The sequence below is a fragment of the Psittacula echo genome (genome assembly GCF_963264785.1).
Source record: "Psittacula echo genome assembly, chromosome: 1".
NCBI classification, from domain to species: Eukaryota; Metazoa; Chordata; class Aves; order Psittaciformes; family Psittacidae; genus Psittacula; species Psittacula echo.
Genome location: NC_137735.1, coordinates 56,370,558 through 56,442,646, shown reverse-complemented (window position 1 = coordinate 56,442,646; position 72,089 = coordinate 56,370,558). Strand labels below are relative to the sequence as shown.

General features: G+C 39.3%; 1 protein-coding gene across 1 annotated transcript; it reads left to right on the top strand.

Moving 5' to 3' along the window:
• Positions 1-14,383: 14,383 nt before the first annotated feature.
• On the top strand, positions 14,384-55,963 carry DKK2 (dickkopf WNT signaling pathway inhibitor 2; the record flags this gene model as incomplete). Its single annotated transcript, XM_080636782.1, has 4 exons — positions 14,384-15,313; positions 54,209-54,359; positions 55,021-55,170; positions 55,713-55,963. The coding sequence occupies exons 1-4, from the start codon at positions 15,056-15,058 to the stop codon at positions 55,961-55,963; spliced, it is 810 nt and encodes a 269-aa protein (XP_080492908.1). The 5' UTR covers positions 14,384-15,055.
• Positions 55,964-72,089: the final 16,126 nt, after the last annotated feature.

Here is a 72,089-nt window from a genome sequence, read left to right as displayed (position 1 = left end):
TTTCATCTGCTGTGTAAACAGCCTAAATCTCCTGAATTGCTTTCTGAAAGCAATTTCCAGTTGCTTTCAATTTCGGGGTTAAAAAAAAAGCATGATCCAAACAAGTCTAGTAAAACCCAATTCCCCCTCATTTTCTGTTGTGTCTTGTATTATGCCTGAGTGCAAAGCCATTTATGTCACTTACAACTGTAATAACTTTGCATTTGCTGAAGTGAGAGGATGCAGGTAGAGTACTGATTGGTTAAGAATAGATGATAAATGAAGTAAGGCAGAAGACAGTGCTCTAGGAGTCCTGGGCCAAATCCTGGGCTTCTTCACTTAGGTTTTGTTTTACTTCAAACTCTTACTGGTACAAACAGAATCTCATTGAGCCGTAGCCTTGTGTTTTGCCAAACCATCATTCTTTATCATCTCCTGCCTCCAAGAGCTACATCTAAAGGAGAGCAAGCAAAAAAAAATCTAGCAATTCTCTTGGACTCGGGAGTAAAAAGCCATGTAGAGGGACTCTCTAACTTCTTTGTTTGCTGAGGTGGCTTGTTGCATCTCCCATTTGACCCTCCCTCAGGCTGAAATGTTTGTGTGGTCCACGAGGGTCCACTGAAACCTGCCAGCACCTCTCTCACAATTCTGTTGAAACACATCCTCAAAACCTTTCTCCCTGACCCATGTCACTGATCATGGCATTGCACTCTCTCAGTTTTCATCTCTGTGCTCCAGGTGACAGTGTCTGGTCAGCATTCAGCCCCACCTGAGCTTCCAAATGTCTTCATTTTGCCTTCCACCCCTGACACATGCACTCTTATTTCTCTGAGATTGTTCCTCTACTCAGCCAGAGTCACCCTGGATTTGCCCTTCACATATCTCACATGGTTTTTCTTTCCTGCACTGTTAGTATTTATTCCATTTATTAACTAATAACTGTTCAGTTTATGTGGGGAAAAAGCCATAGCGCATCTGTGCAGAGAATGTTAAAAACAGGGAAAAGATAAAAAGCTGCACTTCGGACATGTAATAGCTAAAAATTAGAATAAGTTATCCTCCTTAATCATTCCTCGAGGTTCTGTTTTGTAACAGTGCCTATAAAAAGCCTCTGAAAGATGATATGGCTGAGTCACTGAGGAGCCTAGATAACACTATAGCTTCAATCATAATGCAGAAAGATGTAATAAGTATATGGAAAGTAAACATCAATGGCTATCTACCCCTCCCATACCCTTCATATGTAATTTTAAATGATCTCTTGTTTGGGTCAGAACCTAAGGTGTTATCTGCACTGCAGGCTGCAGCCCGCTATGCACAAGTGGCGTCAGTATGGGGCTTGTAGCAACATAGGTGGAGCTGCTGGCAGCCCAGAGCAAACGACAAACCCACTTGAACAGCAGAGCAGGTTAACCTGTCTTCTGCAGCCAGCACCTAGACAGCTTGCTTAAAAATAGCTCTTGATATGACACTCCTGAGTGTTTGCTTAGTCACATCCACCGTCCGGAGAAGGGATGTGAAGCTGGCCGACAGTGCCAGATGACATAGCAGCAGCAACATTACATTAAAGTCTGCTCTGGGAGCTGGGGACAGTTTTCTCAGAGGCCCTGTGAAGCCAATTTGTCATGTAGCAGAAGTCCCTGGGCACATTCTTCATCTCATCTTCATTAAGATGGGAAACAGCTGGGGTTAAATTCACGTACTTCAAAATTGTATTTTAAGTCAAATAGTTAAATAAATGAGGGACTGAGCCCTTATTAGGAAAAAATAAAGGGTAAAAAAATCCCAACACACCAACCCAAAACCAAACCATCGGTGTCTTTACTTGAGAAAAACTCAATTTATTAAACTACAAGAAACATTTTTTTTCCAATATTGTTTCCCATATTAAAGAAGAACCCCATTCTGCATCTGCCATGAAGATTTGGATGGTACATTGAGATCACACTGAAAGTCAGGGTGGCCTACATCAGAAAAGTTGCATTTCACAGAACATTTGCTATTGATATGTTGGGAAAGTGTCAGACTTGCGGGAGGACTGGAGAGTATTTGCATGATACATTAATAAGAAACAGTTTAGTATAATAGATTACTAAAGCATGGTTAATTTTGAAGCCAAAGCCCACACATTCTTAACTTTGTTTCCCAGCTGAAGAGCCAGTATACTCATGTATTGTACAGGAACTGGAGTGTTATTCTTTGAAAGCAAACCCAGTGTTTAGAAAATCCAAAATTGAGCTAACAGCACGGCATACAGGCATCACACAGGATGTTATTTTAAGCTGTAAAGCAGAAATGTCAGTACACTTGATATCTTTATTTGCAGCACGTGTGTTTTGAGAAGGCAGGTTACATACATTCTTACTTTACAAATCCCATGAAACTGAGATGGTTTCATTTGTCTTGGGAAGCTTGGTATCTGACAGACTGACAGGAGGTCTAGTCAACAATTCCAAGAGGTTTTAAATGATGTGGGGACATACGCTCCTGTCCTTCAGTTTTGAGAGGGAGCTGCTTTTTCAGACTGCTCTCCTCATTTCAGCAGCATTTTGAAAAACAAGTTAATTTCTGAACTTTAGGGTTTAACTCAGTTTAACTGAGGTTGCTGCACAACATCCCCAGCTACTCCACTTGTCTCCTGGAAGCATTAATCTTCATCCCCACCTTGGAAAGAACAATGGACCTATAGGAATGTATGTACTTTAGGGCTAATTTTAAACATTGTATTGACAAAGTACTGATTTCCTGATATCACATGGACCTTTAGAACTAGAGCAGATTAAGTACATTTTCAGTTTAATCAATGCAATCAAAAAATAATACAGCCTCCAAGTCGAAGCTAGGCATGGCATCCATGTTGCTGCAGAATGAAAAAGCTATCAAATGCTGCTGCAGTTGATTGGTCAGCTATAAATTCAGTGTTTAGGAGCCGAGGAGTAATTTTATACTATTAAAGTCAAAGTGAGTGTATGTGCATGCGTGTGACATTCCGATCACCTTCATCTTTTTTCCTGGGAAGGAATTTTCTCTCTTTGATAAAGAATGCATAGTAACAGGGAGTGGTTTTCACTGAAACAACAGAGCTCCACCTCCCAGACACTTTGGGTTGGGCACTTGCCTTACAGTTAATTTCACCATTGCTCTTGAATTGTAATTGGTGCCCTCTGAAGAGTACCCTAGACTCTTTTTCCTTTTTCTCCTGTCTGCCCACCCCCCCTCCCCCACCCCCCCTTTCTGGAAAGTACCTAGCTCTGATAGTAACCATCTGGATTGCTTTGATGGTTTGTTACTGACAATATGGGTTATGTGCAGTAGCATATAAAAAGAATAGTCTCTTAGACTTTAACTGGGTCACAGAATAGTACCACGAAATTTGGGAGGGGGTTATTTCCACAAAGATACCTCCTGCTGCTGCCCCAGCGATGCAGAATTAATGGTCATCTGTAAACCAGTGGGGCTAGAGATGATAAAGACATGTAGTTAGATAACATTTATATTTTAAGAAAAAATAACCCCAAACATGTATTTTAACAGTAAACCCATAGTAATTTCCCTTTTTTTATAGGATCCCTGTGAAAACACTTCTCTTGCTCAGAGTTTTAGATAAAGTATTATGATTTTATCACAATAGTGTGCTTGTGATGCACGGAGACATGGCTGTAAAAGATTTTATCAGTAAATTTACATTGAACTTTAAAATTAATATCAGAATTGATGCTTTTCTTTAATAAGAAGCCACACATAGAAGTTAGGACTTTATTTTTCTTTTTTCTTCATTCCCCATTTCAATATTGCAGAATATTTAGTGTTATTTTGTGAAAAATTCCTGACCAAGAAAGATTAAAATTTATCATGTATCGGTAACAATTAGTTTTCATTTGGTATGTAAAGTTAGAAAGGGTGCATGGCCCACTCATAAAGTACTGAGTAGTATTTTTTGCACAGGGGCAAGAAGAGTCCAGTTCGGGCAGATACATAGGAGTGAAAAAAAGAAGAAAAAGAAGAGATTTTAAAAATATAAATGAAATGCCCAAAATTAATTGGACTGGTGACTGAATATTCAATATTCAGTCAATGTATTAAGTTGCAGGTTTGAAACCTTGGGTTTAAAGTAACCAAAAAAGTAACCAAAAAAGATTCCTATGTTATACGATTTACTACTTCCTGTTGACTCCCTTAGTACTTGTTCCCTTTGCCTATTATTTTTTGTTCTCTTCCTTATAATTTGAATTCTACTGCTTTAAAAACTTAGTAATTCATTCTCTTACTAGTGGTAATTTATTTATTTAACAGTTTTCAGATGGTAAGTAGCACCTTTCGTTGCAGTCAAGTGCTTCTATGGGGATTCAGAATCTATCATTATTGAACTGGGCAATATGAGTGATTTCAGTACCTACTATGTCAGGATACAAGTTAATATTTTGGACTATGAGCTAAGCTTCAAGCCTCTAGGGAAGCCTAAAAGATCTAGCCTGGGATGAAAGAATCAGAAACATGAAATGAGAGTCATTCTAAAACCTAACGTTTCCATGTTTCCATTAATTCATTATGTTTTGCTTTCAAAAAGATGGAAAATCACATTCAAGGATCAAAGTCCACATAGCTTTCTACACACAAGCTAGCATTTCATCTAGATTATACATGTAAATAAAGTTGCAGCTTGCTCCTAAGACATGAAACGCAAAGGTCAGATTATGGAAATAAAGGGAAAAACATGTAAGTCTGTTTTTTCTGCATTTCTTGGCAGCCAATACTTTCAGTATTCTGGTATTTGTTATGCAGAAAAATAGAGTTGCCTATTGTGGACAATAGCAAAAAAGGCAAAGGACTGGTTCTGCTACTCTTGTAACTTCATTGGTGTCAATGGACTTAAAGTAAAAATTCATTTGGCAGGGAGTCACCACTTGAGGTTCAAGTGCTTATTTCTTCTAAGACCCAGAAAAGTTATGCTGAGTAAGACTGGCAAAAAGATCCAATTAACTCTTTCAGCTGGAAAAATCTGGGACAGAACAGGCCCTGGAGCACAGCGCTAGGAAGAGCCAAGCTTCAGGAAGGAAGCAAAGGCTGAGATTTACATAGTTATTGTCTTTGAAATACCAAAGGCCAGAGTGGGGCTGAGTTACCCAACATCAGAATAGCAGTAAATTTACATGCTCCCTGGGGTTTTTGTGTTTCGAGCTGTGAAGCAAACTCCCTTCTCTCTATTGCACTGGGTGCACACCAAAGAGAAGAGGCTTCTCCTTCTGATCATTTTTGTTGTCGTCTTCTGCAGACAGAAAATGGGGAAATGACTGCAACCAGGGAATGGAAGAGTGTAAACATGCATGTAGAAGAGGAAAGCTACAACATGTTGTTGTTACCTGTGACTACTGAGCTTCACAGCTGCTCTCATCTCCAGTGCAATTAGCCAGGAATGCAGTGAACATAATTCATTCAATGGCTATCCTAATTTTACATTCTTTGAAGATTTTTTTTTTGGGGGGAAGTCCCATAATTCCAGATTTTGTCGCTACTTTATTTAGCAACCATATAGGCAATGTCTTTAAAACAGTATGGCTTGAACCTCTTTTTTTCTGTCCACTTTCAACAGATAGAGCAAGGAAATGGGATACCTTCAGTGCTATCTTGAAGGCTGTTTTTCTCTGCTATGCATTAGTGGATGCTAATTTGTCTATTTCCCACTTCTGTGAGAATTGCTTATGTAATGTTATTTTTCTACTTTCCCAACAAATTTCATGTCCCCTGCAAAGCACACCTTTCTGGGTGGTCAGAAAGCAGTCAGTAAGTTGGCATTTCAATAGAAAAACTGTTTCAGTTGAAAGAAATAAGATTTTTTTTTTTTTTTAATGTCCCAGAAATCAAAAAATCCATTTGCAAAACAAAATTTTCAAAAATTGTTTTCTTTCAAAATTGGTTTTTATTTAGACATTTACTTTCTATATTGCCAATTATTGCAAGCATATTGGAATGAAAGGACTAAGTTGATGCTATTTAAAACTTCATTAAGAAGTGAGATGTCCCTTTTTTGGACAACTATTTATAAAGCCTATTTTTTTTTTAGCAGACAATGCAATTGCAGCTCCTAAGTGATCAATACCAGATTCTTATTTTACCAAATGCAGTTGTGTTAGCCTGTTAATAGAACAGATTTTCTTTCTTTTTTTTTTTCTTTTTTTTTTTTTTTTTTTTTTTTTACTCTATTTAATGAACTAATTCGGCACAAATTCTTACATTGAAGATTAAGAATTTTTCTCATGTCTTACTATCTTCTGATTCTACAGCAATATATTTGTGCTAAAAAAAAAACCTGCATGGGGGTTATGTGCTAGAAGACTTATCTCTATCCTTTAGACAGAGTAAAATTGAGCACTCACACAGAGAAGGAAGCAACCTCCCTAACTCCTTTTTTTACAAAGCAGAGGCTCTACTTTTTCTCTGAGAGTGGGATATTTATTACAGCCTGTAGATGCAGTGTCTTAGCTCTAAAAACATTTGTTTAAGGTAGATTTGCAAGCTGAAGCAAATGATTGAACATATTTTTACATTTGCTGTTACATACTGTCTTTGGATGTGACTGCATTTATCAGAAAGCAAGAGATAAATCAGCTTTTTTAGTACTTATTATAGCTAAGGTTGCACAATGGTTTCCATTCTAACTCCCTTTTCAGACTCATAATTTTCTGCTGCTTTCATTCCTGAGAAGGGAATTTTCCTTACGGTTATTTTTCTTTGGAAACTTTGAGTAACTTGGCTCCAGTATTGCAAGAATATTGCAAAGAAAATGGGTGTATGTAGGCTTCCTAATTATAAGTATTTTTATTGTTTTAACAACTCTTCAACATATGCAGCTGTGGGAGGGAGGCTGAGATTTCAGCTATTTCCATATCAAGTCAGCTGCCGTTCTGGGCTACCGCGAGTTCGTGTTTTGGTTTGTGTGTTGTGATCCTCTGGAAAGCCACGTGCTGTGCACATACACAGTGCTGCTCACATACATTTTCTCTGTGGCGATTCGTGCTGGGGAGCACTCTGACAGGGCCAGAAGCAGTTGCCTTGTGTATGGATACAGAAGGAGGATGAGAACGTACCAGGTGACCATCACTGCTCCCTCTCGCTTTGCATGTGTGCTTTGTTTCCATCTTCTTGCATCAGGGAGACCAGAGGGTTTAACTTGTGGCCTGCCAGGCATGAGACCTGCTCCTTCACTGTGTTTTACTGAAACCTTTCCTTTTGAAAAGCACTTCTGTCTCTGATTGATGCTGAAACAAATATCATTTGTGGTCAGGCACAGTTTAGTTCAGTGACACAGTGAAAATGTTTTTGGGTAAATAATGAAGTGGCTTAAAATAAATTTATTGCATTGCCTTTTGAGGCAATGTTTGTCAATGGTTATTAATTTTGCTGGCCTGGGGTTTGTTTTTGTTGTCGTCCCAAGAAATCAGAGGTTCTCACTCCAAGGGGTTAATGCTTGTCAAAGCGGTTGATTCAGATCCTGAACTGTAAGCAGGCAAGCTAGTCACAGCACAGTGTCCTTAATCAGCTATGACAGCATCCTGAACTGTTTAAATCAGGAAAAGAGTTATTTATGAGGAACAGTAACATTCAGTACTCATCTTTTTTTTTTTTTTTTGGTGGGGGTGGGGAAATCAGCATGAGAAAAATTAGAAATATAGATTTCGAAACAGTTTTATTGCATCAGTTGCCTTCCTGCTAGGAGAAACACGGCATTAGGAATCAGACCCAAAAGTACAGAAATCAAAGGATGTGATATTTCTTCTCCTGTTTCCCAGATCGGGGCTGCACGCTGTGAGCCTGCCTTTCTCTGGGCTGCGGTTGTGCCTCCTGCTCCGGCTGCAGCCGGGGCCGCCCGTCGCGGCTCAGCTGGGCCAGGCAGCAATTACACCAGAGGCTGCGCTTGCTGACAGTTTGGGTAGAGGGTAACCTTTAGAGGGAGAGGTGAGCTGGGACCTCTTGATGTGGCCGGGCTAGGCGGGCGCGACGCCAGAGAGGGGATGCTCTGCTGCTGGCGTCAAACCCCTGTCAGGGGTTGTTTGATGCGGCAGCCCAGCAAGTGCTGTTCTGGCGTGCTCTGGTTTCTGGATATGCCGGCAGTCCTGAGAAACAACGTCAAGCTGCTGGTGCCAGCATCTCTCTGTGTCATCCTCGCACTGCATCAGCAGCATGTCCTGGAGGTCAGAGATGAAGGTGAGGAGGAGGAAGAGCTTTACTCACCTGGCAGCCTGTCTCAGCATGTTTCAGAAGGGTCTCCCCAGCACTTTTGGATCACAGGGTATGGTTGTGGCTTTCACACAAACTCTGTCAAGATGGAAAGAGGAGGAGGAGTGGGGCCAGCTCTTGGGACAGAGTTCATACCTATGGACTTCAGTGCTGGTAGAAACATGGCATAAGGTATAAAGAGTGGTTCCCCCGATGCCAATACAGAAATACCACCTGTGAAGAAGAGTTTTGTGGTGGCCATAGACTGCATTAGCGTGGATTTCTGGAGCTGACATCTACCTGTCATGCTTTCAGGTATCACATGCCCCAACCTGTCCTCTGGGTGCTTTGTTGGGGCCACAGTCCCAGGAGATGAAGCTTTTGGTGGAAATGCTGGAGTGAGGAGATCCCCTTGCTCATTCTTCCCATTCTGCAGGCCAGTGCCTTTATTCACTTGCCCTTTCTGCCATGCAAAGCCTTCCCTGTCAAAGGGGGGGAAATTGGTTGAAGGTTGTAAGCTGAATGCAAAAATGTGTCCCCATAAAGAGCTGGAGGGCAAAGAGGAAGAAGGAGCTCTTTAAATGTGTTTTTTAAAAGAAAATGTTGTATTGTTGAGCTGCAGCCCTAGCAAAAGCAGGTATTGCTTGATGGTCCTGATTGAATTTTGTAGTCAGAAATTAAATAAAAGACAAAGTAGGCCCCAGGAGCAATGCTAAGGGAGATTTGGCCATATCCAAGTTGTGAGAGTTGCTGTGAGGGCAATGGAAATTCAGTGCAGCTGCTGAACCTAAAAAATAATAACAAAAACAATATACCTCTGTGTTATAGAATGTCTTTCATATAACAAGTATCCCAAAATACTTTATTTAGAATTAAAACCAGGTTTAATTTGAAGAACAGGTAATTTTATTTATCTAAGGGAAAGAAAAACATAGGATGTTAGACCGAACTAAAGCTGGTGTACATAAAAAATGGTTCAACTGAAGTCAAGTGGCTTAAAATATAAATGCTGTAAAGTACATAGGATTACAGTTTGGCCCATAATATTTTGTATTTACAGTGTGTAATTTTGGTCCTTTGGAGGAGGTCAGGTAAAGGATCTCACTGTTTTCATTGTGTTCCTTTATTTCATGCCTTTTCCAAACATTTCCTCTTTTAAAAAGTTTCACAGACAAAAGGGGAAAAAAAGGCAAGAGGAAAAAAGTTTGCTCTTCCATGTCTTTTCTGCCCCTGTAAAATCCCTAAGTGAGTTCATACAGGAGCATCTTCTTATTTTGGGAAGAATAAGTAATGAAACTGGAAAAAATCTACCAAACCATTGTTTGTTTAAGGCCACTCAGTTTTTTCATTTAATTTATAAACAAGTGTAATTAGAAGAAACACCAAAGCATTTGTACAAGACAAAAATGTGTTTGGAAAATTTAAACATTTGAACATTTATTCAGGGTTTGAATGCCTGATTTAGAAACAAGTACAAGTTTTACTCGGTGATGTGTCCTCTCTCTATGGGTGCAAATAGTACAAAAGAAAAACCTATTTTTTTTTTACAGAAAGCATGATGATTCAGCCCAAAAGAGATACAAATGCGTATTTCTGTACTGAAATATATATATTGAACATCGAGAACTGAGTACTAGTGGTTCACTGCTGTAGTTTTCCATGTTTGCAGCTGGAGGTCTCACTGGTATTTAATGAACATTTGCCTTCCTGACTGGTGAGCATTCGTGGCTTGGTTGCACAAAGCATAGCCTCTCCTTCTGCCTAGTGGAAATCTGAAGGATGAATTAGCCGTTAAAGCTGAGCATGGGGTCTTTAAACAATCTGCCTCCACAGTTAGGGCGTAAGTGCCACCTCTGGAGGATCCCAGACAGATTTGTGATTACGTACACGATGGTCAGGAGCAGGCTCAGTCTCTACAATATGGTACTTGACAAGAGATTTCCAGCGGCCATCCCATGTGTTAAGTAGCATTTGCCACTGACTGTGGTTTGTGGGGTGATGCTTTCTCTGTTGTTCTGTATGGTTAGCTGCAAAATGCCATTTTGGGCAAAAGACGGCATTGCTCTGAAATGTTTGACTAACCACACACACACAAAGTATGTGGGACTTAGCTTCTCCAAACTAGGCACCCAAAACTAGTGGTGAACTTAGTATTAAGGTCTTTTTCTGCCTGATCTTCAGTAGCATGACAACCTCTGCTTAGCGCACTTCATGCAATTAACAATCACTGAGTTTTGTAGCTGGTGCCTCTGGTAGATCCACCACGGCTCTTAAGTGTTTTAGAGGTTCTTGGTGTGTCTCAAAATCTAAAGTTGCAGTGGTACAGTCATAAATCTGCAACGGAGGGATGCTTCTTGGTATTTTTGCCTGGATACCACCTTATTTGCATAGATATTATGAAGTAAATCTGTGTCTTTAAAGGACATAAGAGTTGCTGCAATGAAAAGCATAGGAAAATCCACACCTAGGTTTGTAAGTGTATTTGACCACTCTGAAGTACTCAAGGTATGGGCTGAATACTAGTTAAAAGGGGAAAAAAAATTGGGGGGGGGGGGGCAAAATACCAAATAGCTTGTTTCCCTACAAGTATATCTGTATATCATGATGTTGTTAAGGAAAAAAGCTCCACCCTAACACAGATTTGGTGTTCTGTCCATCTACTGTTTTCTTTGGTCTTGAGCAGCGTGCTGGTCTGGCAGCAGCTGCCCTGCAGTGAAGTGGTTGTTGATTCCCCTGGAGGGAACCATCTGTCAGGGTAGCAAAGCAAAACCTGCTTCCATTTCCTCACAGATGCTGCAAACTATCTTCCCTTCAGAGCAGTGAGTTACAAGATAGGTCTTGCCTTCTATTTCCCATTTCTATTCCCATTACTATTACCCATTTCTATTCCCACTAAATTTAAATTAATGTATAGAAACTTAGTTGAATCCAGCTGACTGATGAACTTGATACTTAGCTGAATCTGGACTGATCTGAAAAAAAAGAAAGAGTTTGGGCACCTGTTCTTAAATATCTGAAAAGCTTTGAGCATTCCTCCCTAGTTTTCTTCAAATTTCTAAAAGCTATGAATGCGCAGGAACTTTCTATTTACATCTACAGACCTGGAGTGTGGTTTTCTTGTTTATTTAATTAAAGCAATAATTTTAATAAGATATTAACAGATATATGATTAATTTAGACAGTCTACTTACTGTCTGATCCTTTAGGTGCTGTGTGGCTTCTTTAATACCACACGTCCTTTTATTTCACATTTATTTCAAGAAGAGTTGAATGATACTCCCATGAGGTCATCATATTGTGCTTTCATTGTCATGGATTCTGTTTGCATGCTTCATCAGTTTATTTTGTCCTCTTTGTAATCTTCCCTTATTCAAAGCAACTGTGGCGAAGAATACTCCACCACTGACTTGTAAATTTCTGTTCCTTCCTAGGTAAGAGAACATCAAAAAAAGTTATCATTTGAGGGAGGTTGCTAATTGCTGTCACTAAAGTTATTAGATTCAAAGCCCAGTTAAATATACCATTAATCCTGAGTTTGAAGTGTGAATTAGCACAACCTCCCATACATTTTGATCAATAGTCCAGACCCATATATAATTTTATCTTAGGGATGAGAAAATAATATTTTTCTTGTCCAATTTCTGTAGTAATATTGCAAAAACTGCTGTCTTGATATTTTTACAAATTTAGTACCATCCAAGGCTCTGTGGTGGTATATACGGAGAATACTAGGAGGAGAGATGCGAACTGTAACTTAAGTGTTCTGTGTATGTAAGTGTATTTATCCCCAGCAAGAATACAAAATGTGACTAGGGCAGTCCATGGTAATCAGAAGAGGAAAGGCAGGATTAACTTATTAGAAATCAGGGAGTTGTTACTGGTTTGTGTTTCACCATCTCAGTTTGATCCTATGCCAATGGGTGGGGGGGCATCAGCCCTCCTGCATTAGTGCATGAGGCTGCCTGTTCACATGTATATACACCGCGTGTGTATGTCTGAATGGTCTACGGGTTTCTCTGCAGCTGTGATTTTTGTCTCTGTGTGAGTGTGTGGTGTTTATATGGCTGTCTGCCAACTTTCTATGAAATTATCTGTCAAAGCTTTTCCTGTGGCCTGATAGCTGTTTGCTTTTGGGTTTGGTAGGGGAGAAACACTGGGAGGGTTGGGTGTCAAAAGTCAGGTCAAAAGCAATCAAAAAGGACTGGCTTTTATCACTTCCTTGTGAAGTTGCAAATTGCTTTCTGATCTTTCAGAAACATTTTCTTAGAAATGTCTTCAGGAGTTATCGAGGATGAAGACAGAAATGAAATTTTAGTTTATTTAAGGCTGCTTGAAAAACAGAAAATCCCATGAAGAAGGCAGCCTTTTTCATTCCTTACTCCTTGCAAAGCTGAATACAGAAAAAAATGAAATTTGAATTTTGAATCTAATTTTCTGAGATCAAGTGCTAATAAAATTGCTTCCAGCTTCAACCCAGTAAACGTGACCTTATATGAAGCCTGAGCCAGAGCTCAGTAGAACAGTTTAAAATCCAGTCTTGGGGGCTGATGTGCCATTTCAGTTGCTACTTAAAACCCTCATAAAACTCAGTAGTAATCTGCTAGCATAAGACATGATTAGATAAGATTTGGAAAAAAAAAGCCCCATGAGATGGGATTAAATCCTCCCAAACAATTCTGAGGTTTGAGCTGTGGAAAAACATGTAAATTAATCTACTCTTTACAAGATGCTCTGTGTAATACAATACAAGCCCTGACGTTAGGACACATTGCTAGCAGTCACATGTCAATAGGCAGCATGTGAAAAAACTTACCTAAGGTGGGGTGGTCCATGGAGTCTTCCCTGCAGAGACCTACTAAGGCCCTGGGTGCTTACCGTGAGACAAAAGGGTGCCTGGTTCCTCCCTGGTATTTCTTGCTTTAGCAACTTCCTTTTGAGCAGCTGTTAAGTTAAAAGAAACTAAATTTCAGGTGCTCATTTTCTTCTTCACCTCTTGTGCTATGTGAAGAGGCAGAGTAGCTGGAAGGTTATGATAGCTTAGAGGAGGGACTCCGCACGAGAGGGGGAAAACACGAAAATTCTCCATACTGTTACCAGACAAGACAGCATTCATACATGAACATGTGGGACAGCAAGAGGGCTGCTCCTCTCATCATCTTTTGTTCCTTCCACCCACTTTCACATGTCCGGGGGAAAAACAAGGGCTGGTAGCAGCTCCACTGCAGTACAAAAGTGCCCCATGGCGATGTTCTCTGCACTAAATCTGTTGCTGGTAACAGGGAAAATTTAAGAGCTGGGTTTACCCCAGTTCTGCTAATTTTGCACGCTGTGTCCCTGTTTGCCTTCCTTCTTCTAAACTACTATGTTTTGGTGCTGCAGCAGTGCCTCTGAGCTTGTGGGTTAGTAGCCCCGGGTGCTTCACAGCAATCAGATTTGTGCTCTTGCCAGGGAAATTGACAAGGTAAATGCAAAATAGCGAACAAAATAGTTATTTGGGGTTGCTAGTGGCACCATGGCTCTGAGAAGTGTCACCTTGAAGAGTCCTGCAGCGCAGCATTAGTAGCTGGACACGCCTTTTACCTGAGCAGTGGACTTTGCAGGCTCTGCTGTAAGATTTTGGCAGCGCTCGTGTGCCAGCCCCGTGCTTTCACGACTCTGCAGGACTGACGTTCAGAGCCAGTCTTCTGAGCGTTTTGGGGAGCATCCCAACACACGCTTCAGTTTGGCAGTGCCACCTGGGGACCCCGTGCGGAAAAGCCGGCACCCATCCCCACCGGCGAGCCTTAACCTAGGGGCCGGACAGCGGGGCTGTAGCGAGGTGTAGCCCTCAGCGCGACACGCATGTCCGCGGCTGTGCGTGGCCGTGGGACCCGGGCACACCCTGTCCGAAGAGAAGGGGACTCCTCCAGGCTGGGGGAACAGTGGCATCCGGAGAGGTGGGCACTACGGGGGCACACGGACACGGCGGGGGTGACAGTGGCTGTGCGGCGTGTCCCCCCTCGGGGCGGGGAAGGGGGAAGGAGCACCCGCTGCTCGCAGCTGTAACAACAAGGGGGCAGCGAAAGGCTGCCGAAGCACCCAGCCGAGGGGGAGCAGCGCGGCGGTCTGCCCCTCTGCCCCAGCCGCACACCACAGTGCCCTGAACCCCTCGCACCGCACCAGCCGGGCTGAAGGAGGAGGAGAAGGAGGAGGAGATCGGGCGCTTTCACTCCTGCTGGCTCCGGAGGCTGAGGCAAAAGACAGAAAAAAGGAGGAGGGGAATAAAAAGTAAAGAGAGGGGGAGAGAGAGTGAAAGAAAACTAAGCCCAGCTTTTGCCGGTGTTGCTTGGATTGGATCTGGTTTGAGTTTCCTCTCTGCTGGCTTGTGCAGCAAGAGAGGAGGAGTGGGGGGAAGTAACTCGCTCACTCTTCCTCTGAAGCTCAAGCAAACGTGCTGGTGCCTGCACTGGTGGGAAGCTGCCCTGGGTGCAGTTGCCTCCTGGCTTATTGCTCTCAGTTCCTAAAGAACTGCCTGGACTTCTCGGGGACCTGGAGGGAAAAGCATCACTTCAAAGATCAGAGAGTTGCTCAGTGACTATAGACTTGACAGTAGTGGTTTTGGTTGTGTTTTGTTTTTTTTTTTTTTTTTTTTTTTTTTTTTTTTTTTTTTTTCCTAGGGGATTCTTTTTTTTTAGTTATTTTTCTCGTGTGTCTCCCAGAGCAGCGGTTCCTTGAGTGTGTGGCATTGAAATCCATTGCTTTGTTAACAACTTTGGGAGATATTTTAAAAAACTTTTTTTTTTCTTCTCTCTTTTGCTTTCTTTGCCTTAAAAAAAGAGGAAAAAAAAGAAAAGAAAAGATAATCCTTTTGGGGGGAGGGGAGATGATCGTGCTGATGTGGAATAAGTGCTCCTGCTGTCTCCTCTTACTAGCCGCGGTCCTGATCGTGGAGAGCTCCCAGCTAGACAGCTCCAGCTCCAAGGTGAACTCCATCAAGTCCACCCTGATGGGGGAGGCTCCAACTCAGACAACCAACAGATCTGCAGGCATCCACCAGGGACTGATACTTGCTAGCAGCAAGAAGGGCAAAATCCTAGAGCAGATGGGAAAACCTCCCAAGCACTATCACCGGCAAGGAGAGGTAGGACATCTCTTCATTGCTCAAGTGTCTGTCTCTCTGTGTGCTATATGCAAATAATTGCCAGTCTTCCCTCACATTGTTTCAAAGCTTTCCTGTGTTAAATTAATTACTTAACTTCATTCAGGATTGTCTGGGACAATAACTTCTCACAATTGATATTAAGAGCTGTGCAAGTGTGAGTTGGAAGGTTTTAAACCTTTCCATCTTCTTTATAGGGTTCAAAATTGATGGAAGAAAGAGTAACCTAAAAAAATTACCATCTTCAGCAATTCTTTGTTTGACTTCTTCAAAGCATTGCTAGAAGTAAAGAAAGAAATTTCTTGTTAACTCTCAGACACTAAATTAATTGAATTTGAATAGTTGGGGGAAAATTGAGCATGAAGTGACGACTGTGTTCACAGCGGTGAAACAAACTTGGTTTTAAAAATCACACCTGGCAGGTTGATCTCTGTTATCTTTCTTCATGATGAAAGTAAAAAAAGATGCTGTCCCAGTGGAATAGTTTATGCCACATTCATTTGCTTAATATGACAGCAAATGAATTCTAGGTTACTTTTCCAATATGTGCTCCAGTGGTTGTGGAAGTTTTGCTTGGTTATGTCCAGCTGAGATAAGTAGGCAGTAACAGCCCTGAATACAAAGTGCGTAAGGAAGAAAAACTTTACAAAAAAAAGACCCTGGCTTACTTATGCAGTCTTCTTTCCTCTCTACCCTGCTTGGAATCTTGGAAGTCTGGTAGAAAAGTATCTTCATTCAGCTATCTCAGTGGTAAACTACAAAGCAGTATTTTAAGCCATCAGTCTTCTACTACCGTGTCAGGTCTCAATGGGGAAGGTAAGAATGTTGCGCATTGTAGTGTTGAAGGAGGTAGGTTTCTTCAGAAAACATAGGGGCTTTTTATACTGCTGGGTGTTATTAGTACCTCTAAATACAGCTGCTTTTCGTAAGCGACAAACAGCGTAGCAGCAAGGGAGCTGCCAACATTCAGCACTAAAAAGGCAAAATACTCAGTGCCTGAAGGGTCTGTATCTTACCTACATTTTTCTTAAAACAGCGGAGAAGCTGCAAATCTAAGAAATCCACTGAAAGTGTTTCACATCAGCTTCCTAATAATTGAATGTTATCATCTGGTTTTGTGTGCAGGCGTAATAACAGTGGTGGTAGTTTAGGTTTTAAACTCCTCCAAGCTTTCTTTCCCTAACCACTCAATTGTTTTATAACTTACCCAGAATTTGGTCACCTCTCCTTACCTCTGAGCAAAGTCTGGTAACAGATGCTGTGTTGAAGTTTCATATTACTGAAGTACTGCACTCTTTCCTAGTGCACATTGTAATAATTACTATATTAAATCACCTTGAGGATATACAGGAGCATGATATGCTTTCTTATATATTCTCCTTGTGCTTTCTTTTGTTTTCTGTATATTCATAAAAAGCCAATTTATAGGACCTATTTTCAAGCTGAGCGTTGTTTCAGTCTCATCAGTTTCCATGTGGGTACTTGTGGGGCTGCACTCTACAGACTCAAACACGATACATAATTTTTGTCCTTTGGAAAATCTTGCTACCTTTCCCTATGTAAAGCATCCCTAGCACTTCAATGTGTATTCAGCACAAGTTGAGAATGATTGATTATAAGTCACCCAGTTCCTGGGAAACAGCTGCACTGTCCACCAGTTGCTTTTGCAGGATTTGCCCCTTAGTTGCCAACCTGGATAGTTTGCTGAGGAGTTACAGTTAGTGGCAAGAACTCACAAAGTAATCTTCAAATCAGAGACAACACTGTAAGCATCTGTAGTGGTAGAAGAGGTGGCATGCATGTTAAAGTGTCCTGTTTGTAGCACAAACAAAGACCCCTGGAGAATCAGTGAATTTGGCTCCCAGGGAGCAAAGGCTGACCTCCAGTTAAGGGCTGTTGGTGCTGATTTCACCCTCTCCCTGAGACTATGTCTCCGGCACCTGCACAGATGTAGTCCATGAAAATAGTTCAGATTTGCTACCAATAATTGTAGATGCTACTTTTGGCCATCTGCCTGAAGCAACAAAATTAACAATGACTTGCAATACAAAGAAGAAAAGGCAACAGAATTGAATGGATGGAAGGGAAGGCAGAAAAGAGAAGAAAACAGAAAAGAGATGAGAGAAAAAATAGAGAAATAAAAAAGTAACTTTTGTGATAATGCTTTATCTTTGGTGATACTTCCAGCTGCAGTGTTGGTAAGCCACTGCATTTTTTAACAGCAGTGTCCCACATCTCAACCAGTTAAGACATGATATTTTCATAATTTTTTTCAAGTAGCTTCTTATTAGGTTAGTACTTGATTTGTTTAGATTATGGGATTTTGTACTGAAGTTTTGCAAGCCATTTGCTAAAAGAACAGGCCTGTACTTTTCTTTCTAAAATAATCTGTTGCATGAGTAGAATTTATAAGGTGTCAAAAGTAGGGCTACGTTTTATGTCTTGGTAACATTAAATAATGAGTCGAATGTCCTGTTTACAATTAGGAAATAGCTTTAGTAAGGACAAGGATATGCAACTTAAAGGAAAATTGATAGAATTTTGCTCTTGTGACAGCTCTGAGCTGTGCATTCAACCCTCTGCAGATACACATAGGGGAAATTGGAGGACTCTCACCAAAACTGATGAAAAGCCCATCAGCCAGCAACCGATTTGTTTTTCAATTATGTTAATTCTCTGGACTCAGAGCAACTTGGGAGTCTTTAATCAGCAATAAATCAACAGATACAATAGTTCATGGCTTATCTAGAGTGTTGATGTCTTTCAGCTGGTAGTTACAGCGCTTCTGCCCAGAAAGGGAAGATCCAGCACTCCGTTGTCAGGCAAAGTTCCAGTTCAAATTAATTAAAATACTCACATGAGCAAAACAAGCTGATATGACTTGCTGGAAGGACTGACGGGGCAAATGAGGATTTTAGTGAGAATTACGTTTTATGTCTTTCTGAGGAATATTATTTATTTTCTATTCTTATTCCCTTTACTGCCTTGGATCAGCAGAGAATGAGAAGCACTGAAGTGCTAAATCGGTGAGATTTCACTGTCTTCACTGCTCCTTGCTCTCTCTCTTGTTTTCCCCTTTCTGCAAACTGTTAATCTTTTCTGAATTTCACAAAGAATGGGAAAGTATCTACAGCATTTGCACAAGGGAAAAATTTGCTCAGAATACAGAGCATGTTAGACAAGGTTACTGTTTAGGGTGGTCAGTACTGTATACTCTCCGGCACTAATTTCCTTTCAAAACTTGATTTAGAGGGCTGTTTCTAGGAACAGTTAAAACTTCTGTATTGTAGCCTCTATGGGAAATTGTTCTGGATGTATTATCTCTCTAAATAAATATAATATAGTGAATAGAATCATAAATGAAAAAGGTCAGATTAGCCACGATGGTGGGTTAACTTTTCTGTGTGTTAGGTATACCTTCCACTGTGTTAGGGCAAGCTCTCCATGTGAACACTCTCACTCAACTATAGAGATGCATCTTGAAAAGGAAAATCCCACATATTGTAGCTGTGATGGGAAGGCATAGCCTTGCCAGAGATTCTTGGATGATGGCTCTATAACCTCGTTATTTCACTTCACCATCACTTCACCATCTTTATCACTTCTTGCTTCTGGGATACCATCCCCTCCATCAGTGCTGGTGTTTGCACTCCTTCATACTCAACCACCTATAATGATCTAGTAGGCTGAGACCTACCAAACTGTATTTCCAGACATTTTCCTTCTTTAGTCCATGGGTGCTATTATCTTTTGCCCTTTCCAAGTCCTGGCCACAAGCCATTGTTTCAGCTCTTCTTTGCTGCTGCATAGCTGGTTGGGTTTGTGCTTCCCGCTGGGACTGTCCCTCCCACTTTCCACACTGACGGGAGCAGCAGCAATGAAGGGAACTGGGATGGCCAAGAGAGGGAGCTGGCACAACTGTGGGGCTGAATGAGAGATAATGGAGTCTGGAAAAGAGAAAGAGGAGTGAAAAGCCGGGACAAGTTTCAACACTGCAGAGGCACAATAGGCAGATATTAGATCAGCCTTTGTATTCCATATATACTCAGTTTATTAAAGATTTTTAATTTTTATTTTATTTTAAACTGTATCACAGCTTGAAAGAAGAGGCTTGAGACCACGGAAACCAAACCAAAAAGGCATTAATCCAAATGGCTACACTGACACTGAACTCATATGTATCGATGCATGGACACGCAAGTGTTTCTTGAACAGGACATAGCTACCCACAAGGGCTTGCTAGAGAATGCTTGGATGATGCTTCGTAGCAAGTAAAACAGCGTGAGATGTAGTAATTGGCTGCAGTACCCTGAGAATGTTACAATAAAATGTACCAAAGACACCAGAAATGTAACCACAATATCTTGAATAGCTAGCAAACAAGGCAGTGTAAATTATTTCTACATGGGATTAAAAATAAATTAATTACAATACCTAGAAATTACATCCAGCAACAGCTGCTTTTTTTTTTTTTTTTTTTTTTTTTTTAAGATAAAAATAAATAGAGAATTGCTAAATCTGCAGAGGTCACCAGAGAATGTATTCTTTGCTCTTGCTGTTTGCTGTTAGGAATCTGGGAGGCATACTGGTTTACTGGCAGCAGTCTTGCTAAATAGCTGAGTGGCTTGTCTCTTGATTGCAAAAATGGGATGCAGAGTATTATCTCCTTCGTGGGCCATCCTTGGTGTCCCCTTCAATTTGTTATTGTTATTTGACTTCTTAATATAGAGAAAAAGCTTCTATAAAGTGGTTTTAATACAATTATTCCCTATTAATGTTGCAACAATGACTAGAAATCTTCCAGGACTTTGATGAGCTATTTGGTGTGCACATACTTACAAAGAGTTTGTTTCTGCCTGGAAAGTCTGTCAGAGTCCAAGGACAACACAAAAGATGATGAAGCATGATTACATTTTGCCCTCAGAAAAAAAATGAGTCTGATTAACTCATTATGTTTGATTAACTGATGTTTTGCAGATGCAAATATAGCACAAGTTTAATTTTGATTCTAATTATCTCAACACCGGATGTATCTTGCAAGCACTTCATATCTCATGGTTTGTCAGTTGAGCCTTTGGTTCTTTTACAGTTGTACTTACAAATGCCTCGCCCTGGAAATGTCATTTAGAAGGGATTTAACTCTGCAGTGGAGGAGTTCCATGAAGCTCCTGCTCCTGTTTGTTTTTCGAGCATTGCTTTCTTCTTTAGGTTTTGTGTAGCTGAGAATTTTTTAAAGAGCATTCAAACAAGTTTTATGTAGAAATATTAATTTGGAGAACACCTTCAAAGCAGAGACCTTCCTTTCCTTCTTGGACTTGCCAAAGTCCCTGCCAAGCTCATGCTACCCCCTCATGTACACACTGGCTGTGGCTGACAAGAGTTAGGGTGCAATGAGACAGACTTGGACCCAGACTGCAGCTCCCACTTGGCTCATCGTTAGCATGTGGCTTGTCACCATGTCCTGCTATGGTGCTGGTTAGGTTTGCATTGATGTCAGCACTGCAGCCGTTAGGCATTTATGACAGATTTGAGGAGTTGATATTTGTATGACACTACAGAAATAGGGAAGAAAACCAAAAGCTGCCTCTCTGCTTTTCCTGCATCAGTAAAACTCCAAATGTTTTCTGTTGGGTTTTTTGTTTTTGTTTTTGTTTTGTTTTTTTTTTTTTTTTGGGGGGGGGAATTGAGAATGATTCTTTGGAAAACCTTGTCTTTCAGTGCTGTGTTCTAGGCTGTGTTTCAGGCACTTTTAGATTGAAAACAGCTTCTATGAGTTTCATATCCATCAATGTGAAAGGCCCATATGAAAGCCAAGATCAGGCGGTTTGTTTTTTACTCTATTAAAAATCATTTTTACCTGCAAAAGTCTTTATTTTCATTAGAGAACACAAACATTCATCTCTTCTTTTTTGATCAGGGTATAAGATGTGCAATGATCGTGTGCATTCCCAAACTGCCACCTTTTTTCAGTATAATTTTTCTCTTTGTGATTGAAAGACAGATTTATTTGAATGGAAAATTTCATGAACGCAAAGCAATTTTCACATTACAATGCAATGTGAAAATAGGTGAATCTGTGATACTTCCAAGGTCATTGCAGAACCCTGTGCTCTAGAATGAGCTACAGAAAGTAGTGTCAGAGAGAAATGGCGTAAAAGGATACGCATGGCCATACCAAACAACCAAAGCACAGCAGTTTTCAAATAAAATACTGAGCTTCATTCATTGTAGTTACAGCTTTCTTGGGATCGGCCTTAAATCCATCTATGATTTATATATTTGTGTTCACACAAACAGAAATGGAGTTATGAAAATGAATGGATATAAACACACTGTGGGAGCACAGAGTTCACTCATTTAGCAGCTAAAGGAAAAACTGGAGCAATGCTACACAAAATAAAAAAAACGTAGGAGTTGTTGGTTTTTCCCCCTCAAAGCACATAAGCACACAGTTCAGCCCTTTGGGACTTTCTTAAAGCTAAGCTTTGATATGATTGAATTTTCGTACGCGCAGCAATGAATCTTGGAGACATGCATGTTGCGCATATGTAGTGCAAATGGCACTGGCTTAGCATTTTTAGCAGTATGTGAAGGTGGACTGTTCTGCACATGCTCGGGAATGAGGTGTTGCTTCACTCTGCAAGCCCTCTGCCTCATTCTCTGTGCATCATGTAAGTGTGAACCAGGCTGTGCATGCTTTTAAAAGCATATTTATCGGTCCAGTGAATGAGAGGACAGGGGTCAGTTCTACACGTTTTGGCAGCTTGCGTTGAGTGAAGCAGTGATTTGCTGTCAGTGTGATTTCTTCTCTGCAAGTCTGAAATGCCTAAAGTGGAGATCTCTTAAAAGCAGTTGCAAACAGAATATGTTTATGCTGCTGCAGGAAACTTGCATTCTTGGAATCATTCTTAACTAGAATGGCATTGGGGAAAGTAATGCATCTGATGGGTGACAAGCTCCATTATTTTTCCTTTTGCACAAAGCAGGGTAGTTTCTAGAGTTGTTTCTTTTGCTATGTGCTCCTACAGAAAATGGTGCACCTCTTCTTGACCACCTGCAAAGATCCTGAAGCTGGACATTGTTGTAAAACAAGGTCTTGGAAGCAGAAGAGAGAACTGTATGTAAAACCGCTAACAGAAACACAAAATGCTAAGCCTGACTAATCTAGCTGGCATTAACTTAATTCATTTTCATCAGTATAAGAAAGATTTACACTGTCAAAAAAAAATAAATAAAGGTAGTGACTGATGTGCTACCATCTTGTGTTTAATCTTTTGCTTTCATATGACTTCCTCCCCTCCTTGTAGCATTTTTATTTATTTTATAAGTTCTTTTTATGTCCTCAAAACTCTGGTGTTTCATGAAGTACAGCCGCAGTACTCTGGATGGCCAACGACAGTTATTCATGTCAGCTCAAAAGAAGCCATAGAAATCTAGGTCCAGCATTTAACTGTGTCTGGATCTCATATCAAATAGCTTAGGTTGCTTTCTGACATCACTACTGAAAATAGATTTTGGGCTTCCCAATGCTGGAAGCTCTAAGGAAGACTCCACCTGCCACCTGCTCTTTCAGTTAATTTGCTGGTGTGCCAGAGTGCTTTCCCCAATTTTCTTACTGCAAAGTTCATGGGGAGTATAACACAAACGTGCTTTGGCTTATAGGGTCCCTGTTCAAAGCTCTGTTATAGAGCATGGGTTTAAAAAGAGAAAACAGTCTGTCCAGTACAAGATACAGCTACAAGGGGGTTGATGCTGCTTCATGTATTGTCTTAGGGGTAGTGAGAAAAGCTGCATAACAGAAGTTAGGCTTAAAAGTCTACTTTATATTTTGATGGAGAGGCTAAACTGCTTAGCTGAATAAAATGTTTTTGTAATTGTTAGAATAAATACAGGGTTTTTAAATAGCTCTTCAAGAATTCTTGTAAACCTCTGCACTTGGTTTTGTCCTTGTTGCTATCTTCCGGACATCCCACCCCTTGCCAAGGAAATGGCTTTTTAACAAGAAGAATCCTCTGGAAATTACTTTCTGAGGGGGTCCTTGCCACAGCAGCTGCAACAAATTGCAACTGAACTTCAGTTCCAATTGTTTTTTATTGCTAAAAGTAGAAGTGACCAAGTGAATGCTTGTACTAAAGCTTCATGACAATTTATTCAGTATCAGAATGTAGTGTGTGGTGTTGTCTAACCAGAAGATTATTAAGGGTTTTTCTGTGGAGGAAATTTCTTTCAGACTTCGTACCAGTGCTTAAGGTGAAAGAGGCTGGGAAAGTCTTGTTGATCCTAAAATGTCCTGTGGTGAGGCAAACTTAGGGTTTTCCTTCCACAGAGACCTCAGCGTTGGGGCCCAGCAAGTGACATTGGTGAGAACAGAGTATAACCAGCACAAGGCAGCGAAAAATAGAAGTCACGACACTGCAGTCTAATGCGTGCTGATCCGCTCTCTGCTTTGTAAACAAGTCTGCAGGGAGGCATTTTCTGAGCAAGTTGTTTTTGAGTAGCAGCATAGCTTTAGCATAGCTCAGATTATGTTAATTGGGAAGCATTTTTGGCATGATTTTCCAAATAAGTAACACGGAGGCCAGAAACATAAAGGAAGGATGAAGCAAAATGTCTGGAGGGTACAGGCTGCTTTCTTGTGTCTTTGAGCAGGGTTTGCCAGCTGGAAAGGAGTTACAGGTCTGTTTGCCTTCCACTCAGCCTCTCTGCTCCAACTCCAGGGCCACTAGGGGAGGGTAAGGAAGGCTCTGTCCCTTCAATTCTCTAGCAAAGTGACTAGAATGGGAAAGAAGATGCATCCTTTATATGTGGGAATTAGGAGGTTCTAAGTTTTGGTATTGCACGAATATATAAAATATGCTAGATAGTGCAAAATTTTCTAAGTATTTTAGTGGTAGCAATTTAGGCTTTCTTAGCCTAAGTGTTTGTCTATATGAATATGAAAATCTTGGTTAAACTATTATCTAAACAACAGTGGTAGACAGAAATAAATAGTAAATTAAACTGCAGCATTATTATTATTAAAAATGCAGGAGTTATTTTATCTTTGTATTTCACTGCAAGTGTAGAACAAACAACTGGCTGGAGCACTGAAGAGAGAAGGTTGGAAGAATAAGTTTGAAGGTTGAAGTCGGATGTTTAGCTTTTCGCTGCTTGCTTTCCTGATTTACCAAGCTGGGAAGCACATATTTGACCCTGTGCTTGACATGGATTTTGGATGGCTTTATTAAAAAACATTTATAAAATATTTAAAGACTTTTATGCATAGAGATGACTGATAGGCATATGATATGCATTCATGCAATGTCCGTTATTGATGCACTTCAATGAATTCAGGTTAGGGAGGGTTTACATACCAGGCAGTAAAACTGGAGATGCTCCTCAGTCCTTCAGAAAGCAGATTTCTAGTGAGCTTCATAAGTCAGGTTCCCTTCTTTCCAGGCACACTGGCCTTACTGTCACCGCTGTAGGTTTGGGGTTTGGGATTTGGGTTTGGGTTTATTTGTTACAGTTGCAAGGATGTTGCCTTTTCTTAAACACTGTTCTTGAAAGTTATCAGTGAAGGATAGATAAGACACTCCTTATTATAGGCACACATGTGCACCGCAGGTGTGAAGGGAACTCTTAAACTGTTTATGAGCACACAAAGCCCCACGAACAAAGAGGGCAGAAAAGAATGTTGTCATTTTAAGGAAAAATATGTTTTAAGGCCCTGTTAAAAATAAAGCCAAAAAGGAATTGCAAATGCGCTGCAGACTGTGTATGTAAGAGGGATTAGCACTGTGAAAATCTTTCATTCTTCTGAACAGGCATATACCACAGACAGGCCCGGGTAGCTGAGATATCATTCGACATCATTGACAGACAGGCTCTTGTCTCAGTGAGTTAGCCACAGAATCCACCTCCAATTAGAACAAGCAAACAAAGAGTAGGATAGCATTGTGTTAATTCTGTTTTAAAGATTTTATATAAGTAGAAGTCGGCACATATGTTATACAATGGTGTATGAGTACCAGGTCTGGGGTGCAGCTGTCACTCTTGAATTTGGTGGGACTAAAGTCTATTTTACAGCTAAAGGTCCTAATGGAAGGGTCTAGGATGGGGAAAATGAGAGAAAGCACATTATTGTCTGTAACAGCCATGTGAGGATATCTTCACTTATTCAGGAACAGCTTTCAGGTGCACTGAGGGACTGTTCATAATGGTGATCACAATTCAGTGTTCAAAGAAGTGATGCAACTTGCTGCCCTTCAGCACTTTTTCCCAGCAGATGCATCAACAAAATGTGGCCACAGAAGCAAGTTTATGCTGCCCAGGAATGCCACATTTCAGCTCCTTACTCTGCAGAACATACTGTGTCATTTCTTGTCTTATCCAAGAGGTGCTGCATGCTTCTGCACAGGAAGCCATCTCAAAGATTAAGCCCTGTTTATAGATAGGATGAATTTGAAGAGTATTTATGTTCCTAACTCCTTGAATGTTTTTAGTGGGAAATAGGTACTGCAAGCCTTTTGGGAGTGGGACTGTGGCCTTTTCCATGAAGGAGAGAAATTCACCTCAGAGGAAATCATCCAGCTCAGACTCTCTCACTGCAAAGCATGCTTTAGGGAAAAGGAGCTCTCTTGTCTTTCATCAGAAATGTAAGAAAGTCTGAATTTGGTCATCAGAATAATTTGAATTAATTACTATTACAGGAAAAATTAAATCAGAATAATTTACGCAGTTCCCTCAACAGTGAAACAATGACGTGAAAAACTGATGATGGATCTGTATCTAATGTACACAGTTCCTCTGGCCCTTCTGTATGGGTTTTGAACTCCACCCAGACTAACCCTTTTCTTGAAGCAGTGTCATTTTTTTCAGTGTAAAGCTGGACAAGGATGCAGAGATGTTGCAAGCAGAGCTGTAGAGTTTCTCTTTAATGAGCCTCTTCCTGACCCACCCTATGTAAAGCAGTTGACACATCATGTGTTGTGCAGCTGGGACGACTACCCTGGCACATGTATCTGACACATGAATGTATTGACTTCGGCCTTTTGGAAGCATCGGACCCATGCTGTTCTCCAGAGATGTGTCTAAGTCATTTCGCAGATACTGTGGCTGTAGCAGAGGTAGGAGCAAAAGCTGCAGTGGAATTCACTGATTTAGCAGATTCTGTGAAAACAGATTTCACAACAGACTGACACACAGTTTCTGGATTTTATTTCCTGTCTTTACCTGGTTTGACCTCCAGTGCTCCTTCTGGCTATTGGTCAGCATTCAGGTCTCATGTTGTAGAGTTTGTGTGGGGGTTGATGTTTTTGGGTTGTTTTTGGTTTTGTTTTGGTTTTTTTAAATGCAAGACTTTTGTGGTGTAGCACTTTACATTTCAATTTTACCCCTTCACTGACGGACAGACCAGTTCTGTCAGTTACCAGCTGAAAGGCTCAAAAGGCTGTTTAGGTGGCACAGGGATGAATTTCAGTGAGCCATGCTGCTGAAATAGCATGAGCAGAAAAGACCAGCCATGAACACAGTTCATGTGGTGTCAGTGGTACAACACGTTTATGTTACTGCAGGACGGGGAGCTTGACTGCTCCTGGTTCTGTTGACTACACTGGAAGTCTTTGTACTTGTGTGCTTTGACCAGTGGTTAGTAAAATATCACGCTGCTTTTACTTTTGATCCTCTTCTGTCCTAAATGACCCAATCGGCAGGAAATTAGTTTAAACAGTCACTACTAGGAGACATTTTGTGAACATTTGCTTCTTCTAAAGTTTATTTTCACAGTATGTTTCACCTGAATATTTTCCAGAACAAAAAACCTCATAGGCTCTGCTGTGCTGATAACATGTGTGAGGCTGAGTATTCCCTCTTCCTTCCAGCCTACCTCAAAAAATACTCTTTTAATACTTAGCTTTAATTGTATTTATAAAGATAATATTAAGGTTAATGTTTCAAAACAGCACTCTCTTACCAGGCTAATGACAAATCAAAATCAAACAACATTTCTGGCAAGTAATTTACCACTGCTCTTCAAGCACTTGTGTGAAGGGATCTATAGCTCAATTATAAAGATGTCAAAGAAATAGAATAACTAATAACTGATCAGTAACCAGGAAAAAGTAAACAGGACTAAACAGCCAGCTTTCACAATGCAGAGAGGCTATAAGCAAAGTTTCACACAAATCTTTTAGAGGTTGATGCTGTTCAACTTACTGGTAAATTGTCTGGAAAATGAGGGATTAATGAGGCATAAAAGTTTTTAATGAAATGTATTCAGAACACTAAGAACTTAAACAGACCACAAATGTCAGTATACTGAGCATCTGAGAAATAAAACCCATGAGTAAAATTCCATTTCTACAGTATAAAGCAATGTACATGGCATAATGTGATGTACACGGCATAATGTGATGGCAGCTAGGCACATACAGTGACAGCTTCTAGAGTTACTTTAGCTGTCAGTTATTGATGAAGCAGCAGCAGAAAAAAAAAGTAATAAAAAAAAGCAAGCAGAACATCAGGAACTGGGAACAAAACAGAGGGCTTTTTCACCCTACTTCTAAATTCGTGTTGCTGAATCACTGTTAAAAGGATATAGAAGCAGTCAGGATTCCAGGGGAGGAGGACGGCAGGAATGGTCAGAGCAACAGAACTCCTTTAACACAGAAGAAATTACATAAGATATGATGTCCCAATTTGGAAAAGGGATGTCATGAGAGAACAGGACAGAGATATGTAGAATAAATACTGAAGAGTTTGGAAAAGGTGGGTGGGGAGCAATCACTCAGTATTTGCTCTAGAAGAAGATCAAGATGGTGGGAAATTATCAGGCAGCCAGGAACTACTTTTTCATATTATATAGCTAATTGCCACATGATGCTGTTGGAGACATATGGAACTGTTCAAACAGAGATGAAACAGGCACAGAGATGAGAGATTGCAGTGGTAGGTACTAAACGCAGTGGTAAAACTTAAAGCTTCAGATGGGTCTAAGGTGCTGTTGGCTGAAGCTGGAAGAACACATCAGGGAGAAATCCTTCTGTACTTGCCTATGTTCTTACTCCTTCGAGTATCTGCAAGTAGCAGGATGCTAACCACTTTGATCTGATACATTATGGCAACTTCTATGTACTTACGTAGTTTATAAATAATTTTTAATTTTTATCAACATGTGCAATATCAATTTATATTTTATCAGTATCATAAATAACCCAACTTGTTACTTCAGTTTATCAAGAAACTTAAGCATATATAGTTCAATGTGAGCATTCTTGTTGGTCTTTTTACCTCAGGATGTGCATATATAAATATTAGGCTTATTTTTTCCTGGAGCCAATCTGTGGGTCTATGACAGTAGGCGATTTCATATCCTCTCCAATACCCATGCATATCAGTGTGAATATTCCTGTGAACTTCAGTGTGCGTTTGTTTTCCAGAGAGACTTCTAGACAAAATGTTAAATATTCTGAAGCAATTGCTGCGGCAAATGGAAAACATGACTTATAATGAAAAGGAAATGGAAAAATGAAGAAATAGACAAAGAGGCTGAGGATGGATTTACAAAGTATGTAGCATGCACAAGTCAGGGGAGACTTTTAAAAGAATTTTGCTACCATTTAGTCAGCTAGAGAAGTAAATACTTCAAAAAAGGGTCAAATTTTCATGTCATTCATAACTCAGAATGGAGGGGTTTGTTTTTGGGTTGTCTTTTTGCTTCCCTTTGTTGCTTCCTCAAGCTTTTTTTGACTCCTGAGTAAATTCTTCCCTCCCGAATTATTATTCATCAGCCTGAGTATTTTCATACCTTATAGAAACTTCATAAATGCATCCTGTAATTTTGTAGTGAGATTCTATGTTAAACACTACATGTCTCAATGAACTGCCTTAAATTTACCTTCAGAATTCACCTTATGTTATCTTAGACCTCTTAGCCGTTCTGTAGGCACAGTTATCTTCGAAGGGCAGAGTTCACTATAGGCAAGATCAGCAAACTTGGACTCGACAGTAGAGTGACAGTCACTTCCTTATGAACTCATGGTGGAAGCAGCCAGTACTTCCTCCTGCCTCTTAGTGAAGTATATCCTAAGCTGGTGAAAATACCCAACTCTGAAAGACAAAAGTGAGATTTTCCTTCTTTAAATATACTTTATATATTTCAGTGATTCATTAATGGAATGCATTACTAGTGCAAATTATAATTTCTGCTGTTAGCGCAACCTTAACAGCTCTTTGAAAAGTCTAATGTTTCCGAAATTGCTACAGTTTTTATGGGAAATACTCTCACACCAGGAAAGTATAGGGTTGATTGGCTCCATCAGATACAGCTGAAGACAAAAAACAACTCAGGATTACAGTCAACAACCCAAGAATCTTCTACTTACCTTTCAAGTCTATTTGAGCAGGGGTTTTAGGGAGCCTAATCAGAAGTCATTGTGTTGTAAGTGCTGGTGGTGGGGGGTGGAATCTTTTCTCTGCTTTCGTCCAATCTCCCTTCACATTAGCCAGAAGAGGGAATTTGCACAGCCTAAAAATATTGTGTTCCCCTTGCTGCTGTCTTTGGCTGCAGTCTCCAGTTACCAGTTCTGACTTAACGAATACCAATAGTATTAAAAACAAAATTAAAAAGTCTTCTTTGATTACCTCTTCCACCAGCAATCTCCAAACCAGTTAAAAGCCAGGGCTAACACACCTGTTTACTTTGGCATTCCAACCACCCAGGTTCAGTAAATAGCTTGGCAGAGCTGCTGCCTCTCTCCTGTACTTGAAAGCAAGATATAACGTCTTCTGACAAGTTAAATGTTATGATGAGTCTTGTCACATTTATGGCTAATGCAGTACATGATTTTTGATAGATGTTTCCAAGTTCAGTCTGCCCCCTTTAAAGCAAAAGTGGAAAGGAACTTGCTACTTTGAAGTACCCTTTAACACCAACAAAAATGGTGTTAAAATTGGAGATTTTAACACAGAAATCTTTTTTTTTGCTGGGAAAAAAAAATCCCAGCTAATGGTGTGTATTTGTCATTTGCTGATTTTGTGCATATAGAATACTGGTTATCTGAACACACTGCTTTTAATGGGCATGTGATACAATATTTACTAGGCCACAAATGCTTGGTTGGTTGGTTTTGTTTTTTCCAGACTGATGTGGGGCTGTCAGGTCCCTTTTGCAGTTTATGTAAGTAGTCTGATTTTTCAAACTGAGCTTCCAGCAATACTTACATGTCATAGCTGGAAGGCATTGGGTGCTTATCGCTTTTGAAAATCAGCCTATTTAACTAGATGTCTAGAGAAAGCCTGGGTCACTGCTCCACTGCATTGTCTGTGTCTGTTCTCATTTCAGCACTTTCAAAATTTAATTAAAACCTCTAAATTGTTCCCTCTTGTTCTCCTCTCAAGACAGTGGTATTATGCTTTTGTAAGATGGTAAATAAAAATCAATTGTTAAATAATTATAAAATTAGAGTGCATGGATCAACACTGCACAAACATTCAGGAAAAAATAGAGTTGGTAATAGACAGCTAATTAAACATAATGTATCTTCTCTGCTGATGGGCTCATGATTGGAGAAGTTACCAAGTCTTTTCCAGCCTATGTACTATCAGCCACTGAAGTCGGTACAGGTCTGCATGGTGTGGTGGTAAAAACATTGGTTTGCTACTTGCATCTTAACGTCACAGCATTGCTGTTACTGATAGAAATGCACTGGTGAGACCAATACAGATTTTGGTTTCTGGAGATTGTTTTTGGTTATCCAATGACATTCCTTTGCTTAAAAAGAGAAAATACAGAAATTGTTTTTATGACACAGAGTTTGAAATAAGAAGTAGGCACTTCTTTTGAAAGAAATTCAAACTTTTATTTGAAATAAGAAGTAGGATTTGGAGCAGAATCTTGCCTCTCCTTTTCCCTAAGACATCTATCTAGGCCCGTCTAAGTCTTCTTGTATGATTCAGCAGACTTCCGACATATGCAAAAAAGAAATACTTTAACTTCCATGTTGTATTACCTTCAAAGGATTGTATCATTATTATTAAAAGGTGCAGAAGTTAAACTGAGTCATTCAAACAGTTCAAAGGCACAAAGTGGAATTACCTTCCCAAGATGGTCCACTGTTATGTGAGTGTAAATTAAAATGAATTTACTTCAGTTTACTGAAACTTGCACCAACTGAAACTTGCACCAAGACCTGTATGCAGCACATGACCATTTCTTTCAAAAGCATAAAGGCACCACTTGATTAACCCATGAGTGAAAGCCTGTTATTTTAAGTATAATATTTGGTCAGCTCAGTCATCAATTATGCTAAAGTTTTATGTCAGTGATTCCAAAAACTTGCTATTGTTTGCCATCTGAAGTTCCTCATGATGTAAAAATCCTCTTCTCTGAAACAAATATATGATCTTTTAAGGAACTCAAAATGTTTGGAAGATGATAACATAGATGGCCAATCCAAACATTTACACAAGAGGAAGTAGAGCATTTTTAGAGAATTAATGAATGGTGTTAAATGTCATAAAGCTTAATAGTTAGTACACAGGTTAAAAATGATATTATTAAAATCAATATTTCTTTAAACAAAATTGTTTTCTAAATTTGCCTTGGAAATATTTGTTTTCAAAAGATGCATACCTAACATATTTTCTACTTTTGGAACTCCATTTTTGACATAATATTCTGGTTCTAGAATTCCTGGAAACATCAGAATTTGTGAGCATTTTTAGTGTTTAAAAGGAAACAGAAAAACATGGAATGGAAAGTGCAAAACTTCACTGGGACTGCTTCATTTTCCCATCAAAATTCTTGGAATAAAAAGTTGCTTTTTTCTTTTTAATCATTCAAGGAAAAAAATTCTGCTCTATTCATTATTTGTAGAGATTCCAAGCAGAAGAATATCTCAGTTTAATGCTGATAGGAAAAGTATTTGCTTTGAGAACCTGCATTTCCTCTTGAATTGGCAGGTTACTGCTGAATTAATTTTGAATCCTTCTCAGTTTTCACGCTCGCTTACCATTCTCTCTGTGATATTACACTGTTCAGTTTAGAAAACTCTTCAGTGTATAGAAATCTAAGTTCCCAGGACTCTGAATTAGATTGGAACTTAATTCATCTGACAGACTTTTGAAACTGGGGTTGTAATTCCCAGTTCGTTTAGATACTTACTGATCATTTAACCTCCTGTCTGTATTTCTGCTTTCTGACTTGCTTTTTAGACAGCAGAAGTCAGTCAATCTTCAGATCAGAAGCACGTGGTGCCCCTCCAGCAGACAAATGTTTTCCACCAACATTTTGAAGAGAATAAAAATCTAAATAAATAACCACCAAGGTTGAAAGAGCCTATTCACCAAACATTGGTAAAGTAATTGCTCAGGAAAATAGATGTTCAGCAAAGTGACCTTTCATTTGAAAATTGGATCCAGATTTTACAAACTGAGAAGGGTGAACAACTGTGTCAAACGCAGGGCAAAGTAGTTTGTCTGTAAAGTGTGTTGCCCCAAGATACTCATGTTCTGCTTATGGAGAAGTGCAATCTGGGCGAAAAATAAACAGGCTTTTATATCAGAGAACTGTTGAAATCACAGTACCATGAACACTCTCCCTCACGAATTATATGCAATTCATGTATATGTACCATCTAACAACTAGTTCAGAATCATACAATTCAGGACAGATTCATCTGATAACAAACCCTTTTGAAAATGAAGATTTCTGTTCTTTGAAGAAAGATGGTAAAACTATTCCGTCTGGAAGGCAATGAAAATGAGATTTCTGGGAAAACCAAGCATTCAGTTCCCCGTTTACCTTTTGTTCTCACACTGTTGTTCCTTAGATAAATTCCTCATTATTGCCTTTATATTCTCCTTTCATGAGGAAAAGAATTTGCTTCTACCATGGAGCTAACTTTAGTAGTAGTAGTAGAATTTATTGAGGATGAACAAAAGTGTTATAGGAATTTAATGAGCAGTTATAATAAAAGGCAGTGTTATACTCTGCCACTTCTTCAGGCACCCATACGAATTTAAAATACGTAGTTCTTTCTCTGTAAAGAGAAGTCACTGTGAGCTATTAAAACTTGGAAAATCTTATTCTCCCGGAATTGAACTGATTTTTTTTTTTTTTCCCACCTGTGCAAGCCCTCTGAGTTGAAAGGAAATTTCAGCAATACACTACTTTTAAGTTTGTGGCATTTGTTGACAATTAAGTCCAATCTTTGTGCTCCACGTTGAGGTGAATTTGTGCTGCTATCGACTTAGCAAGTGATGAGTTAGGGTGTGGAAAAAAGATTTTCAGAAGGTAACGAAAGCATTTCTACCTTTAAAACCCTTTGAAAATTTTATCCAAGGACATAATTTTAGGGATGGTATAGTAAGGAGAATGTCTTTCCCATTATAATAGTTTATCCTAATTTGGACCTGTACATTATGTTTCACATTATATCTGACATATAATATCTGCATGTATATGCAGATATACTAAGGCTATCTATGGTATGTAGATTAAGCAAGAAGGTTATAACATATTTTCTGTTTTTTACTAATACTCTGCTATTATTAGAATTGCTTTTGCAATCTCTAGAACCAGGAAAAGCAAAAATATAATAAAAGAACTTTTTCTTGAGAAATTTTGATAAAGACACAAAACTTCAGTTCTTGTTAGGGAAAAAAAACCCCAAACACCCAACAAACAAGTTTCTACATATTAGGTATATTCAGAACTGAAATATTCACAATTCATTATTCATTAGATTTCATTATTTGGTCTTACTACCTGGTCAAAACACAGCGAATTTCCTTTTCTAAATAGTTTTTGAACATAAGTTTGAAGTTTGGAAGTAAAATAAAAGTATCGTGAAATAGACTTCTTTAAAAGTGGCAAAATGCACTTTCATTTGTATTGTTCTCCAATGTTCAAATTTAGTCAGTTCACAAACAGGATGAGGATGATTTTATCTGGAGATTAAATCTTTCCTGGGATCAGGCTGTGCACTTTTTCTGCACTTTTTCTGGTTCGCTCATCACCAGTAATAATAATTCTGAGATTGTCTTTTGGTCAAGAAGTTTGCTGGTGATGCACACACTAGAGAGAATGCAATTATTTATCTGGATCCAGGTTAACAGGAGTGATAAATGGGGGGAAATATTTATTGTATTAAGGAAATTGAGAAACAGCTGATTCTAGGTGGATCTGATGGGATAGTTTAACATAATCCCTTATTTCAGCAACCTGATTTCAGATGGGAAGACTGATGAAGACTAAGAGGTTTTGTAGAGCAAAATTAGTGTTTCTTAGGTTTTTAACCTAACCCCAGACTGTTACAGCTGTGTTTTTCACCTTGGAAAGAAAAATTTAAAGAGAAAAACTGTTGTTAGCACAATGCAAACAAGAAAAAGTATTTGCCATCCTCTTTCACCTAACACTTGTCTTTTGCCATCTCTCCCAGTTTTGTGGGCTGAGTTTGTATTGCTTCTGTAAGGTGGATTTCCTTCTGTAGTATCTTTAAAATAACGGGCACATTTTAATTTTCTCCTGTGGTAGCCACAAGACTTCCTTGAAGTGAAGTGAAGACACACTTACACAGGGCTTGTTGAACAGGACATTCTCTCCACATTAGGATTTTGAGGAAGACTAGAAGCAGTAAAAGAATTTCCTGAGCACTGCTGAATAAGAAAATTATTTCTATAGAATTGCAGCTCATCACACTGCCTCCTATTTTAGAGGAAAGCTAACACAGGTGAGACCGAAGGTGGTTAGAATATATATACTCTGTCCCAAAGCCTGTTAAAGTTAGCTTAGTGTCAGCTGATTTTAAATTGCAGGGACTGCTTTGACTTTGAGTAAGATCTCCCAAAAGAAGTAAACACTGTAACAATAAATGTAACATTAATCTTGTATAGATATGTAAGAAATCCGGAATGTAAAGTACAATCCAACTACTTGGAGCAACTTGACATACTGTTGTGGAAATTTGTGGGAGACTGCCAATTTCCAACAGAAAATCTGCCCCTGTAAATAACTTTGCCTTCTTTTAATTCAAGTTTTTCCCAGACTGCAATGCCACAAAACAAACTTACATTGCCTATTTCCTCATGTAAGTGTGTATCTTGGCATATCTGACACAGAACAGTAGTTAGGGATATCAGCCAGCCATCCATGTCTGGTTTTGGAAAATTGTGTGTCATTTGAAATTGCCATGCAAATATGTGTTGTCTTTGTCAAAGTTCTCAGCTTCAGAGCCAAATTTTAGAACATGGCTATAATGTTTGTTTGCTTGTATAGATCTGTTAGCTAGTGTTGTTTCTGCCTCACATTCATTGTGAGAACACATGGGGAAACACAATTGTTAGTTGTATAGAGTTCTTTCTAAACAGCTTCCTACATGGTAAGGTAAGGATGGTATCGGCAAAACAAAGAAATATCCATTTGACAAAACAAAGAAATATCCATTTGGTGTTGTGACTGGGTTTACTCACGGGGTAAATCTCTGCACGCATGACATCAGTAGGTTTTCAGACTACATCAGGGAGATATTTATTGGCACTGCTGTTTTTTGCAGCACTGAGAAAAGAATAAAGAAGTGTAAAGGAACAGCTTTTTAAAGTTCTTCTAGGAGAACTTAAATCCCATATTTTCCAACAACGAGATGCGGCTGCATTTGAACACTAAACCAGAAAGGTTTATAGCGCATATGGTACCTATTTGAATTTTTTAAATGTCTAATTTCTGCTGTGGAAATGGAGGCCAGCTTGAGTTATTTATTGTGGGATGCAGAAGGAAATCACGACCCTTTGCAGGGACACGTTAGAATCCCTGCGCCATTCAGCCAGTTTTCTCCTGTCACACCTACTTAAATTTTCAAAAAGATGCTTTAATGTATTGAGTGTGCTCTGGATCATACTAGTTCCTGAGCACTTATGACAGCTTTCAGAGATTGCTGGTGGCTCCCAGTAGATTGTAATTCTAGAAACAGGAGCCTGATGCTAAGCATCACCACCTGTTCTCCATTATTTCCCTTCAGAAGAAAACAATGCGAGTATAAGATTACATACTAATGGAACCCATTTTCCTAAATAGGTACATTTGGTCACATGTAATTTGGTGGCCCATAAAAGAAAAAAAGAAAATAGTAAGCAGTTTTCAAAAGGGAAAAACAAATAAAATTTAAATGAAGAGTTTCCTAACTATGTTAACTAAACCCAGTTCTTACATGGCAGGTATACCAATATGCAATATGTAAGTACATACAGATTCCTTGTTGGAATAGCTGTGTTTTCAATTTGATTTGTTGACATATCCTAAAAGACTTTGGACCTCATTCAGCTCTTTGTAAATCCACTACGGAGCTAGATTTGAACACTTCTGGCATTTACGTTGGAATTCCTATTTCTACTTAGCTTGGAACAATACAGGTCTTGTCTCTAACTGAGGTTCCTCTACTGCCTCTCAGGAGAAAAAAAATATAAGCATGTATATAACGTTGCCATACTAATACTTGCAAATTATGTAGTTTGTTGTGTTCTGTTATCATCTGCCATACACCAGCATGGTACCATGTTATATCTCTGCTATATATTCATGTGACACATCTAGAAAAATGAAGGAATTTTGAAACTGAAATCATCAATGCACTGGTGTTTGCACATGCATGTGGCATAAGTAAACAGTACATTTTTCAAGCATGAAAGCTTTGTCTCCCTCCTTTGAAATCTTGAACATGGTAGTATTCATATAGAACCTGTGATAGCTTGGCTCATGGTAGTAACCAGCCCTGGTTACAGATCCAGACCAGTCTCTAAATGGTACCCATATCTACTTCTCATCACTTCTTGGTTGGTTTTTTTTTTTCTCCTTTTCCTAATATATTATTCCCAAAGCTACTATAAAAAGGCAGATACCTTTTTCTTAAGGATTTCTTGGTGATTCCCCACTGAGAGTCCACATCAGACTGTTAGGTAGCTTTTCAGAAGTACTTTTCTTGCAAACTCCTTGATAAAAAGAGATGAGTTTTTTGAAATAACATTTGTTTTCTGAAGTGTGTTAGTTCCTGAATTTTAAAAATTAATTCCAGCTAATTGACAGGCAGGAAATGAAGGGTCGTGGTATTTTATCCAAAGCTTTGCAAGTTTGGAGAGATGAGGTGTTATTAGCAGTGTTTTTCTCTGTGTGTGCTCAGGAGATACCAGCTGTCAGTGTAAGCCCCATGCCTGGAGTCTTGCATCTTGGCATCCTGTTCAAGGGCAGCCCCAGAGCAACCCTGATGGTATGCACCCTGCTGGGGGACAAGGAAAGGTTTAATTCCTTCCAAGCAATGGTGAAAGTTTACCAGTCACTTTGGACCCTGCCTGGTTTTTTTGGACAAAACATAGGTAGAATCTGGAGAAGTAGAAGATTTGTAGTCCAGATATCCTGTGTGATCCATTGGAAGACATCCAGCAGGGACCTGTATACCTTCAACATGCACTGAAGTTAGAGCTGATAATAGTAGAGAACCATCACCCTTCTCAGCTGGGATTTCACTACAAACCTGCAGGCCTTCTCTGTTTTGCCACAGGCAGCCTGATATGCAAAGTATAGAGCTCCTGTATTCCCTCATTTAGTGCAAAACCTTCAATCATTAATCTCATGAGAACTGATGGGGCCATGTGTATATTGGACACTTCATAAGTACTTAGGTTGTTTTCTAGAGTAGTTTTGGTGGCTCTAAATGTATTTTCTATTTATCTAAATGTAAATTTGGAGCAGCCTAAATGTAAGCACTGCCTTAGCCATAATTACCACTGGAGAAAGGCTCAGGATCAAAAAGTAGTCTGGTTTATTCTCTCAGATGTGTTTGTTCTGCAGTAGTGAACTGGAGTCTTAACTCTGAAACTGGAACAGCTTTTGTTCAGAGGAAGCAGAAAAAGTAGATTTATGGAGTGCTCTACAGCTGCTATTTTCTGAATGCAGTAATGGTTTTTAAAGTATTTTTAGATTTGCAAAGATGTCTAATGACTTAAATATTTATAGTTTTGGTTTCTCTACAAAACAAAATTATTTAAACTTTGAAAGAATTTAATTTCATCTGTACAATATGGATTTTTGAGGATATTGTCAGACCATGACATTACTCTGTACATAAATGAGCAGAGGTAATATTTCAGAAAAATTGATACACAGTCTTAGCTTTTCTGTGAACAAACCAGTCTGTTTGCATGCCTCTTTTTAAGAGCTTGGCCAAGTTGCTCTAAAATAACTCGAAGCAAATGCCTCCAACTAACGCATAATTTGCATTTCATAATATTTTTATGCAAGTAATGTATGGATGACCTGCTCTTCAAATCTTTACTCATGTGCTTAGTCTTTAATGAGAAAATCTATTGTGAAGCCCAGTGAAACCATGGGGTTATGTATCACGGAGAGGACTACTCACATTAGGGAGAGATCGCAAGATCATGCCTTTTTAGCCTTTTGATTTCCTAAATAAATTAAAACTTTTGTTCTGATTTTGGCTGGGAAAGGTCCTTTGTTGGCCAGCCACAAAATTTCCCTTCGTTTGTGTCAGTTTTTTAGCTCTTCTTACAGAGGAGATAACAGCAGTGCTGGATTGAACATCTTAAAGACAGCACTCTGGCAGAGCAGGAGCCTGCACCCAAGCAATGAGCGCTGTACAAATAGCTTTGCTGTTACTCATGTAGTTTGCTAATGAAAACAGTGATCCGTGAGATTCATGAATAGAGTTCTGCCTATTGGAGTCTCATTAAAACAACAGTTTGTTGCTTTTCTTTTGAACTTTCAGAAGTTTTTCTTGAGTTATACCCGATAGGAATGATAAGGGTACTACTGCATGTCCCTCAGCAAATCTGTAACATGCAGGCTTTTTTCCATTTAGGTGGGTAAGTGTATTTACATGAAAGGCGGGCCTAAGACAGACTGTTATTTCCAAACCAGATGTACTTTGACTTGAAGACTTTAAGATAATTGAATTTTTTGGTATATGGTAAACAACTGTGGCTTAGCCATGAGTAAAAAGAAGCTGACACTGGAAAGAAATGAGGAAAGAAGGTTGCAAGCGTTTGTATAAACAGCTGGAAGAGGTGTTGGGGAGGATCCAGGCATTTGTATTTTGCTCCTAGCACGCAGTCCCTACTGGCCTTCACTTTACAAACAGATGGGTTTTTCCTGGTGTAACAGATTGGTGTGCTGCTCCTAATGCTATTTGTCAGTGCCTTCAATTTCCCTTCACTGCGTTTTATAATGAGCATTTAAAAATGCAGTTAGAGAAATGGTGAGGTCAGTGATAGCAAAGATGTGTGTGTGTTAGACCCACCTTGTCCTCTCTTTAAAGAAAAATGGATTAACTGCATTAGCATGTGCTTCTTACTTTATTTTTCCAGATCTCATGGTCAAGGTAAATCTTGTTAACACATGATGAAAAATGAGAGAAGATTTGGAGAGGGATGTTTTGGAGCAGAGTGATCATGTTTTTTTAGAATGTTCTAGAAAAATTTCAAAGTAGCAATGTTGTTGTATTTACATATTCAAGTAATATTATTAATAGTATGAAGTATACAGAGGCTTAGCTGATGAGCAGTACTTGTATTGTACGGCTTACTGGGGCTTCTCTCAGTGTCTACACTGATATCAGTGATCTCAATGCTCTTTTACACATTCAACCTTTAGGCTTCAGCTGATTGCATTGGTTTAACTGAGGAGAAAAAAAATCTCTTCTATTGAATAAACCTGGAAAAAGGTACTTAGATTAAATCTTTTTAAGTACACTATGTGCTATCTAAAACTTAAGCTACGTATTATTTCATATACCCTGTTGCTGCTGCTCGAGATAACCTGACAACCTCGAACCAAGAATTTTGACTGATTATTTTAATTATACTGATGGAAATGTATGTTCTTCCTTTAGTGAAAAAACTTACCTCTACAAAATATATCCTAATTGTTAACCCTCTAAGGCAGGGCACTGTCTTGCCTTTGGGCCAAGTCCTGAACTGTCACATTTAAATATTACTCAAAACAAGAACAGTGCACTGAAGCAACCAAGTATGGGTTTTCAGGAATAAAGCCAGTGTTTGCTATGCACCATACCTATGTATGAAAAAAATAGAAGTTAATTTTTGACAGCCTAACTCTAGCATGGCCTCAGAGAGTCCAGGCTTCAGAGAGGGCTTTATGGGAGTGTTCACAGCAGCAGCTTCCCACAGCGGGGAACTGGGACTCTGTAGCAGCTTTTCCTTCCCTTACAGGCATTGAGAGTGGAGGGAGACATTCCTCTTTCTTTTAGCCTTTTCATTCACACTGGGCATGTGGGCACCTGTAAAGCCAGGCTGCAGAGAAGCTGACAGCTTCTGTCCCACTGATACCAGGGAAAAGGATTAGGAATGAAAATGGCATTTCAGTATTTCAAGAGTGGAGTGTTTCTACTCATATTCATCTGGACAGGGATCAAAATGCAAAGGAGTAGCAGCAAAGAACTACAGAGGTCTTGTACTTTCTCCTCCCTCCCTTTGTTATGTGTGCAGGAAGGCCAGCAAGAGATTGGCTTAGGAAATTATGGCAAACCTTGATGTTTAGTCCCTGTGGTGACCATTTTGCATGACTCCCAGGAAGTTAAATTCCTGAATTAATGAGGCAACAAGAAGCTGTGAGGCTGCGTCCCAGTGTCTCAGTTTTGAGGCATCCTCTTAGGCAAAGTACCAGTCCCATACGATCCTTTGGATGGGTTTCACAGAAAATGCACTCTAACATTTTTTCAGTGATACTTTGTTATTTTATGGACTGATTTTCATACTTAAGAGAAACTTCTGAAGCCAGTGGGAATTGCGCCTATTTTGGAACTGAGTGGTCTGTGGGAAAGGGTGCATTTCCCACTTGTTTTCCATGTGTTTTCACAGAATATGCAAACACTCAGGTGACTTTAGACACTTGGATATGCAAAGAGCTGCCTAGTGGATTTTGCAGCACTTTCAGCAGAGTAGGTGTGTAACCACCACTGATGTGACCGATGGTTCAGTGCAGGTGGAGAGAAATCCTTGAGCTTGAGCGCTCATCAGACCACAGCGATAAAGACAGTACAAAGGGCACCTTGCTGTGGAAATGTATTGCCTCAGTTATTTTAAGTGCAAAAGTATTCTGTACACTCCTGTATCCTGGAGAACCAGAAGAGCAGGAGAATGAAACAGAATTGATTGACTTGGGAAATACAATACCCTTCACATGGCTGAGGAAAACCACCTAATGTTACTTCATTACTTTTCTGTGACAAAGTACTTCCATGTCAGTCTAGTCTGCTTTTCTGCCTCCTTGTTATGTAACTAGGAAAATAATCTGTTTGAGAGGAGAATCATGCTTTGTGTACAGTAAACTGTTACAAATCATAAGCATAAACATACAATTAACATCAGGCATTTGATTAATTCCACTGCTGCAAGTTGAACTACCCAAGACATAGTTACAAATATTTCCATTTGCCTAATTAATTTTTTTTTTTTTTTTTTTTTTTTTGGAGTGGCATGTAAAGTACAGGGAAAACACTAAATTACATCTGCTCCTTTATATCTTCCAGCAAACACTCTAGCAAAGAGGTAAGGAAGGAAATCTTCCTTTGCATAGGCATGGTCGATTTCAATATGGAGTTTAGGGAGAGCTCTGCATATATCCATGTTCTAAGAAATGTTTGGCAGTTATTAAATAAGCTGAGTAAGTTCATAATGCTTTAGGCAATCAAGTTATTTATGTAATATATGCTTCCATGGCTATCACTGGAAAGTCAGACTATGGTCTTTCATACTTGGCTGGTAGATGTGGCCATCTTGATTTACATTTGTATCCTCACATAAAGAAGATAGTTGTTAAAGACTCTAGCATATCTGAACAGAATAGTACAAGTTGAGAAAAAGGAAAGAATCATACAGTTAAATGGATGAGGGTTGATGAAAATCACTTGCATACTGTGGACTTCTTATGTGACCCTGGCATAGCCAAGCTATTTAATCTGAACTATCATGGGTCCATCTGTTTAAAAGAAAAAAACCCACCCAACCAAAACTTTTAGAAAATCTTTTCTGCCCTTGTTTGGTCTTGCTTATGTAGGCTGTCTAGCAGTTAAAGAACTGATCATGTAGAACTATAAGAAAGCATAGCATTTAGACACTGCCTCTGGGCATGGTTATAATGCAAATAATGCCAATAAGAGAAGTTCAGACATGGGTTGACTCTGTTTGCACTCTGGGGCATCTAAATGTGAAAAATGCTTGCTAACGAAGCATGCAGTACCCTGGAGAATCCAACTCATGCAGAATAAAAGTTGTCAAGAAGGTGGTGCAATATTACCATGGTTCCTGTTTCTTTGGCTTTCCTAACAAGTATCAGATATATACGGAAGTTTTCATTACAATAAAGTTGCATGAACTAAAAAGTAGTATCAGGTTGCTGCATCTGGCTTAGCTTTGGAAGTGGAAATATAGTAACGGTATAAACGAAAGGGCCACCCACTATAAAGTGTGGGTGACCAGTATAAGGAAAAAAAAAAAATCCTTAATGGATATTTATTCCAAAGGCTGTTACAAAGAAACTGCTCTCAGTCTGATGTAGTGCCAAGCATAGAGGATTAAACTTTTTAATGACTTTTTGTTGATCAACATCCAAGACATCGAGGAACAAAGAAGAGATTCCGTAACTCCACATAAAGAATATTATTTTCAGACGAGAAGAGAGTGCTTGAAAACATAAGTTCAGTAGATGCAATAAAACATAGCAGGGAAGAGGATAAATACTAGTCTCAGCTGCAGAACAGCTTATTTTGAGGGTGGAGAACAGATTTATAGTTAATTCAGTGTTAAATGCCAGAAACTTAGGTAAATTGCATGCTGCCAACAACTAGAATAAGAGAATGTCCATTTTGGCTTGATTCAGAAATTGCATAGGATTATTCTTGTTTCTTTGGACTCCTTTTTTTGGGGGGGCGGGGAGAGGTGTACCTTTATTGGGAATTGACTGCTCCCTGTATTTAGTGGACCTGAGTCTGGATTTTTTTTTTCCCCTTTTTTCTCTCATTTCTATGACATTAGATTTTTTTTTTTTTCTGTGAATTAGATGTTTTTTGAAATCCTATTGTCCTGTGTCATCTGTGTTATGGTCCCTAGTGCTGAAGGAAGTCTTGCCTGAAAATGGAAAGGGCCCCATAAGATACAGAAGAGGGTGTAGTCAGAGCACAGCATCTGGAATGAAACATGGTCCCTCAGTAACTATTGCAGGCTGAAACTAAGAGCAGTTCCTACTAACTGAGGGGCTGCAGACACAAACACAGTCTGAAGCCACCCTGTTCTTGCCTCCTGGACTGCATGTGCTGAGCTCTCTCTTCTGAGAATTGGGGCCTGGGTTTGCTTGAATTAATAGTGAAGTCATTACACTATGTAAATATGTTAGTGTTCATCTGGTTTTACTCACAAGTTATTCTTGCCTTGCTGTGTTGTTCCTGTTTTCTTGTTTGTGCAAAATTAACCAGGAGCACTTTAAAAGGAAAGTGAAAAAAGGATAACCAGTGTTGAAACCTTGATTGCTACGTTATTTACCACAGGCTGAAGTTGGTAGATTTCCCCACAAATCTAACTTAATTGTATAATAAGAGTACAATTATTTTTTTTAATGATGCTGTTAGGAGTCCTTTCCTTTTCTGCCATCTTTGGCCTCCTCTGTGTAAAGTGTGATAATTTGTCTTAATAGCCTAGTATTATGATTTTTCCTTACACTCTTACCAAGGAGTCTGCTGAACAACAGTATGAGTCTAACCACTTCACAGAGGTTGCCTGTGCCCTCAGGGGCCTGTGACCAAGCACTTTCCCAGGACAGCTGTTCTTTTGCAGGTAGTCCGACTGCATGAGCACTGCTGGCTCCTCATACAAGCATAACTGCCTGCAGAATGAGTCAGGAAGTGGAGCCACACTCTCATATTGTAATTCTTCCTGTTGTTATGAAGGGGAAAGCCCCAAGCTGCATTGTTGACTCTCCCTGTTTCTCAGTCTCACTCACACAGACCAAAGAACTGAGGAAATATCACACATACACCCCTTTTTTATTTCTTTTTTTTTTTTTTTAATAATTTCCTCCTCCTGGCCCCATTTCTCCCTGTCCTTAAAATACATGAACTTCTATAAATTGTCTGTGGTGTGTGAGAGAGGGAGCTGGTGCAGGTGCCCTGGCATTTGTTTGCTCTAATATTAAAGCTGGGCTGGCTGATTTTTGATGTCTGATTTCAATTCTCTGTAGGTGCTTTGTCATTTAAAAGACTTGGTCCCTCACTTCCCCTTGCAATGCAGCAGCCACAGCCGTCATGTTGCAGAAGCAGAGCAGGTAAACAGGGAAGGAGGTTTGAATATCAGATGACAGTGGTGGTTTCTGATGCGTAGAGAAAGAACTGGGGATTGAAAGAGGCGTATGAGCCAGGTGTTCTCACATAAATGACCACCAGGGAGACAAACAATAATGCTGACATTCAGTAACAATGTTAGGCTGCAGTCGGCAGCCTGCTGAGGTGGAGACTGCGATTCATCCTTCTCAGACATACGGCATCTGGCTGTCCCTCCAGCTGACACGAACTCATGTTTACAGGGCTGGCCTTTAAAATGCGAGGGCCAGAGAAACTGCACTTTGAAAACTGGTGTCTTAAATACTTTGTATTCTGCAGTGCAACGTGTATTCTGCAAGAAATACCTAGGAATCATTTCCAGGATAAGGACTGCAGATGCTACACAAATGTTTATAACTTGGAAGCATTCTTTCTCTAGGCACCATAGCAGACAAAAGGAGTTTTTGCACTGACTTCAATAAGACAAGGTTTTCCCCCTTGCTTTTTCTAGATTTTGTGAATGTTTAAAAGCAAAGGAAGTTTACTTCCTTAGTAGCTACACTACAGAAGGTAAAGCTGTCATCTCATTTTGTTTTTGCTGTGAATACATGTCTCCAGAGATGGCTCCCAATAAAAGCTCCACCTTGAAAGTGCGTCATGATGTGGGGATGTTCAGACCCAGGTGTTAAACAGTAACATGCTGCCAGTTCCCAGCAGTGTTATACTACTCCCAACCACAATATCTGAGTATCTACCAATGGTTTAATGCTTGGTGTTTTGTGAGCCATAGGATCTGCTAGCTGTTTCCATCTGGACAGTATTCTTAGATTAATAAAACCACCATACTTCTAGAGTTAATAGATCCAGAGGGAAAACCGGTTTTGGCAACCCACTGTTCATCCATCGCAGTAAACATGTTGATCAAAAAGCCAGAAGAACCTCACTCTGGAACAGACAATAAATAGCTAATTAGAGACAAAACTAAAAAGCAAAACCATCAGAAAAGGGGTGGGGAAAAGGCAGAGATAAAAGTCTGCTGAAAAGGCTGGACACAGAACAAAGTGTACGTAAACAAACTTTTATTCTTTGAGCAGTCATTGGTGATGCATTAGAAAATGATGTAAAATGACCTAGAGGCTTCCTGTCATATTAATTTAGTTGTTGACTTTAAAGATACCTAACATAGTTTTGATAATCTCTGCTTTAATGCTGCTGGTGGTAGCTCACTAGACAATATGAATCATACGCATTGAGACAAACTCCATAAAGTTTGGGGTCAAACTGACTGTTCCCCAAATTTTTGAACCTTCTTTAATCGTGTCTTCTGTAAGGTACCATTTCTACGGAGCAGGAAGTCTCCTTCGTAATCAAGCAGCATCAGAGGCTCATGGTCTCTCCAAATGTTGAGAAGGAAGCACTGCTATGTAATCCTGTGGTCGTGATAAAGGCAGGGAGAAAAACTTCAGCATCTATGTATGCACACTGTGTGTGGGGTAGGAAACATAGTATACTTCCTTTGAAATAGCAGGATTCAGCAGAGTGACACCAAGATGGACCTAAGGTTAATAATTTGCCTTGAAGGTGTGATAGAACAGAAAGACCTATAGATATGCTGCCTTGGAGACTACAGTGTATATGCTGTGTCCTGGTGGTAGTTTTCTGTTATTCTCTGATATAAACAACATATATCTGTGCGTATTTTGGGCATAGTATGCTGTCCTTGAAGTCATTTGGAAATATAGCTCATTTCAGGTTTTTACCTAGATGAAGAATTGAAGGTGAATCAAGTTGAATTAACTTGTAAAGTTGATTTCTTTAAGTGCCTTTAACCTTTGAATTTATACTCCCATAATGCATGTAAAATGCATTAAATGAAGGCAAATTCAGTTCAGATAATAGTGTCTATCCAAGAACTTAACTGATCATTTGCAGTCTTTCAGATTATCTTCTCTATGCCTTTCTGAAGGCCAAGGTCATCTTTAAACAGACAGTACCACGCCCAGTAGGATACAAAATATAGGTAGCTCTGTAAGAAAAGGGATTAAATTCTAAACTAGTTGAATAAGAGGTTCTGCTCCAGACCTAAAATGCTCATTAAAATCTCCCACGTGTGTCAGGAGATCACATAGGGCCACAGTGTGAGTGAGATTTCATATGGGAAAAGTCTTTGGAAGTTTTCTGTCTGCTCTGAAGAGGCACCATGCAGGCTGGTACAACAGGGCAACACAGCTCCTGTGTTTAAGGTGTCTGCCTCTGCCAGGTGCAGTTACATGCATAAGTGCAGCTCCCTACTCAACTGCCTACCACTTGCAAAGCAGGAAGTTCTTCTCCATGGCATTTTTGCTAGGACAAGGAAAGGCCAAGGCAGGACCCACATGAGTCCTGTCAGCTTGTTGGTTCAGAGGGACCTCAGTGAAGCTTGTTTTTTGGTTGTTAAGATCTGGGTTTTCTTTGGCTGTAGCAAATCATGAGAGCTGAACTACTGCATGTGTTAGAAATGCTCTTCCCCTGGTGGTCTAGCAGTGGATTGAGTATTACTTTGAAATACAGATATTTATTGTCTTAATAATGCAGGCTTCTGGGGCCATTAGCCACACAGTTTGAAAGAATGATCTTTGGAGGCTGCAGTATTTGTATCTGTGATGTAGCACCCTGTGAATCAGACCTCATGAACAGAACTGTTTGAAGTTGAATATTTAAAGAGAAGTTATTGCTAGAAGAAAGTAAATGTGCTTAATCTAGAAGCAGAAGATGGTGCTTTTCTCTCTGGGTCTGGCAGAGAAGTGGGTCAGAGATGTTTTATTTTAAGAAGGAGGAGGTTCAGTGAGAAAAATAGAATCATTAAACTTGTTATGGCAACTGAAGAGAGTAAATCTGTTTCATTGCAACTACTGTGAGTTTTGCTTTCAGGAATGGTCTGTGCCACAGCAGTCACTGAGAGTTGAGAGTTTCTGGTGAGATCAGTCTGAGACAGGATCCATGTCTGGAGCTGTCTGAGAGCACAGCATGATTTCCTCCCTGGGATAAATTAACCATGGCTTTCTGCTTGTGCACAGTGAGATCCCTTGCTATCATCTATGCTTGTGTTGAGCTAAGAATAGAAAAAAGCAACATCAGCAGTGCTGTGGGAAAACTGCATTGCTCCAGATGGCTGCTGATAAACTCTTTTCTCATTTGGGATTAAAACCAAAATAGTAGTAAAGGACAGTCCCATCCACAACTCAATGTACATGCAGAAAGCTAGGCTGAAGTTTGTCAGTTAGATATAGATTTGTCTGAACACACTTTAGAAGCTATTAGAAAGTAGTTTGATTGCCTCACAGAATGAAAAACAACCCACAAATTGTTGAGAGTTTGGTTTGCTTGTTCATTTGTTAAAAACTTTCATTTCCCCTCTGGGTTTTGCTTTATCACATTTATTGTGATTTTGAATGAAGAGCTTTTATTTCCATTGTTACAAAGATTTGTATCCTGTGAGATGGTGTTAGGTCTTCTCCTTGACTTCTATAGAGAGGATTTTCATTTTATCTCCAAAGAGGCAAGTGGGACAAATCCCACGTGCGATATATTCATCTAGCTCTACAGGCCACATGTTGCATGCAATTGTCCCACCAGTGTTGATCTGATAAAAGCCAAAATGGATTTGAGAACCCAGCACAGAATCAGGCCCAACTGAGGAGCCAGACAATGACTTGCGTTTGTTGTAATTAGTCTTGACAGCAGGCTATTTGGTTAAAGCATATGTTTCCATTTCCTATTTTATTGGCATGCTTTTACTTTGGATTAACTAATTCTTCAGAGAGAGAGAAAAGCAAAAGCAGACCTGGCACCCCTGTAGCTATTTCATATGTTTGCTCTATGGGGACTGAGTCCTTGCTCAGAAAGACAGTTCTGCCCTGTGCAAAGCAGGACAGGAAGGAGAGGTTCTCACCATGAGTGAGCCAGTTGGTTTCTTCATCATGCCTGATGGCTGTGGAATATTAAGCAACATGCAAAGTCCCTAGACAAAAGGGCAAACAAGCTCTACTGTTCATCTCTTACGTGGACGGTGGAAACTGTTCTCTTGCCTATAGTTCAGGCCAGCTTTGATCATCTAGCTAGCACCTGACTATGGAGAAGTAAGCTTCCATCTCCTTTACGGTCATTATGTTAAAATTTATAAAAGAATAATTAATTGAAACATTTTCCTTAAGTAACAAGTGAGTAATAAATACAGTTGCAGCACCAACTCATTTGTGGCAAGGTGTCTCACAGGTGTGGTGTGAATATAAAAGATCATGTAGGTGTGATATAAAAGAGAAGTCTTTTGATGGTAGAAAAACACATTTTTTCTGGATGTGATAGCATCCCCTAGTGGCACAGGTATTTGCATAAGTTATTAATAACTAGGGATTTTGTATGCACAAGACTGTGAGCAGTAATTTAAATTTTATTTCTAACACACTGGTAGCTAGGAAGCAAGACCGTTCCTGGGTTAATGTATGTGTCTTGAGCCACTTGTTTCACCTTTGCAATAGCTACTGCCTCTTTGCCAGGTGAGAGACGGTGATAAAGGATTGCTTTGTGGCTGTACAACTGGCTGTGGCTTTTCTCCTGTTCTTCAGCTCAGCCCCCAGTACCATCAAGGGATGATTGTATGAGACAGAAGCTAGCTGGGTGTCCAGTACAGTAACTGCAGTGATATTGTCGTTTATGTGGTACATACAACCTTAGTTCTCTTTTGGAGTACAGCTCACAAAACATAGTGAAAGCGTAATGAATAACCTCCATGCTGTTCTTCTGTGAGTAGCCATGATCTGCTGCCAGAACCAACTCTGCACCTGGACTTTATGATGTGTTTAAAAAAAAAAAGTAAACTACTTCTGGGGGGTCACTACTGATATCTGTCCACCAAATCACTTGTTTAGGCACAGCTCTTCTCAGCATTGAAGGTGGATCTGAAGCCAGCAGTGTCTAGGACTGCTTGTGCTGGATAAGTGATGACAGCCTGGGTAAAAATGCCAGTGACTCTTCCTGCCTTTCTCTGACATAGTTAGCTAGTACAGCGTGGAGTAGCTTCAGCATAAAGACAAATGACGCATCATAATATGAGCAAACGAGAGCCTGGTGACTGAGACACTATCCGGGAATATTGTCTTCAAATATTTGCTGGAGGCCATGCTGAAATTCAAGCCATTATCTCCCAAAGCTCAATAAAGTGTGTCTGCCATCAGTCTACTCACTCACGCTTCAGCACATTATAGTGTCTGTCTTACTGTCCCCCCACAGTGCTTCTCCATTACGTTTTATAGCACCAAACAGAGAGACTCAGACTAACTGACTCCATAGTGCAACGGTCCCACCACTTACTATTGCTTCAGCTTGCAGTGAAACTCCGTGGTTCAGCATGAGCATATAAAATATGCGGCATAGCAAATGACTCCAGCAAAAAATACAAAGAGAACCTCATTGAACTGAGAAAAGTTGCTAAATTAGATTTCCTGTGCCAAAAGGGGAAGGCAAAGGTAGAAATAAACCTCACTCCTGCACACTTCTGAAATCAAGGGAATGATGCTAGCCACTTAGTCACAAAAGTTAGATAGTCCCTTCCTCAGCCTCGCTGTGAAGTTAATGCAAAAGGAGGATCCTCAGTAACCTGGACAGACTTCTTTAGCTGTAAAAATCCCTAACTTTTCTCCTCCTTCATACGCATTGCTTTTCTCTAGTTTTTCTATCAGTCATCCACTTTTGGCAGAAAACTTTTTGAACAGAAATTCTGGAAGGATAGAAATGTAGATGCAATATTCTCTCAAAAAGAAAAGTTTAACACTTATGTGTTGCTATGACGTGGCTGGCAAAGGCTGGTGGACTGATGCAGGAGATGTCTTGGCACAGAATAAACAGCACCCATTTAAATATCTAGCCTGAACCCTTCAACTCTGCAGAAAAACCCAGTAGATCTTTGCTGTATATTTTTGGACACACATTCAACAGTATCTTTTATACAAGGATACAGAAATAATTGGAATGACTGAGGAAAGAACACCTCAGCAAACAACGCTCTTAATCAGACAACACATTCTGAAAACATGACTCATTATCACAGGCAAATCTAATTTATGTCATGCTATGAATGACTTGATCGCCTGTAATCTGGGCAAAGAAAAATTAAATAAGATTGTTTAAATGCAGCTTCAGGGAGTGCTGTATATTTTATCTCAGTTTCATCTGGTTTCCCATGATATCAAAGATGTGTTTAGTGGATAGAGATTTACAACCAGAAAATGATATGTATAGTTGAAGAATGTGAAAAGATGATGTCCTTTGTAGAATTAGTTATCATTGTTGGGGAAGTGGAGCTGGTTTACAGCTTGCTTTTTCCTGCTCCATCTGGGACTGATCTGTGTCTTTGCATTGTATATAGGAAATGTTCTCTGCGATTCTCTAAATGTAAGACACTGTTTCAGACATTGAGGTGCAGGAGATTTTGAAAACCTTGACTCACACATGGACAATTGTTTGCATATATGTTTTTACAAGTAAGTTTTCTTTACCCTGTATTTTTTTTAAAAATATATACTTATTTATGCCTAGATTGTCTCAGCTATTGCCAACAATGAGACAGTTATGAACACTTTTACCCCCCTGTTATCCAAGGCTAAGTACACACAATATTATTTTTATTTTTGTGTTTTAATACTGAATGCAGTGCAGTGACGAAAATTACTTTGCTGGGAGCAGGAGTTATTCCAACAAGTGTGTAGTGACTAGGAGACAGGCACAAGGCTATGTAGTCATTTTTGTTTCAAGCTCCCTGTGGTTGATAGCTAGGCTAGCAAATGGATGGTGGTTTTGGAAGAAAGATCAAGGCAATTGATGGTATCATGTGTTTACAAGAGGGTTTTTCATATAGCTGGCTGGCAGCTGGTCTTTTGGGGTTTTGAATAGACTTGCCAGTTGTTATCTGAGCTGCATGTAACACAAAATTATTTTTGATGTAATGCTGTGATTTGCCTTAGGTAGGTCAATGTTTTGGCTTACTTTTTAATTTCAAAAGTGTCATCTCTCTTTAGGATGGGACTTAAGAGTGGCACTAAAGGCTGAGTTACAGCACTTTCCTTGGTAGTTTTTAACATCAAAATAGATTTTGTTTACCTTTACCATTCTGAGACAGAGCTGAGGATTGGCAATTAGACACATATTGTAAGATATCTTTTCTGTGGTACTTAGCCTAATAGCCAAAGGTAAACCAGCCTCTAGATATGGTATGTGAGAGCATTCATTAGCACCATTCAGGATCAGGCAACTATTTATTTTTTATATTTTTTTAATTTTTTATATTTTTTAAAGCTATTTGAGGAACCAGAAGAAAACTGCAAGTAGGCTTCTTGCTGACAAGATGCAGGTGTATACCACATGCCCATATGGGAAAAAAGATGCAGTTATGAAGGTCTTGATGACAGACAAAGGTCTAAAATGCCTTCATCTCCAGGTTTTAGTTAGTCCATCTGTTTTTTATTTACATTTCCCCCAGCTAGCAGTGTTAGGATTTTCCGAACTCAGTATAACCATGCACAGGTCTGTATAAAATTGCTTTTCTGCATTGGAAGATCCTTAGTTTAGTAAGTTCTCCTCCAAGATAGTGAAGCCTTACTTTTAAGGTAATTATATTACAAACTGTAAGTCTGTGTTAATGATTTCTTTCTGAAAAAATGAAAGAAAGGAGTGATGAGATTGAGGGGAGAGCACTTCTGTTCCGCCTTGCTAGAATTGGTAGAGTCCCTTTATACCTTAAGAGTACCAAACAGGTGAGTGCGTGCATTTGTCTCTTATTGCTGTTCCTAGCTAAAAGATCTGGCCTTCTTTGATGCTCATCCTCTCGAGGATGAACCCAAGAAGAAAAGTTTATTCTTAAGGGAGAAAGACTTATACACACATCGGGTTACTCCAGACAGCTGCACTCTGAACTTATTCTTCAAAGATGTATATTCAGAGAGCAGAAGTAGTGGACAGCAGCACTTGAGAAAAATACCCAGCCAGCAGCTTTGGTACTGTAAAATAAATTTTGACAAAGAAAACTAATGAAATCACATGGGAAATGGCATGGTTCTGCCTGTCACTAATGGACTAGAGAAACTTGCTTGGGTGTTTTTTATCAGACCACTTGTTTCTTCTGTGAATCTCAAAAGAACAGCAGAAAGATAGAGAAACAAGAAGTTCTCTATCTAAAAGAACAATTTTCAGAGCCAATTCTCAGTGGCCTCCAACTTTGTCTTTTCTGAGGACAATATAATCAAGCCTTGATTTAAAATGCTATTAGAAACCTAATCAGCCTGCATTGAAAATTACTCCATTGAGCATTTTGTTTGTGGCGAATAATTAATTGCAAGAGTCACTTTGAAAACAGTAAAAGCAATACATTCCTTTATTTACAATGACAGAGAAAATTAGTTGAGAAAGTGTAAACATGATTTTCCAGAAAGTGCCCAAATTTATTCTCATCTTTTTATCTAAACAAATTCCTCAAGTATAATTTTGAGGAATGAAAAAAATCTATGATTAATTTAATAGGCAGTAAAATTAGATGCAGACAGAGAGTGTAGTTATAGCTGTGTGGGAGTCAGTGGAAACTATCCTGGAATGTGGCAGTGTGTTGTTTTGTCTCCTTAAATCATCATGTCTTTTCTTTTTGTAGGAATAAACTTTTCTTTCTTTATGGGACAATACAGTGCTTTCACACCCTTTTTTAAGAGTCAGTTTTCATGTAGGGTAATGCTGGTTTTGATGAATATAAGAGAATTGTATGTGTGCCTTTGCTTATAGGGAATTATATATGCAAGACAGCTTATAATATATTTCATGCTGCATACCATAGGGTGTTGTTTAGCAGGTGACAAGTTTAACGAGTATACTAAGCAAATATATATTATATTATATTATATTATACTAAGTAAATGAGGTAAAGGTTATCTAAGTGAAATGGTGACCATTAATGTTTGTTCACTTCCAAGGAGTCCAACTGGTGTAGGTCAGTGGGGACTGGTGTAATTACGAAGGACCTTGTACCATGTGGTGTAGATGCTCACAATGAGAACAAAGAACCCGTTACCCATCAGTGGGCTTGACAACTATCAGAGGAAAATACCTTCTCAGAGTTTAAATTGTTACATACTGGAGGGGTGTTTCAGGGTTTTTACTCACTGAGAGGAGTTTTCTGACTCTGCTTATACTTTACTTTGCAGTTTTAAGCTCTTGTCTATGAATCAGAGGCCTGAACCCACAAAAGTATGGTGCCAACATATGTTTGAGGCAAGAAAAGATGAAACCATGAGGGAACTGGTTCTATCTCCCCGATTCTTTAACCAAATACATCTTCACTAGCAGTATGAGCTTAAAGATTGCTGTATGGCTGCAGTGAAGCATTGCTACCTGCATCTCCTAGCCCCAGCATATGGTATCCCAACGATTGGTTTCTTTGTTTGGGGTTTTGGTGGTGTTTTTTGGTTGTTTTGTTTTTAAATAGGCTGCATACATGCCTTGTACAACGGAGTGCTTCATTGTAAACCTTTATTTTACTCACCAGGCCTATCCTTGTACCAATGATAAGGAATGCGAAGTTGGGCGATACTGTCACAGTCCTCATCAAGCAACTTCTGCATGCATGATGTGCCGGAGGAAGAAGAAGCGTTGCCACAGAGATGGCATGTGCTGCCCTGGGAACCGCTGCAACAATGGTACAACAGGCATTTCTTTGTTTTCCTCCATAAAATCAGCATCTTGATAGCATCTATTTCTCTGAGTGTTCCCAGCAACAGTATTTTTTCCTGGGTGACTGAGCTTCTTTTTTCTAAACCTAGGGAACTTCATTTTATATTTCATTCTATTCCATTTAATTTACTAATATTTATATATTAAAGACTTGTGTACTACCAGACCTTTTCCTATTTTGGGATGGGAAAACTCAAAAATGCTGCTGCTGACTGAAATCACAGCACTACATTCAATATGGTTTGATTCACTAGAAGACTGTGCAGAGCCCAAATTTTTGAAGAAGCAAAGGAGACTTAATCAATCATCAATCTCCTCTTCCTGGGAGTGGTTACAACCATACTGTTTACATTCCCATCCCTTCTCTGGAGACTGGAGAGAGAATAATTCTCCCAGTGCTCAGACCGTAAAGCCAGAGTGACAGCGAGACTGACAGTGAGTGAAGCAGAGCTGTGGTGAAGTTAGGTTCTGGGGATCAGCGACAGAGGTATAATTATATCCGAGTTGCCACTAAAGCCAAGCCCCAGCCCCAGCACTTTCATGGTCCTGGTCCTGATCATGGTCTATGTATGTGTGTCTGTTGCTTTTCCTCTTGTTCAAATGTTTGACTGACTGTTTTCATTGCAGGTATTTGCATACCAGTAACTGAAAGCATCCTTACCCCTCACATCCCTGCTCTAGAAGGGCCACGCAATAAGAAGAATGGTCATTATGCTAGCAAGGATTTGGGATGGCAAAACCTAGGAAGGCCACGCTCCAAGCTGTCACACATAAAAGGTAAGATCACATTTGCTCTAAAATGTGTTTAGTTTGTTCCTTTGTGTTATGAATCACGTTGCTGTTAAAATACAGAAATGCAAACCAGAAATAGGCCATAATTTCACAGGGAGAGGATGTCTGTCATGAGAATTCACAGTATGACTCAAAAAGTGATGTAAGATCAACCAACAGTTCCTGTGTTTGAAATAGCATCTGCTTTCTTTTTCGTTGACACAAAGTCAGAGGTGGCCAAACAATGAATTTTTCAGTTGTGCAAAATTGCACGCATCCTCCTTTTTTAGCAGTCATGTAATTAAGCACTTGCAATTCTGCTTACAATCCTGTAGATGAATTTCCCCTTATTAAGCCTCGTGGCAGGTCCCATTAATTACCCCATTGAACCTTCGTAATTTATATCTTCTCTAGTGTTTACATCCTTCAAATAGCCACAGATGAAAATATAATCTCTCTTATTTCTGAGCTTCATTTGCATCAGTCTGCACTGAATCTGTGCTTTCATGTTTTCCCATGAGGTAAAATAGTTTGGTTTTTCTTTTTAGGACATGAAGGCGATCCCTGTCTACGGTCATCAGACTGTATTGAGGGACACTGCTGTGCTCGACATTTCTGGACCAAAATTTGCAAGCCTGTGTTGCATCAGGGGGAGGTGTGCACCAAACAGCGCAAGAAGGGGGCCCATGGACTGGAGATTTTCCAACGATGTGACTGTGCCAAGGGGCTGTCTTGCAAAGTATGGAAAGATGCGACCTCCTCTTCTAAATCAAGACTTCATGTGTGCCAGAAAATCTGAATGAGGATCATAAGGGTAGTATGAAGTGACTGTGGCTTTAGGTATTTAATGCATTATGGCACGGTGGGAGATAAGGACTGCAAATGAAAGCAGAATGGCTAAAGTAACAGGATAGGAGCAGAAGTCACACCAAATGAATTTCTATTTGAGTTGCTGGTAAACACAAATGCAGCTGGAATTCTCCTACTGTGCAGCTTTTCTGTAAATAACCTACAGTTCATGGGAAAGGCTAGTATGCAAACAAGTACAGTGGAAATTAATGTCACTTAACTCGCTATGTTGTCCTGTGATGTTTCAGGGGGTTAGTGTTAGGGCTACAACAGTGGGTTTCCAGTGTGGTAGTAACTGCTAAATAAATTGTATACATTGTACTCCTATAGGAAGCAGTGCATGCCAGGAAGACTTACCTGCCAACGAATTATTGACCACATCGCAAGTGTGAGAAATGGAAATAAAGTTACTGTGAATGTCTGCATGCCCTTGTCATTCAGGGCTGATACTTCAGCAAAGAAAGCACTCCTGCAGGACAAGAGTGCTCTATGTTTTGCAGGCCCTTGTGAAAGGGGTGAAAACTTGCAATCTCACAATTTCAAGAGAGCAGTAGTTTCTAAGAGGAGGCATTTAAACAGGGTTTTGTTTCCTATACATAGATAAATTAAAATGCTTTATGTAGATCCATATCATAGTATGGCACTTAATCGCTTGTATTTGCCTCAGTTTACTGCTAGTATACATTGGGTTGAACAGATGAAGCAAATATGTGCATGCTGAATCCAGAATTATATAAAGGCAGTTGCTCATTAGTCCTAAATATACTTTCCTTGCCTTACGTAAGTAAGGCTTAGCCTTACTTGCATTATAGATTTTTCTAAAAGAAATAGCAGTGTTGAAGTGCCTAAAATGAAGAGCTATGAAGTTGTTTCACTGTTGCTGTTAGATGATGTAGACAGTTGTTGGGGTGTTTCGAGCACACTGCTATGAACTCAAATTTTTACATTTTATTAGTAGCAAGAGGCTACTGATGGCACTCTTCAGAAGTATAACTGATTTGTTTCTTAGCGACAGCAAAGAAAAAGGACTTGGCTCTTGTAAGCATCTCCTTTCCTGCAGAAAAGGTTGTAAGAAGACGGTACGACCTCAAATGACTTATTAAACATCATGCAATGTCACAGCATACCAGCCTCCAGCATGTATTCAGCCTGAACTTGATGTCCTCTCTCTGGACTGTTCTGCCAGGAATGACGGAAGTACATGGACTGTGGAAACAGCTGATAACTCTACACTGTTTGTGTACTGTTTAAAAAATAACGGTCTCTATCCCTTGACCTGTCTCCCAGGTCTTTTCAAACTTCTTTAATTTTAGTTATTTGCAAGTATTCCTTTGTATAGACATTGGTAAAGAGACTGATATTTCTTTAAAGAAGTCTGCTTCTATAATTGACCTATTGCTAAAGTGTAATTACCCATTTATAATTACCCATTTTCATGTTTTGTAATACAAGGGACTTTTTTCTCTTTAACCAGTCAGCTCTGAACAATGCGGGTAGACCAGTACGTAGTTTAACTTTGAAGACCATGTTACCCATACCTGACACCTTTTTCCACCAGTGGTTGTTTTAAAGCTGTAGCTTAGCTACACCACCTGACTCTGACTTCTCATCTACATTGCCTTTCTCTTTCGTTGGAGTCTAAGCAAGAAGAGATTTTCACTCCCCTCTTTCCCTACTAGAGTTAGTTTTTATTAACCTAGAGTGATCACTCTAGGTCAATAAAACTGTACTTTTTAATAGGCTTAGTCAGAGTTTTATCTTAAAATCCTACTACTGGAACGCTGCTTATTTCAGAGTTTTTCCAGTGTAGCTGAAATGGGAATAAAGCTCAGAAATGGCATAATTTCAAGATATTTAAAAAGTACAGGAACCAATTTTGCAAGTGTTTGTTATTTACAGTGGCACAGCACATACTCAGCAGAGGAGCTCTACTGCTCTCATTGTGACTACATATACAAGAAAATGATACCTAGTGTGTGAACAGGGAGGGTTGCGGAAATGGGCTATCAGCAGGTTGTAGCTCTTATCATTGGTCTACCCCCTCTCTCCTCTTGCAAAACATGGATAATTTATTTACAGGAAATGTTTTATGAGATGTATTTTCTTATAGAGATATTTCTTACACAAAGCTTTGTTAGCAGAATATATTTGCAGCCTGATGATTTTAATGTAGAAAAATGTATAATAAGATATAAGATTAAATGTATTAAATGTCCCCTCCCATTCCTCTCCAAATATTTTACCCATTTTCTTTTCCTTGCCTGCTGCTTCAGAAGAGTAGTTCTTTCTGTAAAGATATGCAAATCTGTTGGAATATTGGAACACACACACCCCCCACACACCTCCTCCCCCTCCCCATATTTTTGTTGTACAAGAAAAAGCATCTGATTGTACTTGTGCCTTAAAGCACTATGTAGGCTGAGTTTTGCTAAAACACGTGAAGGCCATCTTAAATCCCCATGTGTCATTTCTACAAAACTGGTTTAAGTGGCAACTATCTATATGTTTCTTTTGGAACATTTTACGCCTAAACATTCAGGAATAAGTTCTGAAAATAGTGTTCCTAATGTTCAATCAACCAGGTTAAATAGCAAAGATGCCCAGACACATTCCGGGAATATTACATACCAGAGGCCCATCGTGGGTGAAGCTGGTATTTAAATCACAGAGTATTTTGCTGTAGGTTACATCAGACAAATGCACTGCTGCAATATCTCTAGCTAGCAATTCTGCAATGATAATAGCATTCAGCTCTAATAGTATGAAACAAGCCATAAGACACAACTGAAAATATTGTTACTAAAACCAGCCAAGTTCTGCTCCCAGGAAACCCCCTGCAGAGCTCAACAAAGATTGCAAAATAGTGGCTGTGGTTATTGAGCAATGGCCTCAATAGCCTTGTTACTTGTTTATGGTAACCCTTTGCTCAAACAGATATATATCTGGAGGATGGAATGGTCTTCATGTCGCACTAGTGCTTGTACAAATTAAAAAGGTTTTCCTACTGTTACTTGCAGTATTTGGTGAGTAGGTCATTGAAAATTCTAACACTCTTAACAGCAACATAATCAAGTTGTGAACATCTTCAGAGACCAATGACTTCAGCAGAGCTTGTGACTGCCAAAGCCTTCAGAGATTTAATCTGGGAACAAAAACAATAGGCACAGGCCATTTGCTGCACACCACAAATAAATACTGAGCAACATAATTGAACTGAATAGCATGCAAGCAGTTTCGCAAGACTGAAGTCTGATTGTTTAGAAGCCATTCAGTTAATATTTGGGGGAAATAATATACATCAGTGTGAGAATAAAAGAACAGCTAAATTTGGGGATAATTGTTCTCATTCTCTGTGTCACTCATCAAGTGAATTAAGAGTGACTGACTCTGGCTCAGTAACATTTCAGAAATCTGCTGTCATAAGACAAGTACTGAAAATATTATTGCTGAACTATTCAAGTACTCTTCCTATTAGCCTAGAATAGCCACAGCAATGCAACATCTCTTTGGTAATCCTTATTAACTTTCCTAAAAATAATGGATTTCTACACTATAACAGCATGTATTTGATTTACAGTATAAATGTAGGCGTGTACCTATTGCTGTACTCTTTGCTTTGTCTTATGTTGTTTGTGACCTATAGTATTTATGATTTTAAACATTTTTTAATGAAACCAATTAAAACAGATTTATGCACTTACCTGTATAAGAACACTTTCAACATCATGCCTCCAGCACCTGACACCTAAAATACCATTCAACAGAATTCAAGCCATCTTCTGCGTATTCTGACTTTTTTGCTCATCGTCTCAATGTTGCCTCAGCAAAAAAAAAAACCCTCTCCAAACACCATGAACCATCTTGGGCTTTCACTTCAGAGCCCTGCATCATCACCCCCAGTAAGAAAAGGTTAATGATTGATAACAAAGAAAATCTGTATTTTTCATCCTTTGCAGTTTTCTTTCCTTCTAGGAAAGCCATTAAAAAGAGATATCCTGAAGGTCAAAGCCAGCAGAAACTCATATAACAGATACTCTAAGCCAAGGCTTTTAGAAGTTTTGAGAGATATCCTCAAACTTTCAAAAACTTTACTGCTAAGAGAGTTATATAAAAAGACCCCATTTACAAAAAGTAAAAAACCCCAAAACCCTATCTCTTTGTATTGTCAGTCGAGTGGTCTGAAAATAACTGTCCACAGTGTGTGGGGAACCAAACTACCTCCCCCAAAAAAGACCTTCACCTCTAGTCCCTGAACTAAGGGAATGCAGGGTTTGGGGTCTTTTTGCTCTAGGAACAGTTTCATTCCACACAAAGCCATCTTTAATTTTGTTTTTAAATCACACTAATAATAAGGTTATTCTTGCTTACCTAGCTCACCAGTTTGAGGTATGTCATCTTTCTGATGCTGTATTAGACAAGAGTGAAAGAATAGTCAGTCTGGAGGTCTGTGCTCCCTCATTTAAACCATAATGTTTCACTAAGATTAACAGAAATTTTCTGCTCAAGTGCATTATTACCAAATAGTTTTTAACATGCACACCACTACCAGAGTGTTTACAGATCAACAGAGACTCTACACTTATTCTTACCTTATATTTTGCCTTTCAACTTTATAGGACTGTTGTCAGTTGCTGAAATTTGGCAAATGTCTGATGCACCCCCCTCTTACCTTCCTGCTCTGCCAGTTTTCTTACAGACCTGCTTAAGGAAGCAATGGAGAAGTTAGCTAAGAAAAAAGCACAGAAAATCGCAGTGGTGGTAATGGGGAGGGTGGACTTGACAAAGCCAGCCAGAAGCTTCAAATGGTGGGAAGAAGGGGAAATCTCCTTCAAAACTTAATTAGATGCTACTGCAAAAACCGTGCATGCTCATCTTATCCCTCCCAATAATGGAAGAAGGGCCAATGTTCTCTGTTTGTTTCTGAGCTGCATCCCCACAGCAGCAACCCAAAGAGGGGAGGCCTGATCAAGCAATTCTAGTCCCTCAAAAGCTGAAGTGTAGAGTCTGTATTCCCCTGGCAGTAGCATGCCTTTCACCTTGGTCCTCTGTGTATCCAACTCCCAGTGATCCCTGAGGCTTTGAATTTGCCACCAACCCGAAGACACAATTTTCAGACAACTTTGCTATAGCTCACAGCCTGCCTATGCCTAGTGATCCCAGTGGAAGACTGTGGAGAAGGAAGGAAGAGACAAAAGCAGGAGACAGCTGCTTCATTGCAGAACTCTAGCTGGTCCCAGAGCTATTGTTTTGACCACCAGTGATGGGACTGACCCTGATGGATATACAGCATTGGATGGAGTTCATTGTAAACTTGTTTATTCTGGCAGCTGCCTGTTTTTTTTTTGGAATTGCTTATTGTTATAGCTTGAGTGTCAATTACTTATTTACAAATGTCTGGTACCAATAAACTCTTTGTTTTTACAGTACCGGCTTGCAGCTTGATTTAGAAGTGGCTTGCTGCGTGCCAACTTCCTGAAGCAGAGGAAATAATCTTTTAGAGGAAATTAACACTTTAAGAAACTTAAAAAGCATAGGCTTCTTTCTTTCTTTTTTTTTTTTTTTTTTTTTTTTTTTTTTTTTTTTTTAGAAAAAAGATATTTAGATAAAGAAGAGGAAAATAAAAAATTAATACAAAAACATTTCCTGACACAAATCTTAGTCTTTGAGTCCTTGGCAAAATTCATACTGTAAATCTCTACTGCTATTATCAAAGTTGACCAAAGAAAGAGTAGTCAACAAATCAGAAATGCATACTTGTGTAGCTGCTATGGTCTGTATATTCCTGTTTTCTATCCCTTAGAGTGTATTTTTTATTTCTGAAAGTATATTTTTTATTTCTGAGAGTATATTATTCATCAATGTTCACACAATAAGCTTACTAACTTTTAGAAATCTAAAATTAATCAAAAATATCAATAATTTAGAACAGTTATAAGCACAGGAATCATGGATATTATTTCTTTCCTTAATGGCAGCAATTTTTAATGGAACCATAAGGTTATATACATATGAAGTAATGAATGACAGGTTTCTAGAAGAAATTTGCCTGGAATTTTTGTGTCAATTACATAAATGAATCCAATGACCACCCAAAGCTTTAGCAAAATCCATCTGAAAATTAGTTGGGCAATGTCTTTGTCTCACTATCTGAGCAGTGGCGGATATTGTAGCAATGCTTCTTTAGAAAAATGGATGCTAAAAGAAAATCCTCATGTATATGCTCTCAAAGAACAGTTAACTTCTGTTTCAAATCACATTTAACTCTTGTATCGTGTTAAAATCTGAAAAGAGTGATAACCGCCTTTCCCCACACAGCACACTTTTAACTGGAAATATTGTGTTAAGTTTGGTGTACTGGATTAAATTAGTTATTAAAACATTTTAATTGCTTGAAAGCTCTTTTTCGCAGTGCTTTCTTCTAACCTGTCTGGAGATCAATGTTTATGAGAGGAACAGTCTGCAAATCATACATGAGCTCCATTGGAAATTCATGAGGATGACTCTAACTGTGAAGCAAGAAGCCTTCTCTCTGCTACCACAGCATCCAGTGAGACCTCAAAATGTATCAAAACCTATGAATTTATCAGATTAACATTTCTCTGCACCTCTAAATATTTACTTATGGTATAGTCAGATGTTGAAACAGCAAAATGCAATTCTCATAGATGTCCAGGTTGACAACAAATAGAATCTTACAATAGTAATTCCCATTGCAGAACCTGTTTTCATGAGATTTGCAGCTCAAAACATATATTTCAAAATGTTCAGAAGCTCTGAAGCAGAATCCAGAATTCTATGTTTATCCAAGTGCCAACTCTCAAACATTTTGAGGTTCACTGATTAAAAGCTCTTGTAGAAATGTATGCTTATACAATTACAATTACATATTATAATGTGCAATGCACAGAACAAATACATATTCAAAAAGCAGAAGAAATCAAATGAAGTAATTTTCCCTCTTCAGTTTAATGCTGAACACTAAAAGTCACCCATGACTGACTGCAATAATTTGATATTTGTAATTATTCAAACTAAAAATACGTTAGTGCTTTAGTACAACTTACCTGAATGCTTGAGTGGCAGCAAGGCTATAATATTGTTGTCAGAGTAAACATTGCACTGCTCTATGCCTTTCAGCATTTACAGCAACAGGATTTCACCCTGGGTGTGTTGTGGTAATTACTTATTGAAAATAATTGGTTATAAAGAGGCAATTCTCAACATGGTTCCATAAATCTGGCCATATAATTTATATATTGACAGTCGTTATCACCACTGATGTCACAGCCTCTCTGAATAAATGAACAGGAAGTCACTCATATGAAAAAATCTTGTGTTGCATCCAAACATTTTAACAAAAGATGAAATTGCTTAAATTGCACCTTACCTTCAATAAGGATCAACTGTCTGGTGTTGTCTTCCCCATCTGAAGAGAGGTTGACGTGTACATGACCAAAGATGTATTTAATGAGCTCTTCAGCTGTGTTGTCAGAGTAATTTCACATGTCCTAAAAACAACACAGGAAATCAATTTTCATCCAAGAGTTCAAGTCCATTTTTATTTTTGGCTGTTAATCCACATTTCTGCCTTTAAAAAAAATAGACTGTTAGAATTTGCAGACTGTTTCCACCTCTAACTGCCCAGTTGCAGAATTTCAATCAAAGTAGTTGCATTAAATGTAGAAGAAAGCAGAACTGAGTGGTTGTTTCTAGTATCTCCTTAGCAATAACAAACTGAGTAGACAAACTGTCAAGGAAATGTGAGGTGAACTTCACAGCAGCTTAAAAGAAATGTTAAAATTCCTTTTTCTTTCAGTACAGTTTTTCCTAAAATATGTCTCTGAAACATAAACACTTGGAGAATAGAGAGCCTGATTTACCAGTGATCAAACAGGCAGAAAGTCCTATAGAAAGAGGTCAGCAGCAGCTGAGGTGCAGCACTTCAGTAATGTTATCAAATGGCCCTGTGTCACCATGCAGCACAGGTCACCTTTCCTGAAAAATACAAGCAAAACCAGAAAACACTCAAGACAGAACTGAAAACACTTCAAAGAGCAACAGTAATAATATCACATGGATGACTAAAACAGTTGCTGGAAAAGAATCACAGGGGAGAATACGGAGGATTGGTTCAGGGGTTAAGGGTTTATCAATTATATTAGAAATAAAATTACTGCGAAGATGGTGATGTGCTACAAAGTAATGAGAGGTTAAAAGGAGGCAACCTGATGCAAGAATCTAAAATTCTTCAATCAGAAAGAAACAGTAGGTCATCATAATATTCTGTGTGGTGTAAGCTAAGGTACTTTACCCACTTAGCCTTTTAAATACAGCGAAAACACTTGCCTAAAGCCCAACTTGCACATGATGTCAAATAATATTTACCTCAAAGCCATCTCAGTTTGAAGGTGGCTTGTTTCATATTTAAATTAATCTGGCTTATCCTAATTTGTTTTTATTTAGATATTCTTTTTTTTTTCTGCCAAATGAAGGAGACACCTAGGACCTACTAATTTCTTCTCATCAAGCTACTTCTACACTGAAAGCCACCTGCATTTCAACCTTCTTATCAGCTTTTGTATTGTTGTCTTTTTTGCTGAAAGCATGTTAGCATTATAGAATAGCTGAAGAGAGGTAGTAGGAGGTTTTTGACAGCTGTACTGGGGACATCTGAGGCATCTAGGGAAAATGGTGAGACTGTTGAGGATTTTGGGACAAGCACAGTAGCTGTTAAAATGATCAGCACTTAAATGCTTGTGTCAGCTTTGCTGACATTTAAATTAGTACCTGTGAAGACACTCAAATAGATGCTGCAGTTTAAAACTCATCAGAACTACAGCTGGTGGGAAAATCTGCAGAAAAGATAAAAAATCTTTTAATTTTCTTTCACTACTTCCATTTGGGAGCAGAAAACATTTTGATCATGGATTTTTATGCTTGATCAGCTCCAGATAAAAACTTCCACTGAACCTTTTCATAAAAAATAATACTGCAAAACTGACGTTTAGAAAATTTCCTCAGGTCATAGCAAGAAATGTAAACTCCAGCTCTCCCTGTCTGAACTCCCATCACAGAAATGGCTTCCAGTTCTTGGGAGGGTAACATTGGCAATGGGAGTTGGATTGTAACTTTCCTTGTTCTGTTTGATATGAGGGTCAGAAAATCTGTTATTTCTAGAAACAGTAGTTCTGAATAACCCTGGGTACTTGAATAAATTTGTTATTTTTAATGCTTAAAAAATTTATAGCTACTTAATGAGGTATTTAGTGAGGTATTTAGTGAAAGAGGAGACGTGGCACAGGATTCCCTTTCAGCTAATGTCCACCAGAGCATCTCTCCCTTCATGTGTCTCTGACACCTTGCCTGTTGATGGACCCCCCTCATAAACTGCTCATTAAATTTTCAATCAGAGATTCCACTGTCATTAACCCTTTGTTTCTGGAAGAGAGTACCTGTAAACAACCAGGACACCCATATACATCTTTGACAGCAGCTGAACCACAAGCATGGCCCTATTGTTTTCTTTTACCCATGTCCAGTTCCCTCTTCCCAGTCTGCAGCCACCTCTCTGTACTTGAAGTCTAAACTCTTCGGCGCTGGGACTGGCTTTTTGTTTTGAATTCATAAGCACTTAACACAAGAACATCCTAGTTCACAGCTAAATGTCTATTACCTTTACTATTTTTACTCTGACATATAATTGGAAGTACAAACATCAGATGGGATTATTCTATTAATGATTTCTAAAGCAAAATGAAAACGCAGCACCATCATGTCTCACACTACAGCAGTTTTCAACCTATGGTCCATGAAACCCCCATATTTGGAGAGCTTAAGCTAGAAAACATGCCTATTGTCAGTAAGTTGGAAAAAAAATAGAAGTTTGGAAATCAGAGAGGCAAGTAAAAAAACCAAGAGTGAAAACCTCATATTCTGCATAAAGATGAGCCTGTTAAAGGCTCTAGGAAGTTATTACATCTTTTCAGCAAGAATGACTCAAGCATCTGGTAAGATGCGCACCCTGCAAATGCAAGCAAACGCAAATGCACGGATGGCAACGCTCCAGTGTCTTCTCCCAGGAAAGCAGAACTGCTCTTTCTGTGGCTGTACGTTTCCACCTACAGCAATACTTTAAAGTGTATCTTGCCACTACACTTGATAATCATGCTAACTGCAGAAACCTATTATCTGCTGTTCTCATCCCATGAAAAGCTTATACCTCTGCTGCACTGGGGTTACAAATTGCTCCTAAAGCAATGTGGTGATTTAAACTCCATTTCCCAGATGGGCAAGACAAACAAGAAGTATATGGACCTTCCAGTTAATCTTTTTTTTTTTTTTTTTTTTTTAATAAATGATGCATGACAGTCATATGCTAAACTCATTTGTCAATCTTATTTTTTTATCTATTGCCTGGAAAACACAGCAGCCTAACCCCGGACTGATGAAAGGGAGGCTTCAGGGCTGTAAATTAAAAACAGCCTGCCAGAGGGAGTGAGGATAGGTGCAGGCTTTGGCCAGATAAAGGGGTGGAGGAGTTGATTGTGAGAAGGGTTTAGATAGAACTGCTAATTAGAAGAGCAGGGCATTTTGTCAAGCCAATTTTAAACCCATGATCTTTCACCCAAAGCACCCTGGTCCAGCTCCAGCCATGACCAAGGGGACTCCAGCTTGTCCTGATGATGTGCTAGTAAAATGCTCTGCACACTTGGCGGTTAGTGGTCTTAGACCTATTCCCAGAGAAGTAGAGTTCCTAGCTTGGCTCTGCTTTGGTCCAACCGGCAATCCTTATTTTGTTATAATTTGGCCTAAGATAGAAATAAGTTGGAGAGGCACATTCTTTGTTTCTTCTTGATAGGCGTCTCTCTAAGGAGTTACACACTCAGCTTGAGCTGCACCATGGTGAGTAAGGTGACACAGTCCAACCACCACAGCGTCCATGAGGAGGGATCTCCTCAGGAAAGGAAGAGGCTGTGTGCACCTGTGGTTTTACAAGAACAGGCCCCCAGAAGCACCGTGCGTCTCACATGGAAAGACGGAGTGATTCATAGCCAACTCAAGGTAGCCCTCAAGGTAGACATGATGGATAAGCTGAATGCTGCAGTCCAGTAAAGCTGTTCACGTCTCTTGGTGGGAGAAAAGTAAACACCTACTGAATGTAGAAGAGGTTATGGACATATGTCTCCCTGCTCAAAGTGACAATTCTGGCACTGACAGACCTATATGTGATTCTATGACTCTGCACAAGCCCATGGAGATTGGGCACATCAGGCCCTTTTGACCAGTGCCATTACACCTATTCAGTGCCCTGCACACCAGGCTGATTCATGTGGTTATTAAAAGCCATTCAATATCAGCTCAGGGAAATAAAATAAGTAAAAATAAGCTTTGTAATACAGGAACTTGGTACATTATATGAAATATAATGAGATCTAAAGTAAACACTATATAGCTTTTGACCATAAAATGATGCCAGCCTTCAAAGAGGAAGGTTGGACATGGAAACATATTTTGTACATGATTGTCATGCGCTTTTCTTTTTCCTTAAGTAGAAAAACTTCCCTCCCTTCTTCTTCATGCTACCAATCTTTCCTTTAGCCAATACCAAACCGTTAAAACCAGAGGAATCTCATCAAACTATAACATCACTTCTTCCTCTGAAGGGGCAAGGTTTCTGCTCAGGATAAGTTTCTTGGACCTTTTTCCCTGAAATCACTTCACTTTTAGTGTTTTGAAAGTTGCTGTAACTCAGGACAGGGTTTTTTTCTGCTATGTGGTCAATTTCACAGTGGAAAGGGAAGAGGTGTTTAGGCTCATGAACTGGGAAGGTCAGTGCTGGGGTAGAAGGACCATTCAGGTTTTTTCCAGGAATTCAAACTGCATCTGCCCAGCGGCTTTTGTTTACTGCTATTTACTGGCTCAGTCTGGAGCTGTGGGACATATGCTGGACTCAGCTATGCTTGGGCTGTAACAAGAGACTGAGCTTTGAAATATTATCCTTTACCTAGTCCTGAATTAACACAACTTTCCCTTTTTAAAGGCATTTAGCAGTACTCTACATATCAGAGGAATGTGATGTCAATGACTCATAACAAAGTTTATCTGAAAGCATCCTTTACTCTTTGCAGCCAAGCTAGAGGTCTATTAACTTCACCATCTTCAAAACAATCCTAAAAGCCCTAGAAATATACAGAGGGACAAAATATACAGTTAGCTCAACTCCTGAGGTAATTCACCCAGTTCTGAAGATAGAAAACATCATGTCAGAATGAATATTTTTGATTTTTTTAATCAGCTGTGCTGTTATTATGTCTGTATATATCACCCTTTCCACTGAAAAGTCTAAAACCCGCGTTCCATTTATATTTGCCTCTATTAACGAGCCCATTTTCCTCAAAAACCCCATATATTGTAAGGACCATGCTTCTATATAATTTAAACAATTTTCAACTGTCTTTGAAAATTGTTGAACATTGACACCATATTTCTAACAAAAATGTATAGTTCTGCTTATAGCACTTGGTCCTTTAGAGCCCTTTTCATTGTATTTCAAATGCAGCTGAGCTAGGAAAACTAAGGACAAATTTCAAAAATCTGTGTTTAGTGACACAGATTGTGAAACAGTATTTTGGAACTGGTTCTGATTGGTGAAGGGAAGGGCAGCCACTGTAACATACTATATTAAAAAACTTTTAGAATATACTAGACAATGCACAGGATGAAAAAAGATCCTTATACTACTTAGCTGTTCTCAAGCAAGGCATGTTCTTACCCAGAATCTAATATCCATATTTTGAACTTAATAAAAAATCTTGAGCATTTAAATTAATTAAACCTTATATATCAAATGCCAAGGGCTAGATTTCTACTGTATTTTTTCCTGTATGAGCAGTAAGTTGAACTAATCTTCCTGCCTCTGGATGAGATCACATTCATAGGGCTATAATGATTTAACTGAATTTGCAATTTACAATAAGCAAAACAAACAAACATAAATAAAAAAACTTCCAATTATTTTTTTTTGTGCATGAAAAGTGCTTGGCAGAGACAAAACAGTTTCATCCTGAAATGGGGGGGACTTTTGATTTGTCATTTGACTGGGAAGTGAGATTTTCAGAAACACTAACTTTTTAGCAATTTTCCTGGTTTTGAGTTGAACTTTTCAACAATTTTCATTAAATAAATACTTCTTACGACTTCTATAATTGCTACATTGGTCTTGCTACACTTGAACCTGTCATATCATTAGCAGACATGCTTTCAGAATTGCAATTTGAATTGAAATCCTAGTGATAAGCTTCTAATACACTGGATATAAAAAGAGTACTTTTACTTTTGTAACACAAATCCTGTATACCACACTTTTTAGTCAAGTGCAAGATACTTTCTGTACACTTAAAAACCTTGAGCTTTCTCGTTGAAGCTGGAAGAGCTTCTCAAGGGCTCAGTCTGGAGGAAAGGAAAGGATGAGAATCCTGGCTGCTGCAGCCTGTTCTCCTGCCCCTCAGTGTGCCTTGCAAGGGGCTTGAACCACTCACTGTCAGAGGCAGTATATGTCCCACAGAGGTGACCTCCTCTGACTCAAGCCATGTGAGCTTTGCAAAAGAAAATGCAAGGAAGCAGTACCAGGCACTGAAGCCAACTGAGCAGCCACAGAAAAAGCTAAAGCAGGGACTGCTGATACTGAACATACCGTCTCAATTCTGGCTAGACTTAAACTGCCCTTGATAACAGGCTGCTTCATCCGAAATTGTTGCACACTCAGCTCAGTTCCTTCACCTCTGCTGTGCTTCACAGCTGCCCTTCTCATCTTCCTCTCCTCCCATATTGTTTCCCACAAATCTTCCCTTTTCCTTGGCTTTCTAATCCCTGAATAATATTCCTTTGCCAAAAGGGAAAATTAATATGTCACTATCACCGTAACATTGACATCTATGTACTACCCCTCTTCTCTTCCCATTTTATCTATTTATATAATATCTCTTCATGATAGGGAGATTGTCTCTTACTCTTTCATTTGTATAGTGTCCAGCAAACTCTGCCTGACTTTGGCTGGTCCCTCATAAATAACACAATCAGAGAAATGCATGCAAGAAGAAAAGCAATGAAACTTCCTCTTCAGAACTTTTCATGGTGACAAGATACTTTCTCAAGCTGAACTTCGACAGAAAGTACCATGGTCTCACCATGTAGAAAATTCATACTATTAGTCATTTGACTTAAATGGAAGAGCTGTCTGTACTCCTAGCACAGGCTATAATTCTTCACTCATGGCCTAATAAGATGCTTCAATTTCTGATGTTTACTACCTTTTCTCTTTGACTTTCTCCTTACTGCTCAGATTGTACATCTACAATACTTGGTTTCTTAAAAAACTAAAAAGTAGAATGAAACCCAGACTTCCATTTGTCCCAAACTTCTGCATGTTGTTGCTCTATAGTATTTTTAAACCGAATAATCACACCAACTCAAGATAATCTTTGTAACATAATTATAACAACACCTCAGATGATCTCAGCTGTGCCAGTGATATGCTTATCGACACATACTTCTACTACAGAAACTTAAAAACCACCTACTTCTTAAGATATGTTGGGCAAAGTCAAAGTTCTCTAAAGTGCTACAGAGCTTTTGCCCCAAAGACACCAGAGTTTGCCAGACTGTTGGAGAAATCTCTGGTTTATGTTCAGTTTCTAAGTTAAAAAACAGAAAGATGCAAAATGAAAAATTAGACAGTATGACAAGAGCACAGCATTCTTGAAACCTGGGAGACTTCCTTCAATAAAGCTATACAACAAAAACATAGCATTGTTTGCCAGGTTTTGTAATGTCCTTACCCATTAGCTTTCTGAACACGCACTTATGGCTTTTCAGGGCTTCCATTTGCACCGACTATAATTCTTCTGCATGGTCCTACGCAGCAATGACCAAGACGCCGAGATTGCAAGTCTCAGTGCAGATCCATTACTCGGTCATTGTGCCTTCCCTTAGCCATGACTGAAATGTGCAGCAAATCCTCTCATGCAAGACCCCTCCATCTGACTCCTCAGTCTTCTGGTTTCTTGACTTGCCCTTCCCTGAGCTGTTTCTTTTACCCTCCTATGGACATCTCCCTTTGTTATTACCTGCAATAGCCACAAGCCCTCTGAGTTTTGTGTTCTTGGCCAGGTTTCAAGTTTCAGCACTTCCCTTGCTTTGCGCCTTCCATGCACTAATTCAGGGGTTCCCTGGTGGGGCCTGGGATATAGATGCCTGTCTAACTTCTGTCCTCAGCATTTCAAAACCTTTAGTCAGGGCCTGGACTGTGGCCATCAGAAAATGAGTACTGTAAAGCAAACAGTAACTCCCATATTTTCTTCACCCCCTGCATCTGGAAGACAAATAATAAGTCCCACAGTGTATTGTTTATTCTCATCCCACATTAATTTTAGATATAATAATAATAAGCTAATAGCTGCTTCCTGGCTATTAGGCGGAGCACAACACATGATGATGGGTACCCTGAGATGAGAGGAAGGCCTGTGCCTTCATACACACTTTGCTGTATTCTGAACTTTCTCTCCAATTAGCAAGCCTGGTCATTGTTACTCCAATGAGTTACCTGTGACGGTCTGTATTACCCGTAAGACACTTATTTGACACAGACCAACCTCTTGTCACTGCAAACTTCTATGAGTAAAACCCCATTAAACCCCCAGGTGATCATGCCTCCAGGTGCATTGCTATAAATACACATCTATGCTGTTAAGTAGCCCAAATGTTAAACTCATCTGCAAGTACCGTCCCTTCATCTCACTACTCAATTTATTCAGGTTCCCAACTTTTTCATTTTAGATAATGTCAGGTTGCTTCTCCCTTGGTAAGATAATACTTCGTTACTAACTCCCAGTTTGTGGGAAGGACAGAAGACAACATGAGCTTGTAGAAGATAGAGACAGCCAGAGAAAACCTGAAGACAGTTTACAGCTCTCCTGTCCATCTTGGGCTTGAGACACTGGGGTCTATTGGTTTGCTTAAATTTTCTTTCAGCAACAGCTCTTTCCTAAGGTATCCTTCATATTCTCTTCATATTCATG